Source organism: Sarcophilus harrisii, chromosome 2, assembly GCF_902635505.1.
Source record: "Sarcophilus harrisii chromosome 2, mSarHar1.11, whole genome shotgun sequence".
Lineage (NCBI taxonomy): Eukaryota > Metazoa > Chordata > Mammalia > Dasyuromorphia > Dasyuridae > Sarcophilus > Sarcophilus harrisii.
Window position 1 is genome coordinate 221,699,833 of NC_045427.1, and position 72,089 is coordinate 221,771,921.

Sequence of the window (72,089 nt, forward strand, 5' to 3'; positions counted from 1 at the left end):
CAATTCTTCCCCATCTCTTAAATCTCAAATCATTTCCTACCTCTGGCAGAAACCTTCCTTGACCACCTCAGGACACTGTGATCTCTCTTTTCTAAAAACTTTAGGCTACCAGGGTCTTGTAAAATCTCTTCTATTATCTTTTGTTACTATTTAAATAAAATTAAATGAACAGCTATTTTCTGGGTTCCTATTGTGTGCAAAAATGCTATTTGGGGATTGAGAATGGAGGGGGAGAATCAGAGTCAAAAAGCTGACCTGGAAGTCTATCTTGGAAGTCCATAGTCTAGAGGAGCCAGGACATAAATATGTGGAATTTAAATTTTCACATGTGAATTGTAGCTTTCTCACTAGACTGCAAACTCTGTAAAGGCAGAGATATAGACTTGGTAATACAGCACTGAAGGAAAAGTGCAAACACTTTCACATCTATTATCTAAGATTTGGAATCAGGGGAACTCCGTACTAATATGAGTTTTGCAGCTTCCTAACTGACCATGGGCAAACTACTTCCAAGCTTTACCCTTTGCTTCCTCATCAGATGATTGATAAGGTCCCTTCTAAATCTAAACCCAATACTTTATGATCTCATTTAATCTACTGATCCTACTTTTAATCAGGTAGATGGTTCTGTTTAGTTTTGCCCCTATTTTACAAATAAAGAAACTGAGACTTCAAGAAGTCAAGTGGCTTGTTCAAGGTCACACAACTAGCAAACTGGGAGTCAAAGTCAGGTTTCTGCTTCCCAAGCCAGGGCCCTTCCCATTGCCTCACACGAATATGACAATACCTTAGTCATTTTCATTTCCCTTTTCTGGCCCTTTAGTTGCTCCATTCACATTTTTCTTGCAGGGTAGCAATAATTGATATCCTTGATAATAACACTAAGTCCTGGCCTCAAAGTTCACAAAGTGCTTCCCTTATAAACATCCTGACTGTGAAGTATATAAGGCTACCTCCCTTTAACTAATGAGGAAACTAAGATGAAGAGGGAAGAGCTTGCTCCTCATCACATGGGCTCAGTGTGTCCCAGTTCTAGGAAAGGGAGTGGGATGTTTTCAATTTTCTTTCCTATTCTCTTCCTAGCTATACATGGGTTGATGCAACTAGAGACAAGGCAGCTTGTCTTGGATACTCAGGGGGCCTCTGAAGTCATAAGGGAAGGCAGCAATTCAAGGATTTTTAAAACAGAAAAATGACACTGAAGTCTCTATGACCTCCCTATCCTCCTCACCTCTGGGCTTTTGTTGAGTTTTCTAAGAAATTGGTTCTATGGAAGAAACCTAAGGAGGGAAATGGCTATTTGCCTAAAGGAAGAAAACTGATCACAGAAAACAAAATTAAAACATCATAGGGTTCTGAGTTATATGGGACCTTAGAGATCATATAGTTCAAAAGTTCAACATCCTACTTTGACAAACGAATAAACTGAGGCATGGACTTGCCTACAGCAGAATAGAAACTCTTTTGAGAGCAGGGGCGAAGCATCACAGAAAAAAGTCCTACCAGGAATACAGTCATGCCGGGTAAAAGCAGCATATTCCCCAGGAAAGGGGCCAGCTTCTTGACCAACAGGTCAAGTATGGGGATACAGTCTATGTCTTGAGTGCCTAGGACAATGCCTGGCCTATAGTAAATGTTTAATAATTTCTGAATGAATAAATGACTGAGATATAGAAAATAGAGTGTTAGAGCTAGAAAGATATAATGACCTAGAACATTCAAGCTACAATGTGTTCTATCATAGAATGTCAGAATTTAAAGGGGATTAGAGAACAGAAGTTACTAAAACCAGAAGAAACCTTAAAACATAGAATGTCATAAGTGGAAGGGACTTTAGAAATGACCTAGTACAACACTGATTTTCAGCTAGGGAAACTGAGGCCCATACTAGGGCAGTGACATGCCCTTCCCCCCTCCTTTTTCTACTCCCCCAATCCCCCAGAATATAAACTTCTTACCAGCAGGGTCAGTTTTGATTTTCTTTATATCCCCAGAACCAATTCAATATAGCTCAGTCACAAAGATGGGAAGAAGCCAAACCAAAATTCAAATATGTGCTTTCTTTTTTTTTAATTTTTAAATTTAAAAAACTTTATTATGATGATTATATATTTTAATCTGGGCTTTTTGATTAAAAATTCAGGATTCTTTTTTTCTATTCCAAGCAAACATTTAAAGTAGAAAAGGTATTTTTCTAACTGTGGGCAGTAATGTTAGATATGGGAAAAATGATTGAAATTATGAAATCTTTGGGTCAAAGCCTGACTCTAATCTGACTTCTTCAGAGAAGCTCTGCTGTCTACCTCAGTCCATAGGCCTCTATCTCTGTCTCTGTCTTGGCCCTTCTCTTTTCCCCCTTCCTCTGAGGCCTTCTGTCTTAGTAAATAAGCAGCATGGCCTAGTGGCCCTAGAATTGGCTTAAATGGCACCTCCTTGGAAGCCGTCTCCCTTGGTATGAGGGCTCTCTTGGGCCTCAGATTACCTTGTCTTTTCATTATGTGTTTATATGTTGGATCCACTAGTAGAATATAAACTTCTTAAGAACAAGGCCTATTTTTCTATTTGGAGCATTCTATCTCCAGGCATCCTAGTACAAAGTAAGTGAGTTGAAAGAATTGAGAAGATGGGTTTCAAGTCTTGATCTAATACTAACTAGTTATGTGGCTTTCAGGCTAGAAAGGCCTTGAGCTTGGGACTACCAAGGGATGATGACAGCTGGATAAGGGCTTGTCTGGTCAAAGACAATCAGAGGATGAATTTTTGGCCATAAATACTTTCAGTACTACTAAGGTGTGGAATTTGTATCTTCTTGGGGTTGAATCCACCCTAATGGAGGAAGTATAAACATTGATAGAATGGAAGATCCCTGAAACTCCTTCAACTGTCACTTAACAACTGGATGTGGGAGGAGGCGATGGTGTCAAGAAAAGCTCCCTGTAAGACGGAGCACCTGAACTGAAGAGCCTTAAGGATTCCAAGAGGCAGAGATGAGAAAATATTCACGTCATGGAGGCAGACTCTAAGGGGAAAGATGAGATGTTACACCTGTGGGCCAGGAAGCTGGGCCTTTTGGTTGTATCACAGGGTATATGAGGAGTGGCCTAAAATAAATCTAGAGAGATTAGGGATGTTGTGGGAGTAAGTTCCACAAAACATGGCAACTGATTAGATTGTGAGCCGCTGGGGGTGAGGGAGCGGAGTAGAAAACAATTCTGTGGTTGCAAACCTGGGTGACTCAAAGAGGAGTTTGGAAGAAGGATGGGGACATAGGTTAAGGTAATGAGCTCAATGTGGAGCCCGTTGAGTTATGGATGTATATGGATCATCCAGGTAAGGATGTCCAATACACAGAGAATGACAAGAAATGGCAATTTAGGAGATAAAGATGAGGCTGGAAATATAGACTGGAGAATTGTTGACATATTAATCATTTAGTCTATGGAAGGACATCAGGAAGAAGGAGTAAAAATAGTGAAGAGCGCAGGGCAGAATCTTGAGCTATACTCCAATTTAAGGGATGGGAGGTAGATAATAATCCTGTAAAAGAGATTGATAGGTAGAAGGAAGGGAAAGGGGATAAGAATTTATTAAATGTCTACTGTATGCCAGACACTGTGCTAAGGCTTTAGGAATATTATTTCACTTAATCCTCAAAACAACTCTGGGTGGTAAGTGCTATTTATTATCCATATTATACAGCTGACGAAACTGTTAAGTTGACTTGTCCAGGGTTGAAAATCTATTAAGTGTTCAAGATCAGATTTGTACTTGGGGCTTCCTATTCCCATGTCCAATTATCTATCCACTATACTACAAGGTATATCCATCTTGTTACTGAGAAGGAGAAGAAAACAGGATCACAAAACCCAGAGGAGAGGAGAGAGAGTGGTCAGCAGTATTAATTAAATAATTAAAAGCTACAGAGAAGCCATGTTATGATCCTCAATATAATCATGATGGCCTCCTTCATGCATATTTTTAAATACAGATGATATACAGAAATCTGGACTGATCTGAGAATACTTTTTCCTGGAGGCAGCTGGAGAGATGAAATGATCTTTGACAATCTCAAATATCTGGCTCTTAGATGCTTCTTAGATGGGCAAACTGGGCCTTCCCCCTTCTTCTGATGGAAAGGGATCCAAGAATATAGAGTTGGCAAAGATCTTAAAGAACATCCAATAAACAGGAAGCTACCTGAACACAGGTGCTATTTTTTATTATAGGCTTGACATACCTAACATCTAGCCTTGTGCCCTCCAAACAGTAAGCATTTATTAAGGATTTGGTAGTCAAAATGTCAATCGACTTTCTCATTTTACTTCTTTGTTAAGTATATTCTAAATTTAGTAGACATCCACAAAATAAAAATTTAAAAAATAAAAGTAATTGTATATTAAATTATATCTATTCATAGCATCCAACCCTCTTATTTTACAGAACAGAAAATCAAAGGAGACAGTCTACTATCAGAGAAAACAATCTACCTAAGGCGATACATTTAAGAAATACCCTTACCTATAAGATGCTCTTAAAAGCATTTTTCCTCTTCTTTTGGACCCTTAAACCCTCCCAAGATATTGGGATTTATTGACTGGATTTCTTTCTTAAGGATCATACTTTAAATCAAGACCAATCTGATTGTCATTGGCCACCTATTGGTCCCAGGCCAAGTTCCATTTGGTCATTGTTTGAGTCCTGATTGACTCCGATTGAATGTAAATAGCAATCATTTCTGCTTTGGTCAGAAACCATGAAGATCTTTCTCTTCCAGATTTATTTATTCAGTTTTATTTTTGGACTAGGTGAAAGAGGAGATTCTTTGTCTCAATTGCTACCTAGCCTTAATCACTGAATGGGGGGCAGCCTCAGTCAAACTATTGAAGACCTTAGCTTAAAAAGCCCAAGATCTTCCACTGCATCCAGGGCCATCTTCAATCATTCTGATCTATACCTGTCCACTAGACCCAGATGGTTCTGGAGGGGAAAGTGAATCAGGTGACCTTAGACAACCCTCCCTCGCTTAAATCTGATTCACTTGCATGGCATGGCATCCCCTCCCTCATGTCATGTCTTCTTTGAGAATGAAGGACAGATAACAACAAGAAGTAAGGCTGGGATTTGAACAATGTACTCCTACTCCAAAGCCAGGCCTACTTCCACTGAACCAGGAGGATATTGATTGGGACAGCCTTGGTATCTTCCCAAAGAAGCTGCCCTCCAGAATTCTTGCCTCCTGAAAGTGCCATATCTCTCTCAGGAGGAGGAACCCCCATGATTTATTTTTGAGGAAGAGACCCTGTGAATATACGCTCAATCTCTGGGCAGTCTCCTAGACTGACCCTCCCCCCAGACTAAATCCAAATAACCCCTTTGATTAGATAAGGCTCTCATATCAAGTCAAACATTGGCCTGTGGTCTCTCTTCTTACTTCTCCCTCCTCCTTCCCTCCCACCCTTCCAATCCCTACCCAAGGCCTCATTCATTTGGGTCCAACTTATCTCCTGAGCCCCACAGGGCTCTTTCTTGTCCAAGAGACAAGCCTGAGCCTAGCAGAAGAGGTAATCTAACTGTTAGTGGGAAATGTACTGAATAGAAAGAGAAAATTACACACAGGGAAAGAGGGACCAAGGCAGGAAGAAGGATAAGGTGGGCTCCATGAAAAGTACTCTATGTCCATGCTTGGGCTACCATCATATGAAATGAACTTCAAGAACTCTAGCCTACTCATCACTTCTTTTGGGGGGAAATTAATTTTTTTCCAATGATCAAGCAATTATTTTTTTCCACTCTTCTCAACTGAAAACTACATTATTTCTTGATCCATGTACACAACTATTAACTTATCAGTAAATAAGCGTTTATAAAGTGTTCACTCTGTACCAAGGACTATGCCAAGTGCTAGAGAAACAAAGAAAAAGCAAAAAACAGCCCTTGGCCTTAAGGAACTTACACTCTAATAGAGGAGAGAATATAAATCAGTACATATAAGATAGTCACAGTGCAGATGGAATTTAGCCTTAGAGAGAAACTGGGAAGACTTCCTGGAGAAAGTGGTGACTGAAGTGAGCTTAAAGGGACCTAAGGACTAATCGCCATGTGAAAAACTAGAACATTCTAGGGATGAGAAGCAGGTGGTTCAAAGGGAACAACAGATGGGCAGTATGGCTGGGCTACCATGTGGGAAGAGGACTAATGTGTTAAAAGACAAGAACTCTAGGAAGGGTCAGGTTGTTAAGAGCTTTAAATGTCAAACCAAGGGATTTATGTTTGATTTGGAATTGAGTAAGAGAGAATCATGGTTAGACCCGATTAGGAAACTCACTTTGTCATCAGTGCAGAGTATGTACAGAGAGACTTGGGGTGAGGAAAGCAGTGAGAAGGGTATTGCTAGAAGGGACATTCTTCTAGGTTAGCAGAATTCAAATTAGCTGCTGAGGTCAAAGATTAAGACAACAGCGGAGAAAGCCCAGCACTCAACAGAGCCTATAGAGAGGTACCTCTCTGCCTCCTCCAAATAACTAGTACCATGGTTTATTTGAGGATCAAACTGAAGAACTGGATGTTATCAGCATCACCCTCAAGCCAACTGAGCTAGGAAGACCATTTCCTAGGAGAGCGATGCAGCAGGGACTTTGCTCATATGGGAGAGAGTAACAGAAGTCTGAGTTTCCGTTGTCTTAGGACACTGTTCGCGGGACCTGTTCAGCCTGCAATAGGATACTCATTCCCCCGCCCCACTAGGTTCTATTCCCAGCTTTGACAAGTGCGGGGCCCATAGGGAACACAAAATGGCATTGGAGACACAAATATCCAACACTGCTCTAGAAGTCATAGAATTTTAGTGTTTAGAGGGACCCCAGAAGACCTTTAATCCAACTCCTACCTGACCAAGAATCCCTAACATCCCCAACCAAGTCTTCCCTTAAAGACATACCAAGGTAGAAACCATTTATTACCAAGACAACTCATACATTTTGTTGTTGTTATTGTTGTTATCTGGTCATTTCAATCCCCGTTGGGAGATGAATTGTGACCCCGTTGGAGGGTTTTTTTTTTTTTTTTTTTTTTTTTGTCAGAGACAGTGGAGTGGTTTGCCATTTCCTTCTCTAGCTCATTTTACAGATGAGGAAACTGAGGCAAACAGGATTAAGTGCCTCCCCCATGGTCCCCCAGCTAGGAAGTGTCTGAGGCTGAATTTGAACTTAGGTTTTTCTGATTTGAGGCTCTGCACTCTATCCACTGAGCTAGTTAGCTGCCCTACTATACTTTGTATCTAATGATTTTACCTTATGCTTCTCTGTGATTCTTACTTATTGATTCTACTTCTAGTCTGTGGCAGACTAGGGTTGAGTCCCAGGTCTGTCACTAATGTACTATCTGTGACTCTGGGTCCTTGGTTCTTATTTGCCCCAAATGCCAAATGAAAAGGTTGGATTAAATGATCTTTAAAAATTCATCCTAGCTCTGAGATTCTTCATTGAAAGGTCTTTTCTAATTTTCACATTCAATACCCCAGGGTCCCGCCCAACTGTGACTGTGTTCTGAGGCTCTTTCTAGCATTAACCTTCTGGGTTCTAAAGCTTCTTCTATCTCTGATAGTCCATAATTATAAAAATTTATGTTCTAAAGTTAGGTCTAACAATCTATATTCTGTATCCAAAGGTCTCTTCAAGCACTAACCCTTTCCAGTTTCTGACACTCTTCCCTGCAGTCCCCTCCAACACTCTGTGATCTAAGCTCAAGCTACTCAGTTCATGGTTCCTTCCCATTCCATCATCCTAGGACTTTGATGATATGGAAGATTACAGGAGAGTAAAGGCCAGGTTCTGGAGCATACAGTCCGTATGTAGATAATACAATTCTAGAATCACAATGAAAGAGACATTCTTTGAGGAGCAGACGTATAGGCAGAGGTGGGTCTATGTGGAGCTGGGTCAGAAGGACTTTCTTGTGTCAAGTGGTCCTCACCTACCCTACCTGCTTCTGTGCTCACCCCCCAACCCAGCTGCCGAAGAGTTATCAAGACAAAGAACAAAAGTCAGAAGGGGGGAAGGTGAAGAGCTGGGGGTGGGGGGAAAAAAGCCAAGAGCCATATCCACTCCTAGGGATAGGGCACTTTAGCTTTTTCCCCTTTGAAATTTCAAATTCCAGTTTGTGGACAAAGTCCTAGCTATCTCACAATATAGATCCCAACCACTGACCAAACTCCACTCCAAGCAGCCACCTCCACTGGGACTGGCCTGACCTGGCCACTTCTTTCAGTTCCCTGGAACCCCAAAGGGATCAGCTTCCTCTGGACTCCCCCCTACCTTTGCCTTTCCCTTGATCATGAAGGATTCCCTTGGGCCCACTAGAGCCCACAGCCTCTTTCTCGGAATTACAGCTGGGGTACACTCACTGACAACCACAAGCAAGAGACAAGGTAGGATTCAGCTTGGGTGGCCCTCCCCGGAAGGCTCAGATGCCCCTTCTCCCCTCCCCCTTGCAAGAATCCTTGGTTCTTGCTTCAAACTCTGAGAACTGGGACAAGTTACTTTACACCCTTTCTGGGTTTCACTTTTCTTCACTATTAAAAAAAAAAAGGGTCCTTTCCATCTCAGATGCTCTCTGTTTCATGTTCTAAGGTTCTTCCAGATCTAACATTCTTTGTTTTAAGCTCAAAGGCTCTTTCCCAAATCTGATATTCCACTGTCCATGTTGGCTTCTCCAGCCCTAACCATGTTATCCATTTCTAAGGTACTTACAATTCTAATAACCTAAATCTAATGTTCTAAGGGTCCTTCTACCCCTAAGTTTCCACGTTTTGTGTCCCAAAGTCCTTTTCTGCTCTAACATTCTATTTCTACATGTAAAGGACAATTCTTCCAGCTCTGACCCCTCAAAGCCCTATCAGTACTACTCATTGGGTATTTGAGAACACGAGGTCTGGAAATGTTAGTGAGCTTTCCGGGTATTCGAGCTCTGATTATCCAACTAGACTGTAGGCCCCATGAAGGGGGGAGGGAAGGCAGAGGGGAAGGGTCAGGGCATTATTCATTTTTCAGTACCTAGCACAGGAATTTACAAATAATGGATTTTCAGTTAACTTCTATTCCTTGATCAGTCCGTGTCAACTCTGACCAACAATTATGAGCCATTTTCTATGCTTCCAAAAGAAAAGGGAGGGCACCCAATGAAGGCCACTGTCCAGAGGAAACAGAATCCCTGTGGTTAATAATAACTGGGCTCAAGCCCTCTGCTCTCTGGACAGGCCTTGCCTGCTGACTTTCCTTAGCCTGTTTCTCTTGATTAAGATGAGCCTACCCACCTGCTAATCATTGTTGGCCTGTTGATTCTGCCTTAAAAAATTAACAGGGAATTAGTTTACCGCTTGGTTTGCCCCCTAACCCCAAAAAAGGCCCAGGCCAGCAAGATGGATCCCCTGGGTTATGCAAGAGGCAGTGTCCTCCCCATGCTCACCACTTCTCTTAAAAGGTTAGATTTTGGTCTAAAGTCAACAGCCTCTTTTTTCCCCCTCTGGGCCTAAGCAAATTTGTTCTGATCTTGTTTCTAAAGGAGAGATAAAGGTACCTGGTTTTATAAACAAGTACACAGCAGCATGGTGTGGAAAGATCAGTGGATTTAAGACCAAAAATGCTGGGTTCAAATCCCAGTTCTATCTATGTGACCTTGAGCAAGGTATTTCTTACTCTGTGCCTCAGCTTCCTTATCTATGAAGTGAGGGGCCTGAATTAGGTGATTTCTACACTCCTTTCCAATTATAAAACCCTGTAAACTCTAGTCCCTCCAAGGAATGGTACCTCTTAGGGACTGGCTCATTAAGTGACAGTTATGGAAAAGTGGTAGGGAATGAATACCCTTCAGACACCCCTGAGGCTCTGGAAGGGGCTAAAAATGGGTCCATTGGGAGTTATAAAAAAAACTTTGCATTGAGATCTAGAAAACCTGGATTGACAGACACTCTTGGGCCAGTTTTTTCTCCATTCTGGACCTTTTTTTTTCATCCCTCAAATGAACACATTAGGTTAGAATGATCAGGCTAGAAGCCAACCTAGTTCTCAGATCTCACGTTTGGCTTTTTTGGCTCCCATTCTTTAACTCAGAGGAATTTTCTTCTCTGTATCTTAGTTCCCTTGCCTACAAAATGGATTGTGCCACCCTACATAGGCCCCTTTAATGATAATCAATAAGCTGGCCCAAAACAAAACACCGCTGAAAAGCCCAGGCTCCAAAGCATGGAGCCAATTCATCATTATCTGGGGGCCATTTCCTGGATTAAGGGGAATTGAGGGAAGGAGAAAAAAGTGGGAGGATGGAAAGAAATTTGTAAAATTCCTTGGCAGCTACTCTGGGCAAAGGGTGAACAGGGAAGGTGGTGGGTGAAACTGTCTCCAGCGAAGGCTGGGTTAGGGTATGGATTTCATTGACAAGGCTGCTTCCTGTTATAGCGGCTTATCAACCATTTATCCGAGTGTCCGACTGTGCTCAGCCCTCTGCAGAGGGCTAGGAAAAACCATCCCAGCCCTGTCCTCACAGAGCTGGCACTCCTGCAGGGGCGATGGGCACAAACGTAACTCAAGTGCAAGAGGGTGCCTTCTGAATGCTATCTAAGAGATCAGAGGCGACAGTATGCTTTAAAAGAGCACCGGACCGGGCCTTTTGGCCATGTGACCTGGGACAAGCAAGTCTGAAGTAGCTGCTTCTTCAACAAGGCGGCAACAATCATTTTTGTCAAAGCCATTGAGATTAAATGAAATTGTATTAAATTGCTTTGTAAAGCAGAATGCTCTTTAGAAATGTTAACTATCATTATAATTTTAAAAGCCAGGTTAGTTCAGAGGAGCAAGAAATCCTTGGGCACCTAGAATGATCCTAACGGACTTTCTATGAATTACATAAAATTTGAAAGGAGCCCTTAGGTAGAAGGAAAGGTGAGGTCACTGGACTGTCACACTCTAGTGTGCTCAGCACATAATAGTAGGTGATTAATAAATGGCTGTTTCCTTTCCCCTTCTTCCCTTCCCCCCAGGGGTGGAACAGTGTGAGCAAAGGTACAGAAATGGAACTGAGTAAAATGTATTTGCTGACCTGTGAATGGGCCAGTGTGACAGGATCAAGATGGGCTTGAAATGAGAAGCGATAAGAGAAGCCAGATCAAATGGCACGCTTTCAGGAGTTTTTATCGGAAGGTTAATAATGGTGGCATGTGAGTAAGTCACATTTCCAGCAGTTTACAAAGTGCTTTCCTCAAACTAGTTCTATGAGGTAGACAAAGTAAGTACTATCATCACTCCCATTTCAAAGATGGGGAAACTAAGTCTCAGAACCAAATCTGCTACTGACTATGTGACCTTGAGTAGGTAATTTCCCTTCTTCTAGGAATCAGTTTTCTCAACTGTAATGTGTATGTGGGGAATGTGGGGGAGTAGGGTAGGGGGTTGGACTAGATTTTTGAGGTCCCTTAGAACTATAACTCCTATGAATGACTGAGAACTGATTGTGAGCTGAGAAATAATGCCGTAGACTAGATTCCCCAGCATCACCTCTCCCCTATCCCCCACCTTCCCATCCCCCCATTCCTTTCCTCATCCCTGGCATTGTGCAGGCTATTTTCTCTGTAGCATGTGACTCAGGCCCCATTTGCTTGGCGGCTGTAATTTTGCTCTCTGTTTGTGTTCCTTAGCACTATCTACACTATTGGCCTTGAGAGGCTATTTGGGTTGATCAGAGAGGCCTGGCTTGAGAGGGGCCCAGAGGAAGGGACAGTGGCCAGCCCCACAGGGCTTGTGTCCTCTGGAAGCCCAGCCTGAGAGGACACGGCCCCTACCAATAAGATCCCAGGGAAGCCCACTGCCTGCCTCCCTTGGACACTTCTCAACTAAGATTCCTAGGGGAAAATTCCATCTTCTCTTTTTAAACTACAGCATGCTATGTGGCATATTATATCACCTATATAATAATCCATGTACTACCGACTTCACAAGGCTGTCTTCAGGAATCATATTTACTGCAGCATCCCAAAACTAACTCACGTATCTATAGTGACTAAGGCAAAGTACTTTCTTCATAATAACAGGATGATGCAAGTATAATTATTCCCACTTTACAGATGGGCAAACTAAGGTTTAGAGAAGTCTTAGAAAATATTAGACTACAGGTAGAAGGGAACTCAGAACTTATTTAGCCCATTTTTTTCATTTTACAAATGAGGAGACTGACCATTTCCACCCCTCTCTCCACTACACACACACACACACAAACACACACAAGTGTCCAAGATCACACAAGGAGCAGAACCAAGATTCACACTTGAGCATTGAGATTTCCTAGTTCAGCATCTTACAATACCCACTATATCATACTAATGAGCCCAAGGCCTTTGCTCAAGGATCTCCCCCCACAGCTGGAAGAAGCAGCCCTTCCCACTTGGAGGCAGTTTTGATTGGTGGGACATTTTTCTTTAGATCAGGATAAAATTAACCTCTTTTCTTGCATCCTCAGCTTATTATTCTGAGTCCTATCCTCTGGAACCCACAGAATAGGTCTCAGTCCCCTTCTACAGGATGGTCCTTCCAACAGTTCAGCACAACTCTCAGGTCTTCTGCATCCTCTCTCCTCCAGGATAAATTAATGTCCACAGCATAAAGACACCCTCCCAAGCTGGTCGCCCTTCTCTGCACTCTTTCAGCTTTTCAGCGGTCATTCTCAAACCAGGGGGCCCAGAATCATAGCCCTCTGGAGGTACTGAGTTGCCCACTGTCACCCCTTCTAGTACCAGAGCAGAGTTCAGATCCAGATTTTCTAACTGAAGGAAGGCAGGGTTCTTGGCACACCACCACGCTGACCCGTAATGAGACAAGGAGAGGGAACACTTTGTAAGTACAGGGAGTTTCGGAGTAATGGAAGTCAGTGCGGTGGAAGGGGACTGGACTAGTCAGTCTGTGAGGTTGTTTTCAGCGGTTGTAGCCCACGGTACTACGAGCTCTTGGTTCTAGAGTCAAGGCCTGGAGAACCAAGTAGCCCAAAGCCTCAGCTCCATGAGGTGGAATCAGGAGGAGAAGCCCCTCACCCAGAGTCAAGGTAGCCAAATGGACGGAAAATCTGCCCCCTGCCGGCCAACGCTGAAGCCTGGGCCAGGAAGGCTACCTGGACTCTGAAGTCCCCTAAACTCCTGGCCCAAAGTCTCAGCTTCAGGGCGACTATTCGTGCCTGCTAGGGGGGGGGGGGGGAGGGGGGCACCGAATGGCCTCTCCTGGACTACCCGGCCCTCTCAGCCTGGTAAAGGGAGGAGGATAGAAGGAAAAGCTACAAATGAGTGATTGAGACGTCTCTCTTTGCGTTCAGAGGCCTGGTTCTGAGTGGGAGCAGGGCTGTCACCCGCAGGGGCCCCAATCCTGCCCAGCCTGGGACCTCGTGGCTTTGTTGGCCCGTGCTGCCATCCCCATACTCAGAACTCCTCCAAGCTTGTCCGGGAAGGCAGACAAAGTCAACAACAGAGGAGCTGTGTGTTCTGGTGAAGAGTATTTTGGCAGCTCTCTGTCCTGGGGACAACTAGGGGTGGGGGGGAGAAAGGGGGAGGACTGGGTGAGACTGGGGCACAGGGCAAAGGGAGTGAGGCAGACTGCTCACCTCTGACTTCCCCAGGTACCTGGTCAAAACTAAACAATAGTTCTAGCTCACTGGGGGAAATCAGTCAAACAGCATTAATAAGGCCTACGAGGTGCCAAGTGCTGTGCCCAGTTCTGGGGGTACAGGAGAAGGCAAAAAGACAGTCACAGCCTGGGGGGCAGCAACAGGCAAACAGCTGCACCAACACTTATACAGGGCAAGCTGGGGAGCATCTCTGAGGGAGGGTGCTAAAATTAAAGAATGAAAAAAATAGAGAATCCCGGGAAAAGACTTTTGTGGAAGGTGAGACTTCAGTGAAGGAAAGCAGGAGGGAGGGAAGGGAAAGAGAGTGCTTGGATTTGGGGGCTGGAGCATTCCAGTGGGTCGGTCATAGCAAGGAAGAACAGCAAGGGAGCTGGGAGGGAGAGTGGAAGGAGAAACGGTGTCTATAAGAAGACAGGCTATGGAGGGTTTTAAATGTCAGGGAAAGGATTTTCTATTTGACACTGGAGGCAATGGGAAACTACTGGAATTGATTAAATTGCGGTGTGTGTGTGTGTGAGGGGAGGGGGTTGACACAGTCAGCCTTGTGCTACAGTCACACTGTACATATATATATGCAAACACAAACACATGTGTACAAACCTACTCACAAGTACATAGAGGGCTTCCTGAGGTCATATTCTCAATCAGTCAATTAACAAATATTTGCTGAGTTCAACATATGGAGCTGGCAGAGTGCTCAGCAGGCAGAACTAAGGCTCAAACTCAGGTCTCCTAACTTTCCATTGAAAAGTTCTTGTATATTAACCCTGAGGACATTCCTATTATTTCATAGGTCTGAAGCACCCAAGATTATTTTGTCTCAATCAGCTCCCCTACAAATCATTTCTGATATCTGATGAATAAAGTGAAATGTGATTAATAGGACATGGGATCTTAAGCTTATTTGTGTCTCAGAGCCTTTTGGCAGACTGGGGAAGCCTATGGATCCCTTCTCAGAACAAACATTTCTAAATGAATAAAATAAAATGCATAGGATTACAAAAGAAAGCAATTCTACTGAAATATAGGTATCAAAATTTTTTCAAAAACAAGTTTAAGGAATCTAAGTTAAGAACCCCCAAATAGGGGAAATTCTAGGCCCTGTCCCCCTCCTTTTTCTTTTTTGAAGAGTTCTGTCCTGACCTAGAATGTCCACCCAACCACTTGCATCATCCTGTTATTATGAAGAAAGTACTTTGCCTTAGTCACTATAGATACGTGAGTTAGTTTTGGGATGCTGCAGTAAATATGATTTCTGAAGACAGGTTCCCTGAGGGATGATGGGATGACTGGGTACTTCTGGATTGAGGAAAGTTAAGAAGCAACCGGGAAGGTGAGATTGGGGAGAACGAAGAAGGAAAGAATCCAAACCTAACACGGTCTTAGATCCTGATTTCTAGAACAACGCTCTGGTTCCCAGATCCGAAATCCAAGTTCATCCCATGTTCATAGGATCTAGGACTGGTCATTGAGATGACCTTATCCACCTCCTAATTTCACAGAAGGACCAAGATGTGAATCTAGGTCTTCTGACTCCATCCAGAAACCCTTTCATTAAAACTTGCTACCCTTGGCACCAATTTTGAAAGTGAAGCTTTCTATCTCAGGCCTCCCACCTCACAATGGGAACAACTGTACCTTGTGGTCCCTGGAAGACAACGGAGGTGATATCTGACATCCTCTTGCAGCTTCTAGGACCCCAAGGAGCAGGAGGGACATCATCCCCTTCCTGAGACTAACCCACCCCAATGGGTTTGGGGTAAGGAGGTCTCTAAGATCCCATCTAGCTCTGTGAATAGCCAGACTCCGTCATCTAGGGAACCCAAGGGAGTTGGGCAGGCCAACTGCACGCTAATCTAATCCCTTAATGCCAGTCACAATGAGATTTTAGGGCAGCCAGTGGCCAGGCTCCATTTGGTGCCAACACAGGGAATTATTCTATCGGAAGGGACCCTGCAGCCTAGTCTAAAAGTACATGTGCTCCTCCACCCTAACTCCTTGTCATTCCCCCATGCTCAGCTCAGAGGTGGGCAAGCTGCTCCAGTAGCTAAGATGTCTGGGTTTCAGTCCTTTGCCTTTTGTGTGGTACTGTGGACAAACCAGAACCTCACTCCACTAGCCATATGTGTACTAGCTCACTACTAGACCGACGTTTCCTTCATTTTGGTATAAAGAGTTGTGTCTGAAATCTATCTCTTCTAGAGTTGTGTGAACTATTTATGCCAGTTTTTATTCTTACTTAGAGCCAGGATTTTCTACCATTTCCCTGGTGGATTTTTTAAAATAGAAGGTAAGAATATTAACAATACCTATGTAGCTGGAGATTACTTTCAACATGGAGTTAGAGACGGGGGAGATGGCGGTCCAAGCAGCATCTACTACTAAGAACTGGAGCTCCACGGCTCATCTAGCTTCATGACCCTAACTCTGTCCAAGAGCAAAAGCAATGAGCAAGATGATCTTGGCTTCCCCAGCTGGAACTAAGAATACTTAGCAAAGGGCGATATCCCAGGCCAGAGTGTGTGAGTACTTTGCATGTCTTCCTCAGCTGAGAACAGTGGACAGAAAGGCAGGAGAGAGAATGGGCGGCCCACAGGATCAGCCCACTTACCCTCCTGCCACAGACCTACCTCTGTCTCTAGATTGCCTGTTCATTGCCAAGTGTCTGGACTCCTCCTAGTGGACAGAGTTGTCCATACCACCTGACCCCTACCAAGACTCAGGATCTCTTAGGCAAGAACAGCTTCAGTTACTATCCAATCCCAAAGCAAGCTATGCCCCAATAGTGATTAATGACCATGCTGGCCAATCTCAGACCAGGAGAGGCTACCATTTCCACCCTATTTCCCACCAATCACAAACTATATAGACTGTCTGTCTTAAGTTATAAGGCAGGTTCCATCACAGCTTCCGAGTGGAAGGACCACCTTCCTACAAATCATGATCCAGAGAACTTTTCTGTTCCAGCTACCACAGGGCAAGGCACAGTAGTATCCTCCCAATGACAGTCTGGATACGCCACTGTTGACTACTAATTACAGTCCAGAATGCAACAATATCCAGCACAAAATAATAATAATTAGCTGACCCTTAGATAATGCTTTAAAGTCTCACGTCAATCCTATGAGGCAAGTCCATCACTTATTATTAAAGTGGACAGAGCACTGACTTTGGATTTAAAAGGCCTGCTCTTATCATCCTCATCCTCCTCCTCCTCATCATCATCTCTCTGTTGATTATTCCTAATATGATGTTGGGCAAATTACTTAATCTTTCTAGACTTCAGTTTTCTCATCTATAAAATGAAGGGAGTTAAACCAGATCAACAGCTTTAAAACGAAGTTCCTACTAAGTATTTTAGGACTGTGGAAACTGAGATAGAGAGAGGTTAAGTGATTTGCCTGTTGTCACACCATTAATAAGTGCCATAGGCAGTATCTCCTGACTTTAAGCCCAAAACTCTGTCCACTACACTATAGCTAAGGATATATATATATATATATATATATATATATATATATATATATATATTTGTCCATGCTGCTCTAGGCCATCTTCCCTAATGATTGGTTCAGGATTGTGCTTTATCAGTTATCATTAGAATTCCAACTGTCTTTACCAATAATACCAATAACCTTTGAGAAATCTAATCATGAGGAAGCCATTTAATTCTTAAACGTAGCCTATGCTGACCATATAGAAAAATTCATCAGAGCCCACTTTTTCGGAAAATCTTCCTTAAAATATTTACATATATGTACACATATACATGTATGTATGTATACACACACAGACAGACATGCACACATATGTTGATTGCCTTGAAAGGTGATTGTTATAAAAGATTATGAAAGATTCCCAATGCTGGACAATTTTTCCAAGCTATCAAGAGAGTGAACAAAGTTGTGGAGAGTCAACAATGAGATTCTAAAAGGCAGATTTTTAAAAAGGCCATCAATGCTCAGCCCTGTGCCCTAGCTCCAGAACACAAAAACCAAGAGAAACATACCCACATAGCTTAACTAGAAAGGAAACCCAAGGCAACCACAGTTGAGATTCTGCAAACCTCCCTATCTCTTTGTGATGGTTCATCCACATACTTTTCAATTCCACTGTACTATGAACCTCACAAAAATGGACTGACTGATTTGACAACTGTACACCAGTGCAAAATACATTTTAAATGTAATTGAAATATCTAGTCTTCTCTGATTCATCCTATTGATTCTCCTTTTGGACTGTGGCCCCATTTGTTTTATTCTGTCCAGAAGAGAGTAACCAGTGTAGTGAGGGATCTTGCAGCTGTTATTTAGGTATTTTCTGTCATGTCTGATTCTGTGTGACCTTTTTTGAGGATTTCTTGGCAAAGATACTGGAGTGGTTTGCCATTTTCTTCTCCAGCTCATTTTACAAATGAGGAAATGGAGGCAAACAGAATGAAGCCCAGGATTACCCAAGCAGTAAGTGTCTGAAGCCAGATTTGAAGTCTGAAATATGAGTCCTCCTGACATCCACTGTGCTACCTCGCTGCCCAGGAAAGACCTTAAGTTTGGGTCAAATAAGCATCAACTAAAGGAATGTTTAATCTGGAAAAGACTCAGAGGGGACAAGTTAGCTATAATTTATTCCCATCTGTGACTGACCTGCTGAGTTATTTCTTCTTTTTTTAAAAATTCAAATATCAGGCATTTATCTTTTCTTAACACTTTACAAGTTGAGGAAGGATTAGATTTGTTCTGTTTGTCCCTGGGAGCAGCCCAGGGACAAGGGCTGAAAGTTGCCAAGGGACAAATTTAGGCTAGGTGCCAAGATACACTTCCTAACAATTCAAGATGTCCAGAAATGAAGTGGGCTGTCTACAGGGACATTAGAAAACTGCCTCTTGGAGCATTACAAATAGAGACCAGAGGACTATTTAGAGGTGGAAAGGAGACTCCTTTTCCATTCCAGGTTAGACTAGATAGCCTCTGAAGTCCCTTCTAATTTTTCAATTTGGTTAAGCAATGATTATGTAATTGCTGATGCAAACATAGGCCATATAATATTATCTTTACCAGCAAAGTATAACTAGACCCTAGCACAAATTTAGAAAATCCCACTATAATGTCTTTTACCCACCTTTAAAATTCTCCTGTGGAACTAATCAGAGTCCACAACATGCAAAATTAGAATTACCTGTGTTCCTCTTTTTCCTAGTTTATCTATCATTTCTAAATGGCAAGCAAACCAAATTCTTGGTTCTATGAAAGTATCTCCCTGATTATTCTATGAATATAAATGAGAAAGAGTAAAACATCTCAGCAAAACATCTCTTCTGTTGACAAGCGCTAAAACACTTAAGAAACACCAGTTAGTCAGCCATAGTGACTTCTAATCACCTCCTATGTGAAAAAGAAAGAGAAAAAATGATCCGTACTGAAGGAACCCACAGTCTACTGGGGAGACAATGCGTAAAAACCTATGTATGTACAAACAAAATACATACAGGATAAATTAAGTGTAGTCATGGAAGGAATATACTAAAGTTAAGGAGAAATGAGAAAGGATTCTTGTAGAAGGTGGAAACTTGGCAGATATTTGAAGGAAGCCAGAGAAGCCAAGAGATAGATATGAAGAGGAAAACTGTTCCAGGTATGGAGTTCAGGCAGAGAAGATGGAATATTTGTTCAAGGAACAGCACTGACCAGTGCCACTGAATTGTAGAAGACATAGAGGAGAGTTAAGCATAAGAAGACTAGACTGATAGGTAAGGCTTTAAGTTAATCAAAGTAAATCAAAGTTAATCAAAAGATTTTATTTGATCCTAGAAGTAAGAGGGAGTCACTGGAGTTAACTGTGAATAGGAAGGGTGATATGGTCAGACCCCTATTTTAGGAAGATTAATTTGATAGCTGAAGGGAGGACAATATGATGTGGAGAAAGTCTTGAGGCAGGAAGACTTACCAATAGTCCAGCCCTGAGAAGATTGAGTTTTGCATCAAGATGGTGACAATGTCAGAGGAGAACAGAGGGCATAAAGAAAAGCTATCTTGAAGGTAGAAATAAGAGGACATGGCAACTTAATGATAATGAGGAGTTGAGGATGATACCTGAATGCCTGGGAGAATGTTGATGGTGATAGAGAAATTAGAACAATAAAGAGTTTAATTTTGGTGTCTACTGAGCATCCAGTTTGAGATGTCTAATAGAAGGTTGGAGGTGCAAGATTGGAGGTCAGGAACAAGATTAGGACTGGACAATTAGAACTGAGAATTATCTGCAGAGAGATAATAATTGAAACCATGGGAGCTAATGAGATCATCTAGGAAAACAGCATAAAGGAAAAGAGAACATTCTCATAGTTGGCAGGAATGGCATAGATAAAGATCCAGCAAAAAAAGACAGGATGACAGGTGGGAGAACCAGAAAAGCCACAGTCACAAAAACCTGGAAGTATAAAGAATTCATGGAGTAGAAGGTATTTAGGAGGTCCAAAGATGTGGAAAAGTCAGAATGGATGAATATTGAAAACTTGACAAGAAATCGTTAGTAATTTTGGAGAGAACTGTTTTGATTGAATAATAAGGTCAGAAGCCAGACTGCAAAAAGTTAAGAAGAAAGTGAAAGGAAAGGAAGTGGAAATTCTTATTGTAGAGTGCCTTGTTAAGGATTTTAAATTCAACAGGGAGGAGATAGTGGAAAATGGATTGGTCAAGTGAGGACTTTTTTGAAGATGGGGAGACAAGGTCAGATTTTAGGGCAAAGAAGCAGCCAGTAAACTCAGAAAGAGATTAAGGGTAAGTGAGAAAGTTGGGAAAGTTCTACTATCATAGAAGAAAGATTAGATTTCATTTCACAGAATTTTTGTCTTTTTAGACTTTGTTCATCCTTTGCTTTAGAAGAGGACAAGTGGATTCTTTTGTGAATTGGATTTAAGTAAGGCAGAGTTGCACAAAGTCATCTGCCTCACTCTCTTGCAGAGCCTTCAAAGTCCAGAAGCAAGATAAAAGTCAGACTGTTTGATGGTGGTCCAGGAGGCAGTGGATGAGCTTGACACCTTCCATGTCTGACCAAACTCAAGGCATTCCAGGGTGTATTAGCGCATCTACTGAGATGGTTCAGTGTGGCCTCTGAACATGCTACAGCTTCTTGGAGCCAGAGGTGAGAGCTGGGGGACAAGTGGACATCAGAGGTGGATGAACAGGACTGAAAAGGGCTCAGCAGCCCTCACACCAGAGGTGCTAGTCCTCCCTGAACATCCTACCCATCCTTAATAAATATTCTTTAATCAACTGATTGACCAGAAAGGCCTCCTTGGGGAATACTGAAAACAAAGAACCTTCTCCAATCAGCCCTGGGAATGGCATCTAAAGAAGGAGAATTAGATTCCTTCGGTTTCATGATTGATGAACAAATAGATTATATAATAGAAATAGCACTGGACAGGGAAGAAAGAAGCAGGGTCTAGAGCTCAATCTGCTAACTCACCTGATCCCAGCCAAGCCAATGGTCCCCTCCTGGGCCTTATTTCACCTCCACGACATGACAGATCAGGCAGTCTCTTCTGATCATAATTTTTTTATGTTTTTATCCCAGATATGTAAGCTTAAGGATTCACTCTCAACAAGTAGCTAGTCTTGCTTAGGACGAGAGATAACTCCTTTCATTCCCAACTTCCAGAACCAGTCTCCTCCCCCCACCTCCTACTCCCTAAACCCTCTACTTTGTTTTATTTTCTATTCTTTTTAAAATATATTTTTTTTTGGAGGGGGGGAGAGGGCAAGGCGATTGAGGTTAAGTGAGTTGACCAAAGCCACAGTTGATAAAGTATTAAATGTCTGAGGTAGCATTTGAACTCAGGTCCTTTTGACTTCACGTCTGGAACTCTATCCACCAAACCACCTAGCTGTTCCCCTATTCTTTCCTTAGGACATTTAAAGTGATGGCCATGTAATGCTCGGAAAGAGCAGTCTCCAAATCCTGCTCCAGACACCTATTTGTGTGACCCAGTCAAGTCATTTAATCTCTCATTGCTTCAATTTTCTCAACTATAAGATAAAGTAATAATAATAGTTCTAAGTGTTCCCGTCAGCAGAACACTGAGCCTAGGGTTAGGAACAGCTGAGTTCAAATCCAGACTCAGACACTTAAATGCTGTGTGACTTTGGGCAAGTCACTTAATCCTGTTTGCTCCAGTTTCCTCATCTGTAAAATGAGCCGGAGAAGGAAATGACAAACCACTTCAGTATCTCTGCCAAGAAAACCCCAAATGGGGTCATGAAGAATCAGACACAACTGAAAAATGATTTAACAACAAGTAGTATCTTGCCTCATAGGTTGCTGGGAAGATCAAAAGAGAAAACATGTCAAGTGCTAGCAAACCTGTAAGCTATCCCGTCTCACGGGAGCAGTCCATTCTTCTCTCTCCCTCTAGGGGGCAAAAAATAATAAAAATATTCCTTCCTCATTCCACTTGACCTCAGATAGTAAAATTAACATTTCATTGAGTTGCAGATGCACTATTGTTTCAGGCTACAGTTTGCCCAAGAAGGGACAAAGGGTTTAAAACCAGGACTTGCAATCTAAGGGTGTGGTGATCTTAGGACATGGGTAGGAAGCTCTGGTTTTCCAATCTAGGCAGTCTAGGGGAGAGGGGTTGGAAGGGATGATTTTAAGGAGGTACTTCCAGGGAACACTCAGCCCATCTGGGTAGAGGAGGAGGGATGAATGTATCCAATAATGGTGATTAAAAAATAATGGTGATGTAAAAACAAAAGTTGACAAGAAATATATTTTAGAAGAATTATAGCATTTCAAAGTTGTTTTAAGGACTCCAAATCATTAAACAATACAGTTTCTGAATAATTAAAAATAATTATCACCCGGATGAGAGATGCTGGGAGTGTAAGCAGTTTGCAACATTTTAAATGAGCAGTTTTTAAAGAGATCTGGAGTAAAAGATGTCAGCAAAATAAAAATATATGAATGGTCATATGTAAGACACAAAGCCTGTGTACTTTTCAGATAATAAGATTACAACTAGTTTTTAGGAGCAGCTAGGGGTCCCAGTGGATCGGAAGTCAGAAAGACTCAACTTCATGATTTCAAATCTGACCTCAAACTAATCACTGTGTGATCCTGGTAAGTCACCTGACCCTATTTACCTCAGTTTTCTCATCTGTAAAAATGAGCTGGAGGTGACTATGGCAAGCCACTCCTGTATCTCTGCTAAGAAAAATCTTAGATGGAGTCACAAAGAATTGGACACAACTAAACAACAAATAAAAACCATTTATATAGTTTTTTAAGATTTGCAAAACATCTTACAAATAATATCACACTTTATCCTTATAATAAATCTCAGAGGTAGGTACTATCCTTATTCCCACTTTACAGATGATGAAATTGAGGTTAAAATACTTACATGTCAAGAAAGTAAAGAGAAAACAGAATATAGAGGTTGTAGAGAGGAAATGCTGTCAAATCTTGAGCCGAAATAGGAATTATTCACTCATCCAACCTCTTTGCTTGAATCCTCCCAGTAACAGGAAGTTTTCACCTGACCAAAAAACCCATTCTATTGTTGGGCAACTCTGATTTTTAGGAAATTCTTCTATATGTTGAGCTTAATATGTGCTTCCCTATAACTTTGTTCAACTGGTCTTAATTCTGTCATCTGGGGCCAAATAGAATAGGGCCAATCCCTAAATTCCCAAGGCCAAAGTGATTATTTGTCATTATGGCATTGTGTCTTTACAAAGCCCAAGCTATCAGGCACCCTATTATTTAAAAGATGGAAAACTATTAATTTTTTAACTTGAATTATTTCAGTCTGTGGTAGGAGGGACTAGAGAAAGAAAGGGGCTATTGTGTTTTGATTGAAGTCTGTTATAACATGGAGAAACACTCAAAACTTAAAGGAGTTGTAAATTGATGGGTTGTCAGAGCTGTCAGGATAGGGAATTGTTTCTAAAATTCTGTTAAAGGAATACACATTTAAAAACTCTAGGACCTCTCTCCCAAGTTGGCTACAGTGTAATTTTATCAGTCCTAGAAAGTCCTACAATTATCTATCTGCCTCCTAACCCTCACGTCTGTTATACTCCAGCCAAAATCTTTGCATTGTCTTATTATCCTTAGGTCTTTCATTAAAATATAACATCCTTTGTTCTCTTCAACAATGAGGTGACTGAGGCCAATTCCAATGATTTTGTGATGAAGAGAGCCATCTACACCCAGAGAGAAGACTGAGGGAACTGAGTGTGGATCACACCATAGCATTTTCACTTTTTTTGTTGTTCTTTGCTTGCATGTTATTTTCTTTCTAATTTTTTCCAGTTTATTTTGATTTTTTTTGGTGCATCAAGATAATTCTATATATATATATGTATGCATATATTGGATTTAACATATATTTCTACCATGTTTAACACATTTTGGACTACTTGCCATCAAGGGGAGAGGGTGAAGGAAGGGGGAAATTGGAATACAAGGTTTTACAAGGGTTAATGTTGAAGAATTATCTATGCATATGTTTTGAAAATAAAAAGCTTTAATAAAAATATGTATAAAACATGTCCTAGTCACATCTATAGACACATTCTATTTTCTTTGTTCAAAAGTCCCTTCTAACTTTGGAATCCTATGTACTAAGGTCTCTTTACTTCAGAAGGGAGAGAGAGTTTGAGGAAGGGAAATGGAAGCTCCTAATATGAACTTTGTCTCTTATGGACTATATAATTTCTTCCTGTTCCATTTCTGTCTGGGGCTTCCTAGCAGGTCCCCCACAACAACGCCCCATGCCATTGTGGAACACCAACTGTTCTCTCCTTTTCCCTGTCTCCTACCAGCAAGTATTTGGATAACTTCTAAATGGCTCCTCTGGTTCTCTCCTCTGGAAATGCTCCGGCCCAGCGGGCTCCCCTTTTCTGGGGCCTGGAAGGTCATCCCCACCCTAGTAGCTCCAGACTTGGCAGGACCCCACTGCAGACAGAGACTCAAACAGTGGCTTGTCTGTACTAAGGACTGATGTTTACCCAGAGGAGGAGACTGGGGAGAGCATAGAGGAACAACCTGGCTGAGCACACTTAGAAGGCTGAAGGCTTCAGCCTAACTTCCTGGATTCTCCTTGTTCTGTAATCTGGGGGTGTTAGAATAGGTGGCCCCTGAGGTCCCTTTCAGCTGTAGATTTGTGATTTTAGGGTCTTCTGCCCATCCTGGGCTCCCTCCTCATCATAGAACTGTCTGGGGATGAAACTGGCACAGACCCCCTTTCTAGTGGTCCTTTCAGCTCTAGGCAAGTCACCTAACCTGTCCAGGTGCCTCAACACTCCTTCAGTGCAATGAGGGTAATTCTGCTTGTAGTAGATCAGCTCCAGAGTTGTGAGGAAAGAGCTTTTTGAAGTGGCTTAGAGATATGAATTATTGTTGTTCCCACTTTCTCTTTTCTGAGTCTGACAACAGCCCCATGAGGTTAGCTAGAGAAGATGTTATAATTTCCTTTTTACAAATGAAAGGGAGAGGGGAAAGGAACCCACATAGTGCTTGCTATATATTAGTATTTGCCTAATATGGATCAGACACTGTGCTAAGAGCTTTACAAGTATTATCTGAGTTAATTGGCATAATTCCTCAAAGGAGATGGCATTATTTTTCTCAATTTATATTTGAGGAAACTGAGGCAAATAGCAGCTAATTGACTTCTTTAAAGTTAATTGACATAGCTAGTATGTCTCAGAAATTCAAATAAACCTCAAAAGTGGCTTGTTCAAGGTCACTGATCTAATCAATGGCAATACAGGAGCTTAAAGAGCAATGGAAAGATGTTTAAGCAGGCACAATTCAATTTCATCAGGTTCAAGTGACCCAGTTGGAAGCAATGACATAAAAGACATTCCCAAGGCCATGTATGAGCAAGCAGAGGTGGTCCAGTCATATGCCGAGAATGACAACAAACAAATGCCTACACGAAATGTTAAAAACACCACAAGGGAAAGTCTCTTGGACACTGACTAGATCCTTTAGAGAAGATTTATGGAAAGACATGGATGGGAGTACAAAGGATGAAAAAAAGCCATGGAGAGATTGTGATCTGCAGAGTACTTACATTAATGTGTCAATGGATTTCCCCAGTGCTAGAACATCAACTTCTATCTTCCTGACATGTAGTTTATTGTTGTTTCCACTATATCCCACTGCCTGCCCACTAACCTTTCCCACCAGGACACAGCAGAAGTGATATGGATCACTATTACAAAACTCTGTTCGAAAGATAGATATCTTTAACATAAAATCTTTCCTAATCCCCCCCATGATGGTAGATTCCAATCCTGGAAGTTGTCCAGGATTTTGTGAGCTCTGGGTATCAGTTTCCTCCTCTGTGAAAACAATTGATTGGACTAAATGATATGTAAAGCTCCTTACACTATTAACATTTTCTGTTCTAAAAGCCTTACCAGCTCTCAGCAGTGTGTTCTCTCTTTTTTTTTTAAATAATATTTTATTTTTCCAAATACATGCAAAGATAGTTTCCAACATTTATCATTGCAAAACCTTGTGTTCCAAATTTCTTTCTCCCTTTTTCCCCCCTCTCCAAGACAGCAAGCAATCAGATATAAATTAAATGCATTCAGTTTTTCGAAATATATTTCCATATTTGTCATGATGCCGAAGAAAAAGCAGATCAAACGGGGGTGGGGGGGGGGGGAACATGAGAAAGAAAAAAAACAAAACAAGCAAAGACACAAACAGCAATAACAAAAAAGTGAAAATACTATGCTTTGATCCACCTTCAGTCTCTTTCTGGATGCAGATGGTACTTTCCATCACAAGTCTATTGAAATTGCCTTGAATTACCCCATTGTTGAAAAGAGCCAAGTCCATCACAGTTGATCATCACATAGTCTTGTTACTGTGCACAATGTTCTTTTGGTTCTGTATCAATTCATTAAATCTTTTTCAGGCTTTTCTGAAATTATTATCATTTTATATATCACATAACATAACATAATATCATTACTATCATAATTATTAATTATAATCATTTGTCAGAGATGGTACTAGATTTAAGAGGGATTAGGAAAAGCGTTTGACAAAATATGGGATTTAAATTGAGACTTAAAGGAAATCAGTGAGGTCAGTAGACAGAGTGGAGGAGAGAGACAAAAACAGGAGGAAACATGTCTGGAACTGTGTCTTATTCATGTCTTGTTCCTTCCGGGCAACAGCAATCACAAAGGAGAGAACTAGCGAATGAGCCGTTTAAAAGTTATCTAAACTCTAGTAGGAGACAGGGGAATGGGGAGAAATTACTTTGTGTTCAAGAAGACCTGCAAGGAAGCCCCAGACAGAAATGGAACAGGAGGAAATTATGGAGAGATAAGAGTTCATTTTATGATCAGCCAGGAGGTTGACTCATTATCACAGAAGCATGGAACTAGAGCTGGAGAAGCACTATGCACAACAGACAGACAGATAGATACATGGGTAGATTAGGAGATGGACAGATTGATGGATAAACAGATAAACAAACTAATTTATTTAGATATTTGGAAGCAGAGGCACACAGAAAAAATAATAGATTAAATTCATCCTTTCAACTTTGAACCCTCTTCTGCCATATTTCTTACACTTGCTTGCGTCCTCTACCAACCCCATAGAATGCAAACTACTTAAAGATAGGTGTATTTCATTTTTAGTTAGAAATTCACATTTTGTTATATTCTTTTATGAAATGTGGTCTTTGAGTGTGGGTTGAAAAAATACACTTTTGTGTATATGAGGTTTTATTTCTATTGATACTTTTTGCAGGAAAAATTTAGAAAAAGAGAGAGAGAAACAGGGAAAGGGAGCTAGATAATGCAGTAGATAGAGCACAGGAAGACCTGAATTCAAATTTGACTTTAGACACTTAACACTTGCTAGTTGTATTACCTGGGGCAAGTCACTTAACCCCAATCACCTATAATAATAATAATAATAATAATAAAGAAACAGTATGAAAGTACTGTTAATATCTACTGGAATTATATTTGGAGAATCTGCATTTGACTACAGGCTAGATACATAGAATGCATGTGTTTGGGGAGCCAGCCACTTCATCCTTCTTGGCCTAATTTGTAAAATAAGAACATCCTAGTTGCTTTCCATTTCTAAATCCTATGATTTTAGCATTTCTTCCTCAACTTTCTTTTTCCTCTTGCAGTGCCTCAAATAAGACACTCCTATCTCCCAAGTCCATGCACTTTCATTGGCTTTCCTTAGTGCTTGGAATTTTCTCTCTATCTCCACATCTTAATTTCTCTGGCTGAAGTCTGGCTTCAAGTCCAGCTACAATCCCAGCTTCTATCCTTTCCTAATGCTAGTACCTTCTGCCATGTTGATTATCTTCAGTTTATCTTTTATATATTTTATTTGTACACAGTAATTTGCATGTTGGCTCCTTCATTTGACTGCTCATTAGGGCAGAACGGTCTTGCCTTTCTTTATAGGCCCAGTATCTTGTACATAGTAAGAACTTATTAAATGCTTGTTGATTGATAGATTGATTGGCCTGATTTTCTGGGAAGGGGTTCAGCCTGCTTAGGACTCTGCCTCTCCTAAAGTATCTTAACACTTTCTTTGATAGGATTAAATAGAAATTCTTAGACACTCCCAACCCTTACAAAAGGAACCAAGACCCATCTCTTCCAATCATAGCACTTTCTAATTATAAAATGCTAGATGATGTAGTAGATAGAGCACCAGGCCTGAAGTCAGGTCTCCTGAGTTCAAATCCAACCTCAGACATCTAAAACAGTAAATACTAGCTGTGTGACCCCAAGCATTGCCTTTCCCATCCCCTCCCCGCAAAAAAAGTGCTTTCAGAGAGATCTCATCCAATTCAGATAACAATGTGAGGTAAAGAGGGAGGAAAAATTATTCCCATTTCACAGATAAGAGAAGTGAAGTAACACAAATCATAATTATCTAGTATTGTTCCAATTTTTGTTGATGGTACTACAATCTTATTTGCTTCTTCTTCCTCCTTACCCCATCTCCCAAATCTTGTCCATCCTAGCTCCAAAGCATCTCTTGCTTTTTCTGTTTTTTATCTTTTTATTTATATTGTCAGCACCCTAGTTATAACTTCATATTATATATCATATTATATATTTTTTATTATAAAAGTCTCCTAATGGGTCTACCAGGATTGCCAAAATAATCTTAAGTGTAAGTAGGGCCACATCACTGCAAAGCTTTAAGTGGCTCCCAAATTTACCACAGGAGTTAAAGACTTGGTTGAGTTAAAGACTCATAAATTCGTGGACCTAACCCTGGTAGGTATCACAGAGGCTCTATTTTGCAGATAAAGAAATTGAGGAACAAATGTAATGTGACCTGCCCAAAGTGACACAGATAGTAAGTGGAAGAAAGACTCAGAGTTCTCAGTATTCAAAGCCACCCTTTCTATTATGTTATTTTCCTCTATCTACTCTAAATTACTTTTTCTGTATTATTTTATTTTATCCTTCCCCCCCCCACTCTATATCCCAAAAGTAGTGTAGTTATAAGCCATTAAAAGTTAAAACTTGGGGTAGGTAGGTGGCACAGTGGATGGAGCACCAGCCCTGGAATCACAAGACCTGAGTACAAATCCAGCCTCAAGTACTGACTATTAGTGTGATCCTGGATAAGTCACAACCTTAATTGACGCCCCCCCTCCCCCAACATTTAAAAGTTCATTAAGATTTTGAGGCACCCTATAAAATTGAACTGATTAGAACTATTAACTATTCCCCAATACTGTCTTGCCATCCCATCTTTTATGAATTTGCCTCAGTTAGCCCCCATATACATGAAAAGAACTCCTTCTTATCTTCTTACTGAAAGCTTTCTTTTCCTTGACGTTCAAGTGAGGTTTTATCTCCTCCATGAAGCCTTCTCTGATCCTATTCCTCTTCTCTGCTAGCCCAGGTAAATGAGCCTGCCTTCTCCACATTTTCCTTGAGCACTTTTTCCTGGTCTCTCCTTTGCCATTATCATAGAATCATAGAACTAAAGTATGCATGATAGACAAGCAGATTATTGGATAGACAACCAGCCAGATAGATATATAAATAGATACAGAGGAAGCAATAGAATAAAAAGTAAAATTAAATACGGGATTGCTGAATTCAGTGTTAAGGAGATATAGAATCAAATCCTGCTTCCAATATTTATTATCTACTACCTGAAAAATCATTTAACTTTCTTTTGGCCTCAGTTCTTCATTTATGTAATGAGGATACTGAAGTAGACAACCTTAAATGTCCCTATCTGTTCAAATGGTTTTCATGATTTCAGGTCTACTGCTCTATCCACTGTACCACTTAACTCTCACCTGGCAGATCTGCTGCCCAGATATGCCCAGAATAAGTAGTTCTGATCATTTATGTTCGAAGCTCTGACAGTTTGTGAAAGGAAATCATTTAGATGCCAGCTTGGGCTTTAGTCAACTCTTCTCCCAAAGAAGAAATTTTGCTTTTCAGAGGGAGAAGGGCCCAAATTTCAAATCTATGGATATAATATAGTATATGGCTCTTAAAGCCCAAGCCCCAACTCTGTCTCAAGGTGGGGATCTCTTGCTAGGGAAGTGAGGACAATTCTCTAAAGCACTGGTTTTCAAACTCTTTTTTTGACTAAGCAGCTCTATCAGTAAAACCTTTTAAGGATAAAGCTTATATATATACATACATACATATATATATGTCCCCTATACATATATATATGTCCTTCCTTCTCTCTCTTACCCCCATATCTAATCTGTTACCAAGGCCCATTGATTTCATCTTTGCAACATCCCTTGTAGAGGCCCCTTCATCTCTTCTGACATTGCCATCACTCTGGTGCAGGCCTTCATCACCTCACGCTTGGATTATTGCAATAGCCAACTGCTGAGACTGTGTGCCTGTTTCCCCACTCCAATCCATTCTCGATTCAGCCACCAATGTGATTTCCCTAAAGCACAAGTCGGATCATATCAACTCCATCCACCCCCACCCCTTCCTCTCATACTCATTAAACTTCGGTGGTCCCTTATGGCCGTCAGGATCAAATACAAAATACTGTTTGACGTTCAAAACCTTTCATAATGTCTCTCCTCCTACCTTCTCAGTCTTCCCAGACTTTTCTTCCCAACTCTTTAATCCAAAGATGCTGGAGACTCTCAATTGTTCCAGAAATAAGACACTTTCTCTTAGTTGCAGGCATTTTTCCCGCCTAGAATGCTCTCCCTCCTCCACTCCATCTATGTGTCTTCCTTTAAGTCCTAACTTAAATCCCATCTTTTATAGAAAGCCCTTCCTAACCCCTTTTAATTCCAGTACCATCTCTCCCTTAATTATTTCCTATTTATCCTGTATATAGCTTATCTATATGTATTTATTTGCTGGTTGTCTCCCCTATTATATCGTTATCTCTTCGGGGGTAAGGACTGTCTTTTGCTGTTTTTTATATCCCCAGGTCCTGGTATTTAATAGGTACTTAATAAATGTTTGTTCAATGATATATGAACTAATATACTATAGGCATTATAAAGTTTATGCAAAATATAGAAATAAATAAATATGAAATGACATTTGATCTTACAGTAGAAATAGATAAATATGAAATGATATTTGATCCTATAGGCAATAGGAAGTAGTTTATTGAATAGGAGAGTGGTATGGTCCAACGAGCCCTTAAGGAAAATCACTTTGGCAGCTGTGTAGATGGATCTGTTGGAATGGAGAGACAAGATAGAGAGATCTGGGCTGTTGGCATGAGTAGAGAGAAAGGGACAGATCCAGAGATGGTAGAAATGACAAGACAAAAATGGTTTTCCTTATCTGCATGGATGCAGAAATACTGCAACCTTCCCCTAGCAGAATATAGGCTCTCTGGGGTCAGGAACCCTCAGATTTTTGTTTACTCCCAAACCTAGCATGGGGAGCTGACACTTAAGGAATACTTAATAGATGTTAGATAACTATTCTGATGTCCCTTCAGCTCTGCCAGTCATTTGAATTCCAACAATCCATTCTTGAATGATCCTTTGCTCTATATTCCTTCCACAAAAGTGCCTATACAACCTATTCACACTTTTTGTTCAGGTACTCACACAAATCCTCCATAGAGGAGCTACCAAATGTATAGGAGGCTTTCTTTTGGGTCTTTTAATGTTGCAAAGATGCTTAAGGACAACCATCTTCCTCAGCTGCATGGCCCGTCCATCTTTTTCCAGTTATACATAGGGATAGAGATAGGAGCCAGATCTATGATTTCATTGCTACTGGGAACTCCCAGTGAGAAAAGCTCCCTTTGCCAAGGTGATGACCTGCCTCTAAAAGCGAGAAGGGATCAGAGAGCAATCTCAATCACTGAGAATTTAAGCATCTTGTCCAATTTTAAGTGTGTGTCAGAAATGGGACTTTCAAAAGCTCCTAGACCAGCTCTCCATCCAAGACGATACATCTGATGAAATCTTTTATGCCAATTTTACTTTAAATGTAATGACTGTTGAGCTGCTTCAGTCTACATAAGCATTTCTAAAAATTCTGTGAAAATTCTTGAAAGGCTTCTGGGATATTTTCAGCTTAAAAATCAACCATCTGACACCTCCTTTATCAGTTCAACTCAGAGAATAGAACAAATAACTATGTAACACCTCTAGCAGAGTGGGGGTAGGGTGAGGGAAGGAGGGAATAAGCAAGCCCAGCTGAGAGAGTCAGATGATAAATCTTCTGGTCCAGACCAGGCAGCTTCATACCAAACTCTACAGGGTGCTCTAGTCGGTGAATCTTATTTTCCCTCCTATAGCCTGGGACAGTGGGAAGAGGAGCTGGGAGTGGCTGGGAAGTTCAGGTGTTTGTATTTTAATAAACCTCCCAGGGTAGCTTTGGCATGTGGATCAAGCCCAGAAGACAAAGCCCCAGATGGTCCCAGTGGGACAGGGGAAAGGAGCTGCACACAAAAAGTCAGCTTTGCTCTAATAATCCCTTTTCTCTCCCCCTCTTGCTTCCCTCATTCCATGAATTCAGAAAGTGGGCATTCCAGCCCTAGAAGCTGTTTTTGTGAGCTTTGTGAGCTCTGGGTCTCTAGTTCCTCCTCTGTATAAACAACCGAGTGGACTAAGTGATATCTATAAAGTTCCTTCCAGCATTAGCATTTTCTGTTCTAAAGAAAGGCTCTACCAACTTTCAGCAGTCTCCATTCTAAAGCCCCTTCCATATCTGCTACTGTGATTCTGCAGCCTCTTCCAACCTTCTATATTCTGGGGCACCTTCAAATTTTAACATTCTGCATAATCGAGCCCCTTCAAGCTCTAACGTGTTATAATATTATTAAGGGAAACTGTTCGGTCTAGGGTAAGGAAAGAGCTCCCACGGTTATTGTGATCCAGGGCAAACCAGTTTATTTCTCAGGGCCTCAGTTTCCTTATCCATAAAATTAGGAGGTTGGACTGGCTGAGGTCTGGGATCGCTCCAGCTCTGAATCCACCGCCCAGAAATGGAGGTGTGCATACCCAGCCCTGGGGCCACAGGGCCCTTGCAGCTCCGCATGTCATTCTCAGGCCCAGCTCGGGGGCCGAGCCCACGGGCCACTGCGGGGACCAGGAGGCGGCCAGGCCCAGGACAGGCCCAAGCCCTGGAGGGGAAAGTCCCAGCTCCCACACCGGTTCTTGCACCAGCAACATTTGGGGTTTCTGGGGCCAGACACAACTTCAGATGCAACAGCTCCCAGGCCCCATGGCCAGCCCCGCAGAGACTGCCTTCCTGCTGACTGCTTTGTCCAGCACCTCTCCCGGCTCCGGCCAGTGGGACACTGGCTCCACTCCCCCCTTATTCTCCACAGACTTCCACCCTCTGCCCTGGTTCGGGCACCCAAGCCCCAGAGAGGGAGAGAGGAAAAACCGTCCCTCACCCCGCCCACCCCCGAAGGAAGGCTGTGAAGGGAAGATGGCGGCCAGCCCTGGGACGTACTCACCATAAGGATTGTCCACACTGGCCCCTATCGGCATGTTTACACTGACCATCTCCCCGCCTGCTGGTTGGGCACATAAACTGGGGACCGACCCCAACGCTGAGCGGAGAACTGAGGCAGCGTGAAGTGGGGCCAGACAGGAGGGAAGGAGGGAGGGACGACCGGCCCAGGGAGGGCCCAGTGGCCTGTGTTATCTTATTGATTCTCTTAATCAGGGCTAATGTGGGTGGGGATGTTAAATTGTAACCAGTCTCTTAGGGAAACCGATCTGCAGGGGACTGTAGCTGTAGCCATAGTAACAGCCGGGAAGCTGGAACTTAGGAGGGCTTTTACAACCTGCCTTGCACCTGGATCTGGGGAGGAAGACAGTGCTGGGACCCAGCAGGTAGGGAGGGACAAGGACAGCCTGGGGTGTGGAGGTGAGAGTCCAACCTGCACCCAGAGCCAGAGAGGCAGGCCCGGCTTTTATTGCGGGGGGCCCAGACCCAGGAAAACAAAGGGCTGGCTGTGTGAGGGGTGGGGGCAGGGGCAGAGAGGGGTGAAGTCTGAGGGAGACAGGAGGGGGACATCCTCCTTTCCCAACCCCACCCACTGCCTGGATCCATGCACAGGAGGAAGTGCGCTCGGGGTGATGACCCCGCCACGGGGAAAGGCCTGAATTTAAGACTGAGAGGGGCAGCCTGAATCTTACCCTCAGCACTTCTCAAGCCATCTTTCAGTCCTCAAATGTGAGATACTGTTCAAGGTCTGGATTCTAAGCATGTCCAGAGCTGAGAAATATCTTAGTAATATTATCCTGACCTATCTATCGATCTATCTACCCATCTCTATCAATCTATTGATCTGTCTGTCTCTACTCATCTATCTGTATGTCTCTGTATCTGTTTTCTATCTGTCATCTATGTCTGTCTCTGTCTGAATCTACCTATTTATCTTATCTATCCATCTATCTACCTACCTAGTTATCTATCCATTCATATCTATGTCTGCATCTACCTGTGTGTGTCTGTCTCTCTTGTTTCCATCCATCCATCTATCATCTGTCCATCTATCCATCTATCTATCTGTCTGTCTATCTGTCATCTACAGTATACTCCCACACACATATTCAGGCACAGTTAAACAAGCTTTTCAGAAGCAAAAGGCATTGATGTTGACAAACAACAAAATTGCCTTCAGCCCATATCTATGGTTAAAAATAAATTGAATTACAGGCTTGCAGAACCACATAATGTCAGAGCTTTGAAAGATTTTAGAAAAAAGTTTTCCAAACTATAGGGCTTGCTCCAGTAGAGGTGGAGAGCAATGAAAGACCCTCTCAGGGAAAGCAGGAGTCCTTGCCAATGTTACTGGATATTTTCACGTATGACTTTAGCTTGACTACATCAACTTTTTTTTTTTTTGAAAGAAAACAAAATTCCAATCAAAGTCAACAAAAGCAAGAATAACACCAGGAATTCAGATTTGCTCCAATTAGCGGGAGGTGACAGAATCATACCATAATGGGTGAAGGATGATGGGCCCAGTATGTAAACAGGATGTTTTGATAAATCTTTAACAACTAATTCTCCAAAAAATAAAATGCTATGCACGGCACACATTTAAGTTTAATTTGCATTGTTAATATTTTCTCCATTATTTTCCTAAGTCTAGATAATCAAAATGATAAATTAAGCCTTGATTGGTAGGTTTGCCCATTTCTGAAGTATAAATGATTACACTGAAAATTTAACAATCAGATTTCTATGACATATTCTAGGCTGAAAGGGATAATTTCACTGACTCTTTTTTGCCTCCCTTTCTCCACCTCATGGCCTAGTGACTCTACAAATTAAACCAATCTCTCCCTTCTCAGAGGTTCCACACTTGGCCAAAGGTAGAAGCTAAAGTTGATCTGATGTCATTACCTTCACCTTGTATTGATTGAGTGAAGCTTGAGCTCCTACCACCTTCTTTAGATATGGGGCCTCCCAGAAAGACTCTAGCAATAAAGTACTGGAGTACAGTGCCCATTACAGATCTCCTTCCCCTTTCTCCTCCACTAAGAAGGTTCCCAGGCTTAGTAGGCAGAGTTGGGAGACCACCTTTTTTTTTTTTTTTTTTTTTTTTTGCCTTTTTGCCTTTTTGCCTTTTTGCCTTTTTTGTAAGAGCTGGAAACTTAGGGATTATCTGTCAATTGGGAAATGGCTGAATAAAGTAAGGCATATGAATGTAATGCAATATTATTGTGCTATGGACAGTTTTAGGGAAATGGGAAGATTTGTTTGTAGTGATAAGAATGAAATGAGCAAAACCAGAAAGATTTATACAGTAACACCAGGGATAGGGTGATAAATGTTTAACAATTGGCTCTCTGAAAATGTACAAACATACTTTTAAGTTTAATTTGCGTTATTAACATTTTCTTCATTACTTTGTTAAGTCTAGACAATCAACTAAAATAAATAAAGCCCTTTATTTGTAATCTTGGCTGATTTCTGTGTAAAAGCTCACAATGAAAATTTAACAGTCAGCTGGCTCCAGCATAACCCTGAATAACACTACTACCAAACAAACAAACAAACAAAAAAAACTTTGAAAGACTTATGAATAAGAAGAATACAGGCAATGACCAAACATGATGATGAAAACTGTTATTTTCTTTCTGAGAGAGAGGTGATGGACTCCATAAGAAAAAAAGAAACATATATTTTAGAATTTGGTCAATGTCCTAATTTGTTTTGCTTGAACAAACATATTTAACAATTATAAGAGGTTAATTTTTTCCCCCAGTGAAGAGGAAGGTTGGTTGGAGAGAAAATAAATGCTTGTTAATTAAAAAAAATTATATTTCATTTTTAAAAAGTGGGAAAACTTTTTTCTTTCCTTTTCTCCTTTCTTTTTCTTCCTCCTTCCCTCTTTTTTCTTTTTCCTTCCTTCCTTCCTTTTTCCTTTTCCTTCCTTCTTTCCTTCTTTTTCTTTCTTTTTTCCTTCCTTCCTTCCTTTCTTTCTTTTTCTTTCTTTCTTTCTTTCCTTCCTTCCTTTCTTCCTTTCTTTCTCTCTCTTAAAAAGGGAAGCCTTGCTGCATGAAGTTTGGAAATTAGGATTTATATGTTAAAATATAAAATGTCAAAACTAGGGTAAGAATCTAACTGTCAGAACTAAGAAGGATTTCAGAGTTCATGGAAAGAGCACTGGGTTTGGCTCTGTTACTTATTATCTGTTTGAGTTAGGGAAAGTCACTTCATAGGAAAATGAGCTCATAAGACCACTCCTTCTTAGTTTCCTTTGCTGGATCCATATCATGTCTTCTATTCTTGCTGTTACGCCTTGGGATCTCCATTTTTTTCTTTATCTACTCTTTTTCTTGTCAACTCCTGTGAGCTTAGTTATTATCTCTATCCAAGTGACTCAAATCTGTATAACAGACCTAGTCTTTCTCCTGAACTCCTGAGTTGCAGCACTATTAAATATTTCAGTTCAGATATTCCGTAACAAAAAAACCCTACCAACTCAGAGAGACAATGATAGATTCTTTCACACAACTCCCTAGAGAAAAAAACAGAGTGTTTATACTGAGGAAAAATATCTAGGCAATGAGTCATTAGTAAGATGAAGGGGGCAAATAGGAATTGCTGAATTATTCTGTTCACCTTATGGGCCTGATAATGCCATACTTGCATTCATTTTATATATTCCTACAAAGGTACATGTTGATTTTCCCAATATTATATGAACTTCTTGGTTGTTTCCATTTTTTCTTGGCATCCTCACTGTTTGGTACAATGCCTGGTGCATAATAGGTCCTTAATAAATTCTTGTTAGTTGGTTGAAAAAAATAGTATCATAGATACAATGATAGAAGAAACTTCAAAGGTCCTCTCATATAAAGTAGGAACCTGAAGTCTGGGTAGATTAAGTTATATAGATAGTAAGCATTAGAAGTGGCATTCCAAAATCAGTACTTTTCTCCTTCATTGTACCAATGGGCCTCAGTTTCTTTTTCTATAAAATAATAAGTCTGGACCAGTTGATCACTAAGGTCCCTTTCAGCTCTAAATCCTGTCATCCCAGGGTCCTAGGTCTACCATGAACTTCTTCTGTGACCTCAAAGTCATAGTCAAAGTAATCTGATTTCCCTGAGACTCAGGTTCCTAATCTTTAAAGTAGGAATAATAATTCTTATGTTATCTATGTCACAGGATAAATGAGAAGATGAAAAAAAGTAATATTTATAAATTGCTTAGTAGGCAATTATTATTTTATAAATGAGAACACTGGAGCCCAGAGTGAGGAAAGAGTTTTTGTTTATATTGTATGTTAATTTCTTCTGTATTAATAAAAGCATGCAACTCCATTGTGACTTTGTGATACCACATATATAATTATAATGCTACATGCATATATATACATATATATCTGTGGGTGTACATGTATGTATGTATGGTGCCCCCAAAGTCTTAGTGAACTTTTAAGCTATTAAAGTTTATAATGCATCAAGACTTTTGGAACATGTTGCACATACTTATATGCAGAAACATATATACACATATTCCTACATATACATGCACATACTCTGGAGTTTAAAGTCAGGGGACTGATGTTGACCCTTTTGAAGAGCTTTCTCTCCCTGGGTCCCTTCTGATCACCCCCTGTTTCAGTCTTAGAAGTTTAAGACATATTATAGGACTGATCACCACATTTTCTACCATTATCCATTCAGATGGATATGTCTTCTATGCCTGCTTTGTCTCTCAACTATTTTCTATCCCATTTGACCACCATGGTAGATGGGATTGGGGTACACTAGAAAGACTCAATACAGCTGCCTCTTCTGATTTCTTTATTGAGGAAGCTCCGGAAGAAAAGTCCATCATTGTCAGGGCAATAAGCTTTGGATGGCACTTAAGGGTTTTTGGTACAAGTTGATCACCCATAGCTGGAGTTGGATTGATGAGCGGGGGCTAATTATGGTCTATGGTTATTTTCTAGTAAAAAGGGGAAAAACTAGGATGGGATGGGATGGGATGGAATGGGATGGGATGGGATAGGGAAGGCTGTTTCTCAAGCTTGTTTAATCTTCCCCATGATACTTTATATTCCAGTTCTTTCTGAACAGTTCTAAATTTGTCTCTAAGGAGGAACTATGTGGAAGATCATATGAAAGGGATGACAACTGCTTCTGTTAGAAGTGGGGCTGCTGACCTGGCAACAATACTTTATTTCTATCACTGTAATGAGGCAGGTAGGAGAAGAGTTTTGGCTAAGAGGAGACAGAGAGAAAGCAATGATCTAGGAGTTGATGTGGTAGAAAAATTGTTGGATTTTTATATCATTAGACTAGGCTCAAGTTCCAGCTCCACTGTACCTGTGTGTCATTAGACAAATCAGAGTTTTCTCATTTTTTAAATAGAATTGGAATGTAGAAGGATGGACAAAAACTCTTTCAGCCCTAAATCTGTGGTTTTCAGCACCCCATCCCCTCTTTCACCCCTGTCAACTTAGGTTTTTGATTTTTTTCAGGAGAGCTGTTTTCTTCCTGGCCCTGCCACTAATATATTGTGTATCCTTGGAAAAGCACCTTTCTCTCTTTGGGCCTCATTTTCCAGTTCATGAGGAGATTGGATTGAATCAGGGGCTTTCATTTAGTGGTTCATGAACCCTTTGGGGGTTCTCAATGGTGGTCTGAGAATATGAGCAAAATTCTTCAATGGCATCTTAAGCAGTAAATAATTGCAGACTATTATGACTAACATATTAAATTACCCTGGCTGTTTGATTGCTGTTGTTGAAAGGGCTTTAAGAAATATAAAAAGTAGGGACCATGGATCTGCATGATCTCTATAGTCCCTTCCAGACCCAACTCTCTAAAAAACTGGATAAACCTGAGATGAGAATTGGAAAGAATCTACAAAGTGATGATCTACCCAAAGAAAAAGAAAAACAAAGAAGTATAATTGGAAAATAAAAAGATATTGATGATATTTTCTACTTGGTCTTTGCCAGGACTACTGGAATAAAGTCCCAAAGTGGAAAAGTGGTGGGTGTATGTGGACAGCCAGAGGTGTTCTCCCCTTCATAAATAACTATTCTATTCTATATAGTCACTGTCTTCGGGGTCACGTAGGATCCTGCTGAAGGAATGGCTCTGTCCAAGAAGCCCAGACACAAGACGTTGCCCAAACCCTGAAATGATTAGAACCAGATAAGTCGGTTGGAGCGGAGCCCAGCAAAACACATGTTGTTGTTGCAGCTGCCGCCATAATTGGGGGGACAGGCTGAGCAGGGTTTCCCCATCTTGTATGGAGCTTCCCCAATCCAGTTGCCCCTGGAAAAAGAAGAGGAAATTTGGAATAGGAACAGAAAGGAATATTGTTGTCAGCTGTAAGACATGATAAATAATGAAAAATTCAAAGAAATCCTAGAAAGATTCATATGAAGTATTGCAGAGTAAAGAAAATAAAACCAAGAAAACACAACTCCATGGATGTAGATGAAACAGCTCTTAAAAGCAGCTACATATAGATTAATTGCATTAAACTCTATTGGTTTTAGAGAAGATGAAACATACATTCCCACCCTTACCACCCTTCCCTTCACCACTAATCAAGAGAAGTGGGAAAGTGCAAGTAAAGAATGCTACATAATAGTGGAAATCGCTTGGTCAGTTAGTTGATTTTGCTGAAACATTTTTCTTTGTTATGAAGGAGGGTTGGAATAAATAGGGGAATGAATACATTTTTTCTAAAAGAAATAAAGAGAAGGGAATCCAGAAAGATAGGGGCTCATAGCAGCTTGGGGATAAGGAAGAACTAATATTGAGTCTGTTATCAATGAAGTGGGTGAGCCTCATTATTATCTGTACTTCTTCCTATCAGTTTCTCTTTGCTCCACTCTGATCTGGAGCCCAGTAGCAAGTGACTATTCCTCAGACACATGTTGGATCATTAGCCCTTCCCTCTCAAGCATCTTCAGTGAGTTTTTGTTATACCAATACTTCAAAATTCCCCAGTTGCAATACATACCCTCACATCTCCCCACCTTAATAGTTTCATGAATTGCTATTCCTCTTATGATGAGCCCCTCTAAATATAACTAGCCTGGTTTTCAGATGGCAGATGTACAGTCCATCTGCAGGTATATATACAAAATCTTTCTAACTTAGTAGAGCCTGTATAACTTTCATGAACAAGGGTCACAATTATATATGAGTACATATTATCTACCCGCTGTCCAGAAAAAGATCTTAACTCCTCAGATTGATATTCAAGGTCCTCCACCGCGTGGCACCAACCTACCCTTTCAGATTTTCTAGTTTCATCTTCTAGTCCTTTATGTATTCCTGGGACTGTTCCCTAGCTCTCCAAAATATCCTGCATTTCCACCCTCTGCACTTTTGTCAACTGTTTTTATTCCCCTTTGGAATCTTCTCATCTTTTTCTATATCTTTGAATCCTTCCCATCTTTCAAGACTCAGCTCAAAGCCTCTATGAAGTCTTCTTCAATCGTTCCAAGACTTCAGTTATCTCTTCTCATGATGAGTTCTATAGTTCCAAGTGATTTTTCTAGATTTAACTGTTTAGACTACCTGAGGGCAGAGGAAGTCAAATTCTGAAATTTGAAGAAAATAAATGCCACCATGGATAGGATTAGAGGGAGTCTGGAAGCATGTAGTGGACACTTAATGATCATACAACTAGTTGGCAAGAGGATATATTTATAGCAGGTCTTTTTGAGCTGGCAAACCCCCTAAAAACTAAAAGTATGCTTAACAATTGAGAAATGGCTGAATAGGCTGTAGTATATGAATGTGATAAAGTGCTATTATGCTATAAGTAATGAGGAAATAGTTTCAAAAAGACTTAGGTAAACTGCAAAGTGAAGTGAGCAGGACTAGAAGAAATATAAAAATGACCCCTTTTTAGGACTTTTATAAACTTGAAGTTAATGAACAGAACAATGAAAATAATTTATGCAATGTAAAAGCTGTAAAACAAACAAAAAATCTTGATGAATACAACGGCCAACTATCACTCCAGAGCACCAGTGATGAAATATGCTATGACAGAGAGATGATGGATTTAGGTGTCTGAATGAGACTTATGTATGCATATATACAAACATATATGCAGATACATACATATTCATATATAATAAAGAAATTCAATTTCTGGGTTTTTTTTAAACAGAGAGAATGCTGTAAATGTGAAATGTGTGCACTCTCAGATAAAGTTATTATATTATTGGTTTGATTTAACTGTTTCACTTTCTTACAAGAGATCTCTCATGAAGTTAGAATAATCTGGGAATGTAAGAACAAAGCAAAGGAAGGAAGGAAAGAAAGGAGGAAAGAGGAGAGGAGAGGAAAGAAAGAAAGAAAGAAAGAGGAGGGAAGAAGGAAGGAAGGAAGGAAGGAAGGAAGGAAGGAAGGAAGGAAGGAAGGAAGGAAGGAAGGAAGGGAAGGAGGGAAGGAGGAATGAGGAAGAAAGTAGAGAAAGAAGAAGAAAGGAACCTATTAGAAATATGCAGCATGGAATACTTTAAAGAATTTGAATCTAAGTTTTTCTTTCTATTCACACAATTCTATTCACATGCCATTATTCTCTCTCATCTGGATGACTGCAGTGGCGTCTTCATTGGTATCCCTGCCTCAAGTTTCTTTATGCTCTAATCAATCATTCACGTAACTGCCAAAATGAGTTTCCTTAAGCACAGATCTGATTATATGACTCTTCTAGTCAATAAACGTCAGTGATGTCCTTTTGCTTCTAAGATAAAATATACATTTTCTTCTTGATTTTGAAGTTTTCACAAAGTAGCCCTAACTTGTATTTCCATTCTTATTATATATTACTCCCTTTTTTGCATTGTATAATTTAGTCAAAATGCATTTCATTTCCCACCTTAATATTTTTGTACTGGCTATTCATCATACCTGGAATGTACTCCCTCCTCATCTTCACTTCACAGAATTACTCTCTTCCTTCAATATGCAGCTTAGCCACCACCTTTTACATGGCATTTTTCTTGATTCCCCTTCAACTCTTAGTACTCCCTAATTATCTTGTAGCTAATGACCTTCAATTTAATTTGTGTCTATATCTCCATCCTTCTATCCATTTATCTATTCATCTATCTATCTATCTATCTTTCTTTTTTCTTTTTTCTTTTTTTTTGCTGAGGCAATTGGGGTTAAGTGACTTGCTCAAGGTCACACAGCTAGGAAATATTAAGTATCTGAGGTCAGATTTGAAGTCAGAAAGACCTGAGTTCAACTTAGGTCCTCCTGACTTCAGGATCAGTGCTCTATCTCCTGTGCCAAGGAAAAGAAGCTCCCCTTCTTTCTTTCTATCTATCTATCCGTATATCTATTTTTTTTATCTATTTTATACATGCTTCCCCCTAATAGAATATAAGCTTCTTCAGAGCTTATTTTATTTTTACTTTTGATCTGAATCTTGGATAATGCCTAGCACACAGTGAGTGCTTTATAGATGTTTTTGTTTGATGGAAAGAGCATTGCTTTTGAACTCAGAAGATCTGTGTTCAAATACTGATTTTGCTACTTACTAACTATATGACTTTGTCTGTTGCTCCCCATTATTTGGGCCTCAGTTTCCTCTGATGAGTGGATGGCAGATAGAGGTAATCTCTAAGGTCTGAAAATACTATTCTAATATTCTATCATCTAGGAATGTGGGTCCCCTGGAGTTGTAACTTTAGGCTATTAAAGATTTTTCTATCACTACCTAGAATATTAGTGTCTAGTAAAACTGACCCTTAAGCACCTTTTAAAAAATGAAGTCTATTTCTAAGAGTATTTTCACCAAGGGGGAAAATAGATCTGTGTTTGCTGAGGAAAGTAGTTATAATAGCAGCTAGCCCCAAGAAATTTGATAATTTTGTTACTCCAAATTACTTTGACTCTGGGAGTTACAGAATTTTTGTAACTTCAGGATCTTCTTTTAGCCATTGAATACCTTCTTATCTTTTCCCCTAGGACTATGGGAATTTTTTTCACATGAGAAACTGAATGGATTCATATCACTAGCTCCAAAAAGTATAGACCCTTCTTTTTTGTCCAAGTCTATAGACTCCATATGTTGCAATAGTTACCAAAGTATCCCAGATCTCCTTGTGAGCTCCTCCACCTACTTATTCTAGTTAATAAGAAGCTGACACAGCAGCAACAACTGCAATCTTGTGGAATTCCTTTTCATGGGATTTGAACTGTATTTGTAGTATCTAATAGGGTTAGGTAACAATATCACACTTTGCCAGTAGAGATGATCTTTTATTTGGGTTATATATTCATGAATGCATTATTTTGTCTGTGTGACCACTTTGCTACCAGTACAGATCATAGCTCCCCTAATAATTAGAAACTTTAAAGGACTTTCTGCCATGATTAGAACCCACTTGGGAATGAGCATCTCCAAATTTAGCTAGTTTGATTCTTGGATGACAGACATTAGGTCCACTGTTGGGCTCAAATCTGAAGATTTTTCAGCTTAGTAAAATATAACTAGAGGAGAACTCAGGAGCAACTTTTCCTCTCCCTACTACAACAACGAGGCACTGGAGGAGGTCTTCAGTAAAAGATTTATGTTATGTATTGAGTGTCCCTTCTCTCTTGCACCAGACCCAGATTCTGCCTCCATGCAGCTGCCCTTACTCCTGCACTTCCTTCTGTCTAAGAACTTACTTGATGGCGTAGTTGCACACTAGGTACACTGCCTGGTGCCAGGTGCTCCCCCAAACACTGATGTTTTTGCAGGTGTGGAGAGCACAGCCCAACCTATTGGAGGATGCCCACACCATCTGTCAAGGAACAAGCAAAGGGAACATTAGAGGTTCACCAGAGCCCTGGGATCATTGTCCACTCCCTACATGCCAGAGACTGAGCTTGATGGAGGTCTGAGGAAGGGTTATGGGAGGATCTGGTAGATTTTTTCCACTTGAATTCATAATGAGAAGATCCAATCCAGTTTTGTTTTAATCTATAGTGAGAAGGGAACCTGCCCCACCTTGATCTCCACTTGTTTTCTGGCTGCTCTGAAGCTGGCCTTCATTGGGAATAAACAAAAACATCTCAAAGACCTAAATCTCTTTCAGGAAATCAGAAAAAAAGATATTAATATCTATCTCACTCCAACTTAATATATGAAAATCCAATCTTTGATAAAAGATAAATTCCAGGGTAGTTGTTCCCATTGCAAATAATTCTTCAATTTTGTAGAATTCATTGCAAGATTCTTTGAATTCCCTAGTGCACTTATGATAGGATTTGATTTACTAGAATTCAACTTACTCTACAAAGTTTCCTCTAGTATTTTAGAATTCTAAATGTCTGATCCTATGACAGTAACTTTTCAGGAGCATGTTTATTTAACAAATGGCCACAGAGCTATTAAAAACCCCGGGTCAACCCCTAGTGACACCGGTTCCTCCATCAGAATGTGAGCATCTTGAAAGCAAGGCCTGCCTTACTTTTCTCTTTGTATCTCCATCATTATATGTTCTTCTCACATAGTAATCACTTAATAAATGCTTTCTTTCTTCCAGATTTGCCATTTTTTCTTTTTTTTTTTTATAATGCTCAAGAGACCTGTTTATCCCTCTAAGGTCTGCAGTGGACCATGACTATATCCTCCAATAGTTAGAGGACTTCCCCTTCACCCTGTACCTTGGATAGGTACCTGAGTATAGTGGCTGCACACAGGCCCATTACAGTGCCAAGGACAACGGGGGCTGCATTCTCTTGGGTTGGGGAAAGAATAGTGCTGCTTTTCTTCTGACCAAGACTTTACTAGATCCACAACTGAGCGGTACCTGGTAGTAGAAGAAAAGGCATAACAAAAAGGGAAGAATTGTGAGAAAGATATCCAGTGTAACAGAAATAATCCTAAACTGAGTCAGACAATGTGGGTTCTAGTTCCAGATCATATAGTAATCCTTCATTAAATAACATTTCTTCTCTATGAGAAAGTCTATAAAATAAGATGTGTGGATGAAATGGAAGGTCCCTTCTTGATGGTGCCATGAATAGAGTAGACCTAGTGTCTGAGAACATATTTATGAATGTTGTTGTTCCTTTATTTTTGAAGAAAACAAACAACTTCACAGGGTGTTATCTTGATTCAAGCATGAGTTGGATTTAAAAGAGATAGAACTGCACAAAGTCATCAGCTTCACTCTCTCTTCCAGAGTCATTGAAATCCAGTGGTAAAACAAAAGCTAAGGTGACTGGAGATGGCCCAGGATGCAGTGGATGACCTTGGTGATCAGACGTGAAGTCTGATCAAGCTCCAAGTGCTTCACAGAACCTGCTTCAGCCATCTTCATGCTCCCTGGAACAAATGGTTCTAATCTGCTCATTCACATCTGGGTAAGTTTTTACTTGATTGGGGTAGACAGTTCCTTAAGTCAACAGTGACTCTGAGATTTGTTGGTTACCCTGAATCTGGTTTGGCCCACCTGCCAAGATGGTTTAACAGGATGTGGCCTTGTGCATGCTACCCTTTCTTGGAGCCACAGGTGAGAGTTGAATGCCAGGTAGACACCAAAAGTAGATAAGCAGCCCCTGAAAAGAGCTTGCCAACCCTCACACCAGAGACTCTAGTCCTCTTTGAAAACCCCAGATGTTCCTAACTATAAATATCGGCTAGATTATTAACTATTCTCTACATTTTTTTTCTCCAATATTTTATATTCTGATGTGGCTTTTTGCCATTTTATGACTTTCTGAGGTAAGAGACCAGCTTCATCAGGAGGAGGAAACTGGGATCACCAGAGGCAGTGAGCCACAACTTCTCCCCAGGCCTTCCCTCAAGCTTTATGAAAAAAAGGTCAGGGGCTCATCTGACCAATCTTTGGAACTACAAAAAATTCCTTCAGTTTGAAGAATCTTCTGGGGAGAACCTAAGATTTTCTCTACATCTTGATTAACTGTACTATGAAAAGAAGCATTAACAGATAATACAAAATAATAGATTATCTGTCACTTTTTCTTGTGGAAACCATGAAAAGGAAGTATGCTCAGACAGAAGAAGGTAGCTGGGGATGAAATATTTACCATGTTACACTATCAATGAAGTATATGTGGGAAGCCTGAGTCCTGTTGTTCTAAGGTTAGAGAATAAGCATATTAATTTGAGGAGACTCAGTAGGAGAATGGGGAGGAAATCAGAAAAAAGATATTAAGATCCTACATGTACAAAACTAGTATTACCAACATTTTTGTGGTGGCAAAGAACTATAGGATTATGTTATCAGCTAGGGAATGGCTGAACAAATTATGGTATATGATTATAATAGAATACTATTGCGCTGCTAGAGTGAAAGAGATGGTTTCAGAGAAATGTGGGCAGACTTGTATGGACTGAAGTGAACAGAACCAAATGAACGATTTGTATTATATATAAAACAATATCATAAAAGCAAACAATTTTGAAACACTTCATTCCTCTTATTAACATGATGATCAATCCTGTTCCAAAAGACTGATGAAGAAAAAGGTTGCCATCTCCTGAGAGAGAGGGGATGGACTAAATATACAGAGTGACACATATTTTTGGACATGGCCAGTATGGAAATTATTTTGCTTTGATGGTCTATGAATATTTGTCATAAGAGTTTTGTTTTTCTTTTTTCTTTTCTCCCTCTAGGAAGTACAGAATGAGAAAAAAATGCTTGGTGATTGAAGACATTAAAAAAAAATAAACCATAACACCCTGAGAGTCACTCACCGGCCAGAATGAACGGAGAGGTTCTGGCCCAAGAATTTCATCAACTGTGGGGGGCCATGTTCCCAGAGACAACGAGTAGCCCAGGCTTCAGCTGATCTTGCTAGCCGTTCATCCCAGACCTAGCAGTAGGAATCACAGAATAAAAGAGTTAGAAAGGACACCAAAGGACACCAATCCAACCTGTGCCTGACAGAAATCTCCTCTAAAACTGGTCATTGAAAGCTTCTAATAATAGGAAGCCCCTTCCTGACATTAGAGGGATCTATTCCACTTCTAAACAGCTCTGGTGGCCAGAAAATAATTTTTCCTTATGTTGAATTGTGAAATCTGCCTCTGCAAGTGCTCCAGCCCCTTTTTCAATCAATCAGTTAATCAACAAGCATTTACTAAGTGCCTTCTAAATGGGTCAGGCCTTGTGCTAGGTGATAGGGATATGAATGAAGCCAGAAATGAAATGGCCTTCAATAGACAGAATTTTATATTTATATCAAATGTAAAATATATATAAATACATGGAAATTCAAGGAGGACTACACTAGCAACAAAGGGAGAATGGATCAGGAAAGAAGATGCCACTCAGGAGTTGGCACTTCAGTTTTGAAGGAAGCCAAAGACTCTAAGAAAAAAAAACATAATAAAAAAATTGAAAATATTTTCATGGTCCCCACTCCTCTACATCTTTTTTGTATTTCAGAAGACTATAATCATACTCTCAAGAAGCACTTTTAAGCAGAAGGCAAGGACTACTCTGTTAGAATTTGAATCTAGGTTCTTTAACTCTCAAAAAGATACTCCATTATCAGCAATGGATTCAGGAAAGTGGGTGCAGTTTGAGGGCCTTGTGTTGTAGTGCAGCCTTCAGCTAGGGGACCAAGGAGAGGCAGTGTGGCTTCAGAGAGTACTTGATTCTGGTGTTCTGAGCTAAAAGTCCGGGGTCACAGTTCCAGTTTACATTTCTGAGACTCAGTTTCCATGTTATAAAGAGATAAACTGAGGAAAGGGGACTCGTTAAAACCTAGACCCAGATCCCAGAAGCCATTACTCATCACTGAGCGTTCCCAGTAACACCCTCCTGGGCACATCTTTCCCTCTCCCTCCTCCTCATGCCCTGTGGTCATTTCTTGCTCTGCTCTGGACCATCATTAATTTACCCTCTGTCCTGACAGACTTTTTCCTCAGGAGAAGGAGACACTAACCATTGTGGGAACCTTGCAATCTATTTCAGAGGAGATATCTAGAAAGCTATTGGACGACTATCTCTCTGGGTTGGGGTAGGGACAATTGGATAGAGGGAGGGACTGAGATAATGCTTAAGGCCTTTCTGACCCAAAGGTCAGAAGCCTAGGATTCTGAGCAATGGAGAAAGCCTACTACCTCCTGTCTCCTGCTCCTCCCTAAGGGATGGGCCCTGCCTATCTGTGGTAGACCAGCTCTCCCACCCCAGTCCTTCCAGGTCTCTGACCCCAATCCCATCTCCTTTATTGAAAAGGTTCTTAACTAATGGTTTATGACCTTTTAAAAATATTTTGGTAACTGTTATTTCAATATAATTGATTTCCATTGTAATCCTGTGTTTTTTTAAATTATATGCATTTTAAAATATCCTTCTGAGAAGGATTCCATAGGCTTCACCTAACCAGACAAGGGGTCCTAGATGCATAAAAAGTTAAGAATCCCTTCCTACAGATGCTGAAAGGATGATCATTTCTAGAGCTGACGGCCCTGGGATGGGTGAAAAGCCTTGACCAGGGAGGCAGGACCGCTTTCCCACTTCTGCCTCTGAAGGCTTGTGGCCTGTTCTATATTCCTTTTTTTCCTAAGAGGCTTTGGTTTCCCCAAACATAAACTGGGAATATTAAGTCTTGCCCCTCTCTTCACTACTGATGATCTGCACAAGTAGACTGGCTGGTACAGGCAAGTGAAAATTTAGGATACAGTGGAGCACAGGGGTTGCATTACAAGTGAGCAAGAACGCAGAGCTTGAGAAGGGAATGAACAGGAAGCAGCTACTCACCATGTATTCCATGTTGGCGGCAGGTGGATATACACGGGCCCGGATGCGGTTGTGATAGTCCAGGAGGGCGTTCATCTCTCGGGCTGAGACATGGCGCTTCCTTCGGGGCCTGGATCCCGACAGACCTGGAGCCAGCCCAGACTGCACGGCCCGGGACTGGGTCAGCGCCACAGTGGTGTTGGGAAGCACCAGAGCATTGGCCTTCTGGCCCCCCCAGAAGAGCAGACCAATAAGGCACAGAAGGCCCTGTAGCAAAGGCATAGTGGGCTAGGGACCTGATCCTCTTAGGCTGAATGCTTCCCAGTCAGGATCAGAACAGGATGTCTAGAGGTGTGGAGTCCACAGGGAGAGAGACACATAGAAACAGTGCTGATCAAAACCCATCTCTAGGAAAGCTCCCTTTCTGGAAGAAAGATGCAAAAAGATACTCCCCATCCCCCACCCCCCAAAAAAACAGGATTCAAAAGCAGATTAGAGGATTTAGCCTAGAGCTGGAAGGACCTTGGGATGGAATAATTGAAAGGGCTCACTAGATCTTGTATTTAGAGCTGGTAAGGATTTTAGAAATCATCTAATGCACCCTACCCATTTTGTTGATGAGCAAACCAATGCCCAGAGAGATTAAGTGTCTTTCCTAAGATCACACAGCAAGGACAGGAATACCTGAGCCCAGATACAGTGCTCTCTCCCTTTCTGAAAGCAGCCACTACCACCCCCTAGTCCTCCCTTTGACTCATCAAAGGAAGCAAATGCCCCCGGGACATGTTTTCTGCAAGGGGAAAGCTCTGGATCTCTTCTTCTGGGGCCCCAGATGTGGTAGGAGTTTGATGCTGCTCCTATTAGAGCTCAGTCTCTTTCCCGTCACTTTTTCCCCTCCTTCCCCAATACCACCAAGTCCACTTCAACCCAATTGCAATCTTAATGGGATCAAAAGGAGTGGGGAGGAAGGACCCTGTATCTTGATTTCTAGAACCTTCTGTCCTCTCAGGCTGCATCCTTCCTGAAGGGAAGGAAGGATGGAAGAAAATAAAGGAGGAAGGGAGGGAGGGAAGGAGGAAGGAAAGAAAGAGAGAGACAGAGACAGAGAAAGAGACGGACAGAGAGAGACACAGAGAAAGAGACAGAGAGAGACACAGAGAAAGACAGAGAGAGAGAGAGACACGGAAGGGGGGGGGGGCAGAGAGGGAGAGGGAGAGGGAGAAGGTCCTTCCTCCAGAGAGCTGAGGATGCTGGGCCCAGTTCGCATACCGAGGGGAGGGAGCCAAAGCCGGCTGAGAAGTGCCGGTTGGCAGGGGAGCCGCTGAGGCTGCTGCCGCCTGCCTGGGGAGGCGAGCTGACCTCTTCAAACACTGTAGCGGGCCCTGGTGTGAGTGAGGATTTTAAAACAGGCAGGTCTTCCAGGCAGCTGATGGCATCTGACGTGTGCTAGCCTCCTCCCCACCCCAACCCCCACCTCCACCCCAATCCCAATCCCTCTCCCCCTTCCAACTCAGGGAAGGACTAAAGACTCAGGATTTGGAAAGTGTGCTCTCTGCCAGAAAATTTGTGGGCTTTCCCCCTCCCCATTCTCTCTCTCCCTTCCCCCATCTCTCTCTCTCTCTCTCTCTCTCTCTCTCTCTCTCTCTCTCTCTCTCTCTCTCACTGTCTCTCTGTGTCTCTCTGTCTTTCTGTCTCTCTCTGTCTCTGTCTCTGTCAGTCTCTGTCTCTCTCTTTGTCTCTGTCTCTGTCTGTCTCTCTGTCTCTGTCTGTCTGTCTCTCTTTCTCCCTCCCTTTCATTCTTTTTCTCTCTCTCCTTCTCCCCCCCCCCCCCCCCCCCCCCCCCCCCCACCTTTCCCTGCTCAGGCTATTCCTTCCTCCAATAACTCTTTCATTCCATGTATACTTACAGATGAACTAGTTTGATCTATGTATGAGACGTGTGAGGACAGGAAGATGTGAATCAGATTTCATTTACATTCAAATATTAGAGTATCTGAGCTAAGAGAAGACTGGAGAACATGGAATGTCAGTAGTGGTTAGTGCAGACATTAGTGTATAGAACAGAGAATATCAGGATGTCAGAGTGGGAAGGGCTTTAGAAATAGAATACAGAAAGTTCAAATTGAATGGGGCTTTGAACACAATCTAGTCTTAGACAATTGGGAGCTGGAAAGGCATCACATTCCATGCAAGTATCTTTTCTGCAGTGATTCTTTTGGGTCATTTATCATTAAGCAGCTGCTTGACCACTTGAAGTGATGGGGATGGAGAAAGGGGTCATTCACTGGCAGCTCTGATAGCTGTGAAGTTATTCATCATAGAAAGCCATACATGGATGGTGGGAATGGACCCAGAACTAGTAGTTCCTCTCTAATGTATTTCCTATAATCGAGTGAGACTTAAAACTGTGGTTAAGAAATAGGCTCTTTTTTGGGGTAAAGCTAATGGGTTCACATCACCATCATTATTATCAGTCTTTGGATGTCTCTAAGAATTTATGATTTACAAAAAGCTACTTCAGCATTTTATTTGGTTTTGATTCTGTCAAAGAACTGGAGAAAGACTTCTGACATATCGGATAGATTCCTCACAGAGGATCTACAAAAAGTCATGTTAAAAGGTATGGAGGGATTGTCCTCTGCATTGGTAGAGATACTGTCTATACTTGTTAGATCACAGATCCACCAAAATTCTTCTTTTGAGTCTTTCGATATTCTTATGAGGTGTAGAGGACAGGGATTATCATTCCCATTTTACAGATGATGAACCTGAGGTCTAGAGAGGGTGAGTGAGTCGTACAAAGTCTCCCAGTGAATTAATAGTAAAGCAAAGACTGGGACCAGCCTCTCCTGACATTTCTTTGAGACCTCTTTACTTGCTGCCTTATATTGCTATTTAGTGACTTCATGTGATTATTTGGGACTGTAGTCCAGGATTGTGTCTTCTATTTCCCCCATGAGAGCTGACTTCAGAGAAGGAGATGGACAGAGAAAGGGGGTTCAGTAAACACTTATGAATTGAAAGTTGATGGCTCCATCTGCCTTGCTGGCAGCCTCCTGCTTTCCTCACTCCTGTTGGAGTTTGAATTCAGGCTTCCCTGTCTGAGTCTGGATGCTTCCCCCTCTGACCTCCCTCAGCTCTTTTAGGATCCAGGCTGAACACACAGGAGGGGACCTGCAGAGCCAGAGGGGCTGAGCTTTGAGCATCACTTTCTCCCAGACACTCTCCCAGACACTCAGAATTCCCAGCCCGGGCAGGTCCCCAGCCTCAGCTCCCACAGTCCAGACAGCCCTGGTTGCCAAAGCACACTCTCCCTGCAGAGAGGAACAGCCTCTTCTGCCCAGGGGGGAAAGCGCCTAGGGGTGGGATCCATGGCAAGGAAGAACCAAAGCTGTCCTAGCTTGGCAGGTGGGCATCCCAGGCTAACACCGGGACTAGAGGTGGCCATCAGGCAGCCACCTAGAACACAACCCACAGACAGCCAAACCAACAAGGTTCACTTTATAACAGGACTTCTTATAAATGCTCTTATTTGGAATGCCAGACAGAGGAAAGCTTCTGTAGCCCACAGAGAGAGAAGTGGGGAAAAGTCAAGTGGTCTGCATTACAGGGAAGGCTCACAAACTCCCAGGGCTGACCACACAGGGGAAACCCAGTTTTCACACTTGGCTTAAGGGTGAACATATGTCTTAGACTCAGCTCTGGCCCCAGTATCCAGAGCAGCTCCCGGCTGTCTCTGAACAAACCTAGCTTATTGTCCCTGGGCCAGGAGGAGGTGGTGGGCAGGGAAGTTGGCAGGGACGGCGTAAAGAAAGTTGCCTTTTGAGAGTTAACAGGGTGTTATGGAAAGAGCTTATCAGTTTTGTTGCTTACAATCTGTGTGATCTTGGCAGGGTCATTGAGGCTTTTTCAGGCCAGGGTTTCCTCCTGTGTAAAAGAAAAATGTTAGGTTAGATGATTTTTAAGGTCCTCTTCAGCTCTAAAGCCCAGAATGTTATCACTGGAAGAAACCTTGGAATATAGGACTTGGAATGCCAGGCCTGGGAGGGACCTTAGAGATAAGCTGGTACTACCCTCTCAATTTATAGAGAAGGATGCTGAGTCTCAAAGAAAGGTACTTAGCAGGAGGGTGGTGACAAGGTAGGCTTAGTAGCCCTGGTCTCCTAAATCCTAAAGCCCTGGTACTCTTTAAGGGGGAGGGAGGGAGCTGGGGGAGAGAAGTACAGTACATTTGGCTTTCTTCAGTAGCACAGCTGTGGCTTGGGTTGTTGGCTGCATCCTGTGCCAGAGCAAAAAGAGTCTGCAGGCTGGGAGGTGGGAGGGCTCACCAGACCGTGAAGCATTCCGAGAAGCAGGCTGCTCAGAAAATAAACCCACCCTCAGCGTCCCCCACCCGCCAGGGCCTCTCTCTCTGGCTCCTTGTCTTTTCTATCACCTGCACCCAAATAGAAATACCTGATACCATACTCAGCCCCTCAGACACCTTCACAAAACCATGGCAGTAAGCTCCTAGGGACACACAAATACTTCTCAATAGTACCCTGACAATACATACGTGGCAAGAATTCCCAGTCCCTACTGTATTTATATGCCTCTATCAATTACAGTCCCATCTGCCTCCCAAATATATACATGCACAATAGCACACATTCACATCTCCCAATATGTATAACAGACTCCTCCCTCACTCTTGACACAAACAGTTTGGGTGTTTTAATCATGTTTGATTCTTTGTGATTCCATTTGGGATTTTCTTGACACAGATACTAGTTTGCCATTTCCTACTCAGGTTTACTTTACAGATGAGGAAACTGAGGCAAATAGGGTTAAGTGACTTGCCTAGGGTCACATAGGTAGTAAGTGTCTGAGGCTGAATTTGAACAGGAGTCTTCCTTTCTTCAGTTCTGGAATTCTACACCATGTAGCTGCCGGACACAAAGGCACATTAAAAAAAACCCTCTATAAGTATACTCAATTCAATAGACATTTATTGAGCATCTACTTATTCTGTGTAAGACCCTGTACATACTTATTTGAAGACACCTCTAAATAGCATACAAAGGTAGATAATCCCCCAGTTCCACTTAAACACACAATTACTAATTTACACAATAACACAGAAGTACAGAAGGGCATCCATACTCTAATACTATATGTACAAAGCAAGAAGCACATAACAGAACAAGGCAATGGAAAAAACAAGGAGCCAGAAGCCAGGAAGCCTGGATTCTAGTCTTATCACCCATATACTGGGGGTGATCTTGGGCAAAATATTTTTCTTTTCTGGTCCTCAATTTCCTTCTTTTTATTTTATTTTTAGTTTCTTTCTTTTTTAAATGAAGAGACTAAACTAGTTCATTTCTAATGATCTTTTCAACTCTAATTTTTTGGGATTCTATGATACAGACCTTCCACAATTGGTTAGAAGGTTAGATTCCAAGTATTTTCCCATAGAAACAATGTTATAAATGGTGGTCGGGTTTTCAGGCCAACATACACACCAAGGTCTATTGAAAACAGAAAGCTATTTAATACAGGGCTATATTAATAATACTATAGAACTAAGATCTTGCATTCTGTTTTATAATATGGAAAGATATTTCCTTCCACCCCTAATTGTGGGAATAGGCACTCACTTCATTGGAAGCCCAGACCCAGGACTTCTGAGTCCTGTCACAGAAGCTCCTAAGGACATGGAATTCAACAAATTTAATCTGATATTTACTAATCACGGGTACACAATAAGCACTATGTGCAAGGTATAAAAGTAGCACAGATAGAAGATTGTAATTGGAGTAAGGAAACCTAGATTCAAATCCCACCTCTGATAGTAGTTGTGCATGACCCAGGGAAAGTCCTCTTAATCTCAGGCAACTTCCTTTTGATTTGTCTACTCATAGACCAGCTGCTTTCTGTGTTGGTGAAGGGGATTCTCACGTTAGGAATTCCCCATGTAGATATGTGGTCAGGGCTCTACACTAGGCACTATGAGTTCAAAAACAAAGAATAGTCTTCATCCTCAAAGAGTTTCCAATCTATTGAACCATAGATATAAGATGTACATAGGTAAGTGTAAAATAACTTGAGGAAGGAGCAAGGACTGAAGAGTAGGGAGAAATTAATCAACAAAGCAACAGGAATTTATTAATCACTTACTATATGCCAGGAACTATGCCAGATGCTAGAAATGCAAATACAAATAAAGAAGATTCCCTATTTTCTCCCTTTCTTTTACTTAAGGAACTTAACGTGGACAAATTGTTTCTGGGTTTGTTTGTTTTTTTTTAATGGGAAATGTATACCATATGTTTAAGATCAACATCAGCAATAGAGTAGCTCAAAAGAAAGATCAGGGCAGAGTTAAGGTAAATATAGTAATTTTGTTATACAAATGAGGAGCAGAAAGAGAATAGACACAGAAGCATTATGGGGGGAGGAGGGATCAAAGTTCTGAAAACCTACTCACATCAGGAATGGGTTAAATAGGCAGCAGTACATATATATCATGAAGGGTATAGTATCCTCCAAAATCTATAAAAAATCATCCAGTAACAATTTAAACTTCTTATTTCATCACACTCTCCCCATCTTTTGATTTTGTTTTAACATTTATTGTTCTGTTCTGGAATCATTTTTAGGTTGAATTTGGATTTGGGTTTTTTTGATTGGTACATTCTAATTTTTCAAGTATTCAATTCTTGAGTAATTCTTGCCACTATCTCTTCAAAAGTAGCCATTTTCTTCCAGCTATATTAGTTTGTACCTCATTTCATTTGTTCCATCTTGTCTTATAACTTACATGAAATTATTTCCTTTGAGGATACAATCAGACCAGTTGAACCATTATTCTTTTCTTTTGGGTTCACCCTTTTCACTTCTCTCAGTTCAAGGTGTTTCTTCTCTATATTTGGCATTTTCCTTTGTTGACTCATGTCTTTATTTTTAATTTATTAGGAATTCACATGTAGGTCAAACTCTGCTCCTGTAGTCTTGGATGGTGTATAATTCTGCTGGATTCTGATTCAACTCTGTAGGAGTTGACCCAATCCCTACTCTCAAAAAGAAATAGTACCTCAGCTGAAGGTAGCTAAGAATGAGACTCTTCAAGGTAGATATTAAGAGGGAATATTTTCAAAGTGTATGCACAAAGGCTGGCCAGTCAGTCGATAAGCATTTATTAAGCACATGTTCTAGGAGTACAAATACAAACCTAAAGAAAGACAGTCCTGCCCTCAAGGTACTTACATTTAATGAGGGAAGATAACACATGAAAGAAAGTTATAAAGTGGAGGAGTGGAAGAAGGGCTCCTACAGGAATCATGGTGACACTAGGTTTAGGGAGTCAGGCAGAAATAAAAGCCAATTTGTGTCTCTTCCCAAAATGGAGACACCAGGAAGAACTCATTGATGGGAGAGGGACTCATAGAGAAGTCCCAGAGTGAGAAAGTCACTAAGGCATGGCAGTAAAGTTCAGAGGGTCAGTAGCGAAGAAAGAAAGGAAGCAGCTAGTTGAAAAGGAAGGGTAGAAAAGCTATGGAGAGAGAGGAAAAGGGCTTGCCTATGGTCATTGGACCATTTGACTGGAAAGGCTATTGCTGGAAGTTTCTTTTCTAAGAGCCATAGGCTCACAGGATTTAGGGATAGAAGAGATCTTTGAGGTTCTCAAGTCCAGTCTGCTTACTTTACAGATCAAAAAGCTGAGGTCCATAAGATAGTATTTGTAAATGTGCCTGGCATTTTGCTAAATGCTTGTTTTCTTCCCATAGACTGATTCAAAATTGCACAGGTAATAAATGGCAGAGCCAGTATTTGAACCAGGCCTATGCACAAGAATATTTCTATTTTCCACCAATCCTGCCTCTCCATGCCCCAACCTTTGGTCCCTAAAACCAGAAAGATAAAAAAGGAAAGCAGCAACAATCCATCTCATATACCCATTTTCACTATTATTTTCAAATTCAGTGAAAATGAAGACTTTGATCCCAGCAGAACTGGTCCTTCTAGTAGAAGAATTCCAAATTCAAAGCTTTAAGGCCTAACTCAAGGCTTATCTCCTCCAGGAGGCATTCTCTGATTCTCCAATTTTGTGTCACTTCACTACTGTGATAGTAGTTTACTTACATATCTTCAGTATCTCCTCCTACCCTTTAGTTGCTTGTGTATGGATTATATTTCCCTGGTAAATGTTAGTTGTAAAAAGGAGCTGCCACTCTATACAAATATACACATACAAGTAAAATGATTCCTCTGTATACCTTTCCTGGGCCAGGCAGGGTTACCCTCAAGTGTTCTCTGCTATCACTCAAAATTTATGGCTTAGAAATGAGGACCTTAAGAGTCAGGAAATATCTTCTATTCAGCAAAGAACTGGTTTGCCATTTCCTTCTCCAGCTCATTTTACAGATGAGGAAATTGAGGTAAACAGGGTAAAGTGTCTCGCCCAGGATCGCACAGTTTATGAATGTCTGAGGTCAGATTTGAACTCTAGAAGATGAATCCTCCTGACCCCAGGTCTGGCACTCTATCCATTGTGCCACCTCATTGCCTTTTATCCTAATTTTATAGATGAGGAAACTGAGGCAAACAGAGGCTATGTGATTTCCCCAGGGTCATATAGCTAGTGAGTATCTGAGGGTGAGTTTGAACTGAGATCTTTTTGAATTGAGGCCCTGTGCTCTGTCTATTGAGTTTTACAATATCAGAGTTGGAAGGTGCCTTTTAACATATAATGTTCTGAAATTGGTGAAAAGATGAACTGGATAACCTCCATGCTGCCTTTCAATTCCAAAAATCTGATTCTCTACAGCCCCTAAGTCCTAACCCCTCTCTCTACACATTTGCAAATATATTCCTACTCTATAAATAGACCTGCAAATAGACCTACTCCCACTATACACACACACAAATTTTTGCAAAGAACATAATATAAACATATCTATCTTGGTTTTACAGTTACATAGACCAGAGGCTTGGCCCTATAGCCCTTGAAACATGGTTCAGTCTTCTTTCTTTCTTTCTTTCTTTCTTTCTTTCTTTCTTTCTTTCTTTCTTTCTTTCTTTCTTTCTTTCTTTCTTTTCTCTCTCTTTCTTTCTTTCTTTCTCTTTCTTCTTTCCTTCCTTTGTTTCCTCTTTTCTTTTCTTCCTTCCTTTATTCCTTCTCTTTCTTTTTTTCCTTTTTTCTTTCTTTCCTTTCTTCCTTCCTTTTCTTTCTCTTCCTTCTTCCCTTCCTTTCTCTTTTCTTCTCTTCCTTCTTCCCTCCCTCCCTTCCTTCCTTTTAAATTTTTTTTCTCAATTACCTGTAACTAAGAATTTTAACATTCATTTCTTACATATTTTGAGTTCCAACTTTTCTTTCTCTCCCTTCTCCCTTTTGCAGTATTTTTAGGCTTCTATGTATATTATTGGCTTAAGGTCACTCTAGGGTCAGTCTCCCAGGACTTGGGTTCAAATTTGGTTCCTGCCTTTGTGACTTGGAACAAGTCACTTAACATTTCTGAACATCTGAACATCAGTAAAAGGAAAAAGGTTGTTTTGGATAACTAGGTTCTCTCCTAGCTCTGAATCTTATGATTCTATAACTATGACAGATAATATGAACCATCATCTGACTTAGTCCTTCCCATTCTGGGGGAGATTAATTGCCTCAGGCAGGGCCTGAATCTAGTAGCGACCTGGACAAGGTGAGGAGGAGGAGGAATAAGAAGAGAAAAGAGGAGAGAGGAAACCACAATATCTACTTGAAGAAGTAGTGGATTTAGAGCTGGAACGGCCCACAGAAATCATCTAGTCTGAATCCCTTATTTTATAAAGGAGGAAACTGAAGGTCAGGGAAGGGAACTGATTCACTAAGGTCACACAGCTGGACACTGACTTCAAACCTGCTGCTTTTCCCATTACGGATTCTCCAGGATCTTAAGAAAGAATTCAGATGGAAGCAGAACAGTTACTGACTAGCACCAATGACGGCCCCTGGGCTGGGAGTGTAGGGTGGGAGCTGTTCCCATCAGGCTGGGGCTGAGAAATCCCTATTCTGGCTGGGCCCATCCCTCCCGGGCCAGGCCAGGCCAGGCCAGGGCAGCTGCAGTTCCAGGTGGGGCCTCTGGAATCTGCTGTGTCACCAGCTCGTGGGCTGGCCAAGCGTAAAACCCTTCAAGTCAGCTCTGGGCTCCCCATTCATAGCCCTGGATTATTGCCTACACGGGCAACCCCTCGGGGTACATTCCAAAGCCACCTGGGTCCATGGCCACATGATCTGGAGCCTCTGCCTTCTTCTGCCTGCTCCCCAGTATCTTTTCTGTCCCTGTCCAGTCTGCTCCTCATCTGGTGTGCTCAACGGGAACCCCAGTGGTCAGAATATGCAGGTGAATGTTGGAATTCTAGTTTTTAGTCGTTCTTCCCCAGCCTCATTCTTCCCTCTCTACCAGGACTCTCCCCAGAGGGTTGGCAAATACCAAGACCAGGGGGATGAAGAGTACCAAACTGCCTGGGTCTCAGTTTCCTGTAAACAAGAAGAATCATGTTTGAATTGCCTTCCTTCTAGAGTTGTTGAAAGGAAAGTACTCTGCAAAATGTATATCTAAGACCAAGCTATTATAATTTGTCAATTAAAAAAAAAATAACAAAAATTGTTTTGTGTGGATACATACATAGACACACATATGTGTGAATATGAATGTATTTGTATATATGTGTATAATATGTTTATAAATATACATATAGAGACAAATTATCCCTTACATATTGTGGGGATTAAGAGCATTGTACCCCTTCCCTGTTCCCACCCTATGATCTGGAACATCTGCATAAAATTTCTGTCCCTTCTTTTATACTAGAGAAGAAGTCTGAATTATTAAGATTTTAAAATATCAAATATATGGATATTATTTAATAATATCCATGTATTTTATGAAAATCTGAGTTTCTGCAGGCTTTCATGTGTCATTTGCAACTTCCACAAAACTCCCCCAAAATTCCTATTTAATTTCTTATGCTGACCCATGATATATTGAAACCATGAAGGGACAGTTGTGATGTGGAAGAGATAATTGTATATGTATATGTATATGTATGCATTCACAGCAGTTACATTTGAAAAGTGGTATAATTAGTGCTGCTGAAGGAGGGGCAGAAAAACTGGACTAGCCTTACCTTTTCATCCTTAGCTTTCCCAGCTGAGTTTACTCCTCCCCTTTTCCTGACAATCCCAAGTAAAGCCTGTATAGCATTAAACTCAGACAGACCAAGTCTGGCTGGAACAACCCCCTTGCTTTCTTGGACACAAATAATGAAAACATCAGCCGTCCCTTACTCCCCACTTTCATTTTGGACATATTCTTCTCCTCTAATGTCCTCATCCCTACCCCGGACAGACATTTGTTCAGCTGTCTCACCCTAGGAGGTAGCAGTTACTCCTAATGATCCTCCTATTCCTAGTCTTGGGACCTTAACAGTTGAAAACTTGGGGACCAGATTTAAGAGAAAGGACAGGACAGGGAAAATTGAATTGGAGGCAATGAAGTATGTGGGAGTCCAATTGGTATTAGGGACAAAATTTCTGCTTCCCGGCCACTGACTTTGTATTAAGATAGGAATGAAAACTGGATTCTACCATTTATTAGTTTTGTGACTTTGGGCAAGAGGATTCTCCTTTCTGAGTCAGTTTTCTCAAAACATAACAATAATCAGAGTTCTCATTTCTATAAAACTTCATAGTTTTTTTTTTTCCTTAATAGCTTTGTGACAAAATAAGTACATGCAGTATTATCCCAAAACTATTATCTTCATTTTACAGATGGAGAAATTGAGGTCCTATGAGAGGAAGTCATATTCTCACTCACTCTACTAGGTCTTTTGATTTCAAATCAAAGGATTTTTTGTTTGCTTGTGTCATTTAATTTTTTTCACCATGCATGCCTGACTATAAAGGGAATTTGATTAGATGGTCTCAAAGATCCCTCCCAGCTCTGACATTCCATGTTCTAATAATCTGATAGTCTGTGTTCCAGCTCTTATAGTCTACGTTCTAAGTTCCTTCTAGATTTGATGGTCTATGGATCATATTCTAAGATTTTATTAAGTTTTGATATCTTATGAGTCAGGGCCTATGAGCCTTATTTAAATCCCAGGACATAGTTCTCTATGAATAATGGGGGGAAATATTTAATAATAGTGTGCTTATAATTCCCTTAAGTGCCCAGAGTAGATAGAGAATACTATGTACTCACCCAGGGTGGGGTATTTATCTTGAAAGGCTCAGTTAGACCTGCATGTTTGCCCATTCCCCATCACCTCCAATTCCCTGGTACTTACTCCCTGAGTAACTCAACAACCATATTGCCTACTTTACTTTTCTTACCAGCTCAGTGTTGGAAAGCATCTCAGAAATCATCTAGTCTAAAACCTCTACTGAAAATAGAAATCTTTTCTTTCTCAACACTGGTGATGGAGAGCTCATTATTTCTTGAGAAAAATCATTCCCGAAGCCTCCCATTGTCTTTGAAGTAGAAAGTAGGGAGTGAGGGGTGGAGATGGGGTATGGAAATCACACTTCACGTTTATACTCAGAAATATTCACAAATTCCTTACTTCCAGCAGAGGAAACTTCAAATTCCTTTGACTGACATTCAAGGCCCTTCTCAATCTGATTGTCCAGCCTTTTCAGCCTTATTTCATATTCCTCTCTAATCTCTGTGCTGAAGCCCATCTGAGCTCTAAGTCTTTGTTCAAGCTCTTCTCTGACCCTGGAGTATCCTCTCTTCCTATTGTAGTCACCTCAAATTCCACCTTTTCCAAGAAGCCAAGAGAACACTGGGCTTAGAACCAAATCTCAGTCTCCTTATATCGTTGATTTTTATCTCTCACCTACATCAACACATCAATTTCATCCTTTCCTCTCTAATCCCGAATCCTAACTTGCTACCCAGAACCTTTTCAGTGCTAGAGAATCCAAAAGAACAGGAGTCCTTTCCCCCCAATATTATTGCTGTTGTTTGCCTGCCATTTCCCTCTTCTGGATGGATGCTGCTTTTTTTTTGGACTTCATTACCAGATGGTCAGCCTTCTGCTGCCAAGTCCATTCACACCTTTCTCAGTCACCTATGTGAAAAAGTTGGGCAAATCACTTAAGCCTTTGACTTAAGTTTTCTACTTTTAAAATCATTGAAGACCCCCCCCCCAAAAAAAAAAGTTATCTAGGTTATACCATCAATATTTACTGTGTGTGAAATTAAAACTGATAACTTTTAAATGAATTAATTTTAAAATAACAAAAATAAACTCATGTTAACATAACACATAGGTATGAACAATAACTTTTCAAAAACAAAAAAATTAGTGAGAAGAATGGCATTGTTTTATATACTTTTGTAAATCTCTTTAATGTCTGGAATAATAGAAGACAGCTGGATTCTCATAACTGCTTCTGCATTCAATCTATTGCAATTTGTTGCTTTGGTTGAAGTAAACGAGGGAAATCCAGTCATACAAATACGTACTTGGAAAAGGGAGGAGTATTTTAATAACAAAATAATATTAGTATTATTATTAAAATAGTTTGACCTCGAGGATACCCTGAAAGGGCCTTGGGAACCCCCAAAGAGTCCTTTGGGCTAGATAGCTTCTAAGGTCCCTTCCAGTTCTAAATCCTGTGATATTATGATCCATCTATTTATTACTGATCTTTCCCTTGGGCATCATTATAACACGTTTTTTGGGGACAATTCACTAGTATACTTTCTGTAATATAGCATAGATACCTGAATGCGCATTCCATCTCCCTGTATGTACATGAGCTATATATATAACTTCCAAGAGTGCATAACCCATGTTGTATCTAAATGTTGCATCCTGTAGAAAACAGGTAATCTCATTTTAATGAATAATGTAATCCCAGGTATATTCCTGGGGCTTCTCTCCCTGTTAGTATTCCTCAGTCCCTCTCTTGAAATGACCAAGTCTCCTTATACCTTTGATCTTTATCTCTCAAAAACATCAAACAAGTCAATCTCATCCCTCCCTCTCTAGTCCCAAACCCTACTGTGCTATCCAGAACCCTTTGAGTGCTATACAGTCCAACAGAAAAGGAGTCCTTCCCTCCCAATATTATTGCTCTTGTCCTCTTGCCATTTTCCTCTTCTGTTTGGACGCTGCTTATTTAGGACCTCATTGCCAGATGGTCAGCCTTATGCTGCTGGGCCCATCCACACCTTTCTAAGCTGTTCCTAGGATGCTGACAGACACACAATTCTTACCTAAAGTCTCTCCAGACTTATAGCACCTGTCCTGGCTTATATTTTGTTGGTGGAGCTTTTAAAAATCCAGTGTTACTACCACTCCATAAGGAGACATGATGGAATAGCGCTCTAAATAGTTTTTCCTCCTAAGTCCTCCATATATGTAAGTGATTTCTGCTTTAAAGGTTGCTAATTACTTTATATATATAGGATCTCAATATCTCACAATAGCAATCTTTTGAGGCAGATATTACAAATATTTTAATTTACATTTCACATATGAGGAATTTGAGATTCAGATTGGTTAGGGGAGCTATTATTGTTGGGAAGATTACTAATCATTTATACAGAATTCGCAAGTTTTGCAAAGTGCTTTATATATGTCAATTCATTTGATCCTTACAATAACCCTGAAAGGTTGCTGTTTGTTTTCATTCTAGAGGAGGACCATGACATCAGGGAGGTGATGCTATGACATGCAAGTGAATTGGATTGAAGTGAAGGAGGACTGTGGGAGGCAGCCTTGCATATCCCTCCCTCACACTGTAAGGTAGGTGCTCTTGTTAGGTTTATTTGACAAAAAAGGAAACTGAGTCATGGAGAAGCTTATGTGATTTGCTATTAAGGAACTACTAAGTATTTGAAAAATCAGAAGCAGCCATTGAATACAGGTTATCTTGCCTCTAGGACCAGCTCTCCACACACTACACCACACTCCCTTTCTAGTATCTCAAAACCTTGTCTATATGAAACTTGGATATGTTTTAACTTCATACTTCCAGAAGACAAGGAGTATTTGAGGCTGAAAGGGAGGGGGGGTCAGCATTTCCTACTCATTTTTCACCTATTAGCAGCAAATACTCTCTAAGTATATGGCCTTGTGTATACATTACTTCTGTGCAGAATCAGAAGCAAAACTCAATACGAATCTCCCATATGGTCCAATGGGGGTTATTGAAGTTTTATTGAATTATGACATATGTGTTAGAACTGGCTGGATCTTGCATGAGGAGTTATTGCAAGGAGCACGAAAGCTGCTGAAGCTCTATGAGCAGACGCTTTCAGAAGAGGGATCCCTCCTATAGAGTTTCTGGTTCTCCACCATATGTCTCTACTCTGATAAAAACAACAAGAATCCACATATGTTTTTAGTGATCATATAATGTAATACTTGATGCTTATATGGAAAAAGTTATACTTTTGACATTACTCTGAACTATGTTTTTTCTTTTGAAGCTAAAAGCCAGAAGACCAGAATCTCTCTATTCCCAAGCTCGCATCAATTCTGTTCCTCAGGCAAGTATGGAACATTGAAATAATAGATTTCCTCCAAAAAAGAAAGTCCTATAGTAATGAATTTTGAGGTCCAACTAGTAGTTTCTCATTAATAAACCCTCACCTTCTCCATTTCCAACTATCACTGGAGTGTTAATTTTTTTCATTTCAATACAATAAATATTTATAAACTACATACCTTGTTCCAGGAATTGTGCTAAGCAATGGGGATACAAAAAGAGGGAAAAGAGTTCTTGCCCTCAAGGAGTATACAATCTAATAGGATTGAAAATTGGTCAGAGTGTACATTTTATATGCTGAATAGTTTTTTTCTGAGTGCTAACTGGCTAGCACACACATGCCTAACTATTGTCCAGTTTTTTCTGCAGGTATAATTGGTCTTCTGGCAAGTTGGTCTTGACATATGGTCAAGACACTTAGTGGCCCCAGATGTAGGCTCCTGTTGTCTGGGGAAAACTTCTGATAAACTGCTCCATATAAAAAAACCTTAAGAATGATAAGCAATAAGAGGCTTTGGGAAGTGGTAATTATTTTAAGGTGGGCAGTCTTCTTAAGTTGGCCTAAGAACAATCTTGGTAAAACCTACTGCTATCTTAGAGCTGGGGGAAGGGGTATACTTAAACTTTTTATTCCAAATTTAGTAAACACCAAAGAAAGAAGGGGGAAAAAAAGTACATTTCCATATACAAAGTAGAATAGAAAAAAGATAATTATGTGTGAAAAATGAATTGTTATGACATATATTTTGTAATTTTTTTGTAATTTATAATACTTTTCTAAAAAGTTTGTTTCATTTAATATGTACTGCTTATATGCGTTTCCTTCGGAACTCCTTTAGTTTTTCTCTGAGCATTTTAAAAAATGATCCACTAACCCATTTTTCTTATTTTGGGGAGGGGGCTAATCTATTGCTAATACCTCTTCCTCTAAATCCCTAAAGCATAATCAAGTAAAAACAAAAATCCACACAATTGCCATGTCTAAAAATGTAAGGTTTATTCTTCACTTAAGAGAAATCTGTGATCTGAGTAGGATACTTCTTTATTAAGTATTACCAAGTTGTTTTTCTTTACAATGTTCTCACAATAAATTGATCTAGTTCTACTCATTTCACTCTGCTTCAGTTTATAAAAATCTTCCCAGATATTCTTAGAAACTGTCGCTTTTGACATTTCTTATGTTCAATAAAATCCTTCATGGCTTAATTTGTTCAACTTTTCCCCAGATAATGAGTACCCTTTTTGTTTCTAGTTATTTGCTACAACAAATAACAAACTATAAATATTTTTGATTCAAAGAAAACTATTACCATACAAGCAAAAAGGCCATGGTACAAACAATAAGCCATACCTGTTACAAATGTATTTTCTTCTTATGAAAGAAGTTTTTCAAAATGAGTATTGCTCTTATAGTTTCAGTAGATAATAAATACTAATAACAATGATAAAATAATAACAGTGACTTCCATTCCTCACATCACCTCATTTATATTTATAGGAACTTATATCTAAATAGCACCTCTAGCTATTAGGTGGGTCCCAGAAGTCAAAATAAGACACTGGCTAATGATAAAAAGGTCATCCAGGACATCAGGAAATCAGGAAAGAAGGAAAAAAGATTTCTGAGAAGATCAAACAAATATCTCCAAAGCCCTTGCATTTTACTCATGAGTAGGCTTTCAAAATCCTCCCTCACAACCTGTTTATTCTAACCTTACACACAATACTAATAATCTTTGATTATCTGACTTTTAAGAGAACCGCAGATTAGGAATAGGTTTGGAGGTGGTAGTAGATGAAGAGGGTCTGATAATAATGACATACATTTCTTAAGTGCTTGCTTTTCTCACAATAGCCAGTGAGTTGGGTAGTAAAAATAGTATTATCCCCAGTTTACAGTGAGGCAACTGAGATTCTAGGTACTTTAGGGACTTTCTCAGGATCACAAAATGAGTAAGTAGAAAACTCAGAATTGAAAACAGGTAACAGAATCTTAGGTTGCCAGAGTTGGAAGGATTCTCTGACATCACTTGCTTTAACTTAGACAAGAACATGAATTTCCTATTATAACATCTCTGACAAATTGTCATCTGACATCTACTTGAAGACCTCTATTGAGGGGAAGGTCCAATTTCCTAACATGAGCCATTACATTTTTGGGTAATTCTGAATGTTAAGAAGTTTTTCCTCACAATAAACATAATTTGTCTCTATATTACTTTCTCTATTATACCAAGTTCTATCCTCTTTTGTAAAAAAAAAATCTAATCCCTTTTCCATATAATAACTCTTCAAATATTTGAAGGTAATAATCATGCTGCCCTAAATCTCTCTTTTTCTGTATTAAAGAGCCTTTTAAATGATCTTTCTATGGCACATTGTTCTACCACTTCATCAACTCAGTTACTCTTCTCTAACTTCTCTAGTTTGTTTAAGTCATTATTAAAATGTGAATGCCAGGAATGAACCCAGAATTGCAGCTATGGTCTTATTATACTCAAATATGACAGAATGTTATCATCTTCTGCAAATAAGATATTATACATTTCTTAATACAACCCAAAATTGCATTTGCTTTTTAAAAATTTCTGTCACACTAATGATTCTTACTGAGTCTGTAATCCACAACACTCTCTGGATGTTTTTTGCATGATCTATTCCTAGCCTAGCTTTTTCCATACTATACTTGTGCAGATGATTTTTGGAAATCCAATTAAAATACTTCACATTTAACTGTCACCTTATTAAATTCAACTCATTATTTTAACTTGTTTTGGGGTTGATCATCTACCATATTAGCTCTCCTTCTTAGTTTAAAGCATACCATCTTTGTCTTCAATCAACAGAACACAAAGCAATAACTTTACATTTTCATGTTGGAGAATGAATTGAATAAATGAATAAAACTAAGCACTTATTATTTATAAAGCCCTGTGCTAAGTACTTGGAATGAAAATAGAAAAGCAAGAGAGTATGCTTTCAAGGAATTCACATTATGATGGGGTTGATCCTAATGGTTAATTCCAACTTAATGGAAAGCTTCATCTGCAAGTATGAATGGAAAGGTTCGATGGTCCTTAGGTTATAGCAGCAAAGCAGATGTTAATCTCTACTTTTTAATGCTGTTTCTAGTAATGTGATAAAAGTCACATTAGTTTTTGATGTTGAACCATTTTACAATACCAAAAGTTTTTTTTTTCTCTATTTAGCTGTGGCTAAAGTATTTGCAGTAACAGTTGCTAGTAACAGTAGTAACCATCATCGCAAAGGATGTTTCCCAAATTGATGTCTGAAGGCACTAGGCAGAATACATTACTGTTTCCTGGTAAAGGCTTCAGAGTGCCTAGACATCCCCAACAGGGTCTGAGGGGACGTGGTGGTTAAGGTGGTGCTAGTTATATGATTTGTCTGGCACATAATGTCTCTTCTCTCTTCCTCAAGCTGCTTTGATGCTTCAATTAGGCTGGTTTGCCTTGTGTGTGGCAGTTGGTTGGCTGTTGTTGGGGATTACTGATCCCCAGGAGTTGGTACCCTAGTTGATGATTATGAGAACTGGGCTAGAAATAGGATTAGTGGTAGGGCGGAGGGAGGGAGAAAGACACTGCTGTGTCTTTCTGACTATTGATGACAGTTGGTCAGCAATTTTTGCTAGTGGTGACAAGGAAGGTGGACACATTCCTCATGATGATTTCTCTCTTCAGTGAAATTCTGTGGAGATATTTCTGACCTGCCATTTTTTTTAAAAAACCCATAAGAGCTGTAGCTTCAAGAAGCCATCTCTACAGCACTTCTTACATCTTAGCAACACCCAAGTTCAGGCATTTATCTCTTATCACTTAGATGATTGTAATATCTCGTAATATCCTTCTCCCTGGTCTTCACCTGACTAATATTTTCCTTCTTCACTTCACTGTCTGAATCATCTTTCTAATACCAATACCTAATTCCAAATTGAAGATTGTGTGGAGGAGAAAGAAACTACTTCAGGCCTAAATTTTCAGCAAGCCACCAGGAAACCTAGATAGAAACCAAGGACTGAGGCAGAGGATGGATCCTGATATTCTCTATACCATTCAAATTGGCCCCAAGATCTAGACTACAAAGAATATAGGATGAAAAAGGCCTATTCAATCAATCCAAGAATCCGAGAATGGATTGTCTGGCCTAAGTGACAAATACCAAACCAAGAACTAAGGCTGAAAATGTTAGAAAAAAGAAGAAAATAAAACAAATTTAGGAAATACTATGGATTAAGAAAAAACTAAAAGATTAATTCAGAAGAAAAGAATAATGTTATAACTACAGCAGCAGATGAAAGGAAGCAAGAATAAAAATGACAATGAAATAACAGTTCTTTTTTTTTTTTAAATAGCCTTTTATTTACAGGTTATATGCATGGGTAACTTTACAGCATTAACAATTGCCAAACCTCTTGTTCCAATTTTTCACCTCTTACCCCCCCACACCCCCTCCCCCAGATGGCAGGATGACCAGTAGATGTTAAATACATTAAAATATAAATTAGATACACAATAAGTATACATGACCAAACCGTTATTTTGCTGTACAAAAAGAATCAGACTCTGAAATATTGTACAATTAGCTTGTGAAGGAAATCAAAAATGCAGGTGTGCATAAATATAGGGATTGGGAATTCAATGTAATGGTTTTTAGTCATCACCTAGAGTTCTTTCTCTGGGCGTAGCTGGTTCAGTTCATTACTGATCCATTGGAAATGATTTGGTTGATCTCGTTGCTGAGGATGGCCTGGTCCATCAGAACTGGTCATCATATAGTATTGTTGTTGAAGTATATAATGATCTCCTGGTCCTGCTCATTTCACTCAGCATCAGTTCGTGTAAGTCTCTCCACGCCTTTCTGAAATCATCCTGTTGGTCATTTCTTACAGAACAATAATATTCCATAATATTCATATACCACAATTTATTCAGCCATTCTCCAACTAATGGGCATCCACTCAGTTTCCAGTTTCTGGCCACTACAAAGAGGGCTGCCACAAACATTCGTGCACATACAGTTCCCTTTCCCTTCTTTAGTATCTCTTTGGGATATAATCCCAGTAGTAACACTGCTGGATCAAAGGGTATGCACAGTTTGATAACTTTTTGAGCATAGTTCCAAACTACTCTCCAAAATGGTTGGATTCGTTCACAACTCCACCAACAATGCATCAATGTCCCAGTTTTCCCACATCCCCTCCAACAATCATCATTATTTTTTCCTGTCATCTTAGCCAATCTGACAGGTGTGTAGTGGTATCTTAGAGTTGTCTTAAGGAAATAACAGTTCTTGAAAGGAAAAAAGAAAGAGAGGAAAATAAATAGCTCAGAACAGAAAGTGGAAAACCATACTCAATATCAAACTCCCTAAAACAGAGTAGGTACAAACAATTCAATTACACTGTTACAAAGACCCCCTGCCTCCCACTGATAGCATTCCCTTAATTTTATGAAGCTCCTGCTTCTTAGCTTCTTTTAACCACTTAGAAGTCAACTTAGTTTTTACAAAGGGATATTTCATGCAAAAGTAAAGCAAAAACAAACAGTACATTTCCTCCTAGTACCTGGATGGGGTTAGGGCCAGAGGTGGTACTTAATCCTTCGCTTTTAATATCTCAGTCTCTGGGAAGGGGCAGCGGGATTAAGTTTATAATTTAACTCACTTCCTATATAGCATAGTCCCACTAAATCTCAAGTCTCCCTAACCTTCCATTCCAGCACCCTGGCTTCTCAAGGGTTCCCGGATGGACTAGTAGCAACACTCAGCTTTGATTATGATTCCAAGATTGACTTGGCTCAAAATCTTGGGTCTGGTAAACTCACTGCATCGAAAACAGAAAAGGATAAATAAAAGTAGACCAAAACTCCAATCCTGATTCTTGGGGACAGAGTGCCTAAAAGGGAGAGGGGCAAGGTAACCTTTCCCCCAAATTCAGTTCAGTTCATGGTGCCTAAGCTTTGCACTTCTAGATGCTGCTGAAAAGAGAGAAAAAGAAAGGGGGGACAGTAAGAGAGAGAAGAGGGGAAAGAAGAGGGAGAAGGAAACAGATGCAAAGAGGAGAAGGAAGAAAAGGAAAAGGAAACAGGTTTCAACCTACCTTTCCAGTCATCTCAAAATTATGTTCTTTTTTTCAGTCTGGTAGTTTTAAAGACAGACTGTTTTGATGATGTTGTCAATGGAAAAGGGCTGTTCCTAGACCATGTGGAAGAAGAATGCTGGCTGTCTTTTTCCAGAGGCAAATCCCAGTCATCTCTCACATAGATAACTCCATTCTCAGCTATTTGGACCTGCACAACAAAGCCCCACTACAACTCTATGAGACAATAAGAAATTAGAACAAAGTCCAAAGATTGAATAGTTTTTTTTTAAGGAAGATATATACTATCAAAAATAAAAATAACTGCCTGGAAAGCAATTTGAGAAAAGATAATTGAATAATTATTAGACTCACCTGACAAGGTAAAAAATCTAGACACCATATTTCAAGAAATAATAAAACTACTTGATTTATTAGAACCAAAAGACAAATAAAAATAATATGAATTCATTAAACACTTCCTGAAAGAAACCCCAAACTAAAACATGTCATAGTTAAAATTCAGAGCATATAAATCAAAGTATAAAAATAATAAAATAAATAAAAAAGAATTCAGTTTCTAAGAAACCACAGTCAGGATTACAATTACTATGAAGGAGAGAAAATCTTGGAAAACTGTATTCTAAAAAGCCAAAGATAAAGATTTATAAAGAATAGCTTATCCTAAGCAACAGAATATAATTCTAAAGGGACAAAAATGAATTTCCTTATGAAAATGCTAGAATTGTGCAAAAACTAAAATGAAAATTCAGGAGTCAAGTTAAAATCTTAAAAGGGAAATAAATATATTTGAACACTCAAAAAGGACTAAACAATGATGAAATGCTTACATTCTAACATGAGAAGAAGAGACCCCTGTCACTTCAGAAACTAATAGTTTTAGGGATCATAGAGGACTTAAGACACTGTTCTCTGCAGGTTTTAAGAAAGGGAAAAAAAAAGAATTCACCAGAATAGGGGGTGGTAATCTACAGCCTGAATGGTTTTTAAATTCTCAAATATAATAAAATTTATTAAAATGTTCTTTTTTGCTGGATGTTCTTATTTGATGGACCATACAAAAACAGGTGACAGGCTGAAGTTGACTATAGTTAGCCAAAATTTATACAG

At 40.4% G+C, this 72,089-nt stretch overlaps 1 protein-coding gene and 1 long non-coding RNA gene across 2 annotated transcripts; one reads left to right on the forward strand and one right to left on the reverse strand.

The window, feature by feature from the left end:
- The first annotated feature begins 7,892 nt into the window (after positions 1-7,892).
- LOC111718598 lies at positions 7,893-47,347 on the forward strand. Its single transcript, XR_004231898.1, has 3 exons — positions 7,893-8,425; positions 45,802-45,982; positions 47,262-47,347. It is a non-coding gene; the product is annotated as an uncharacterized LOC111718598 (long non-coding RNA).
- R3HDML (R3H domain containing like) lies at positions 38,097-49,617 on the reverse strand. Its single transcript, XM_003757721.3, has 5 exons — positions 49,357-49,617; positions 47,343-47,461; positions 45,294-45,426; positions 44,300-44,415; positions 38,097-39,922 (listed from the first exon to the last, which is right to left on the reverse strand). The coding sequence occupies exons 1-5, from the start codon at positions 49,615-49,617 to the stop codon at positions 39,790-39,792; spliced, it is 762 nt and encodes a 253-aa protein (XP_003757769.1). The 3' UTR covers positions 38,097-39,789.
- Between the last annotated feature and the right edge of the window lie 22,472 nt (positions 49,618-72,089).

What these genes read in the sequence shown, in the direction of transcription:
- R3HDML (XM_003757721.3), bottom strand. Translation starts at nt 49,617, where the DNA reads ATGCCTTTGCTACAGGGCCTTCTGTGCCTTATTGGTCTGCTCTTCTGG. An exon ending in TGTGCAGCCACTATACTCAG is followed by an intron (nt 44,416 to 45,293) that starts GTACCTATCCAA and finishes GTTCCTTGACAG; the next exon opens with ATGGTGTGGGCATCCTCCAA. An exon ending in GTGTGCAACTACGCCATCAA is followed by an intron (nt 39,923 to 44,299) that starts GTAAGTTCTTAG and finishes TTCTTTTTCCAG; the next exon opens with GGGCAACTGGATTGGGGAAG.